Source organism: Gadus morhua, chromosome 3 (genome assembly GCF_902167405.1).
Source record: "Gadus morhua chromosome 3, gadMor3.0, whole genome shotgun sequence".
Lineage (NCBI taxonomy): Eukaryota > Metazoa > Chordata > Actinopteri > Gadiformes > Gadidae > Gadus > Gadus morhua.
The window spans coordinates 15144970-15214828 of record NC_044050.1 but is presented as its reverse complement, the minus strand read 5'-3'; the positions used below and the strand labels follow the sequence as shown (position 1 = coordinate 15214828).

Genomic DNA, 69859 nt, shown 5'->3' with positions numbered 1-69859 from the left:
GAGCTATCATTTTACCTCCGGTGCTCTCTGGAGCTACAGCCTTGTAATGGGCCTTGAAGCCTTGGTCTGTCTTCAAGTCGTTGCTGTCGAAGTAGACCATCAGCCGGTTCTCCAGGGTCACCAGGGTCCTAGGCTTGGTGTAGCCGCAATACTTACCTTTCCACAGCAAAAAACTGTATTATGTTATAGCTGAACACATTGAGATGAAGATATCTCTAACACACAGTGTTGACCTATGGGTAGCTGTTCACTCATGAATCCATAGATTTCTAATAGACTTTTAAGGAATCCGAAGTGGAAGGAAGCTTTGGTTTGAAATATAGTTTTGCATTCATTCTCCTGAATAAATAAAGGTCCTGGGTTCCCCTCATCTTGCCCAGAGGGAAATTTAACTAACTACTCCTCACCGATAATTCCAGGGGGAAGGGGAAACTAACTTCTCCTTACCCATGATTCCTAGTGAGTCCCTCAGAGTGACAAAGTCGGACACGCACATATCTGAATCCTCCAATGCAAACTCCTCAAACCACAGCTGGATCACCTGCACAGACCAATACAAATATATACAATACAATACAATACACACACACACACACACACACACACACACACACACACACACACACACACACACACACACACACACACACACACACACACACACACACACACACACACACACACACACACCAGAGGTTTTATCAGAGTCCAGAAGCTGTGTATACTGGCTGAAATGACGTAGATACATGTTTGTGCATGCATGTCTGTGTCTTTGTTTTTTCTGTGCAGGTTGGATTTTAGGGTTTTAGAAGGGTATGAGAAGTGGTTGAGAGAGAGAGAAGTAGAGAGACGGTGAGAAAGAGAGAAGCAGTGAAAGAAGAGACAGAGAGTCAAAGAGAGACATTGATTTTGACACCCTCTTTATTCTGGACTGAGACGGATTGAGAATGACAGATGGAGAGAGAGCGTGAGAGAGAGCGTGAGAGAGAGAGAGAGAGAGAGAGAGAGAGAGAGAGAGAGAGAGAGAGAGAGAGAGAGAGAGAGAGAGAGAGAGAGAGAGAGAGAGAGAGAGAGAGAGAGAGAGAGAGAGAGAGAGAGAGAGAGAGAGAGAGAGAGAGAGAGAGAGAGAGAGAGAGAGAGAGAGAGAGATTTAAAAAGATCTAAGGAGAGAGAGAAAATCTGCCGCTGTCTTGTGTGTCCGTTGTATCAGCAGTCCTTTTAAATGGCCACCAGAAGCTGTCAACTATAGTGCTAGCATCATAGTAACTACAGTGCATCACTAGTCTACCTTATCCGCAGCCACAGTGATTTGCCAGGAACAGCCCCTGCCGTTGTCATAGTGATTGGGGAAGCGCCAACTGGTGAAGGTTCCGGAATCCCCAGACAGCTCCTGGGGGCCTCCACATCCTGAGTCCAGACCTGGATCCCGGCAGAGGACAGGACACCATTATGACAAGCCTTGTGAATGCAAATATCAATAACCTTTTTAGCTGACGTGTGTTATGTGTGCCCACTTGTCAACACAGTTGAAAAGCCCTGATGTAGACCTATACATAGGCTTGATATCTTTGTAGGAATGGTAAGAATGATGTCCATACGTGCAATATAATTTAGACTAATTTGATCTAAATATATATTTAAGATTTGATTACTGTTACTTTATGCGGTCAAATGCCGTTTTTGCCGATCATTTAGACGATTACTATTATTAAAAAACTATTATTCACAAACTCAAAAATCTGTTTAAGTATTTCATTTCACAACAGACAAATTTCAGACACAGCATTGCAAATGTGAACCATGACCAGGCTTGGTTAAAGTCATAAATTAGATAAATAAGATGAGTGTGAAAGACAGGGCCATATTTGCTACTTGGTCAGATAATATAACTTTACTGATAAACACAATATAAGTGTGCAGGACTGATAAAGTCAAGTTGACAATTTGTGCAGACACCCAGAACGAGTATTTTCCTTCTTTCTGACACACTGATTTGTCAATGTGGTCATTTGTCATTGAGTTTGAAGCACGTTGCTTGTGATGCTTGCAAACATTCAATGTTAGCAGTTATTTAAACCCATAATAACTGGTGAGGAACAACCAAAAGTGCTGGATCATTGCTGAATACATTCATTCCGCAATGAATCAAAATAGAACCAGCCGGAGATATATCCACCAAAAGATCTGTATTTTATTGCTAAAACATTAAAGACAAACATAAATAATGAAAACATCAAACAAAGATGAAAAACTGTTCTAATGTCTCATCTAAAGCGTTTCCATGTCTGCTCACCCTCTGCACCAATTGGAGCGCCTTGGTTCTTCTCAGTGAAGTATATGGCCACCAGGCCCACGCATGCTCCCGTCAGGAGCACAAACAGCAGGATCAGGCTCTTCTCCAGGGTTGTCAGACGATTCTTGGCCATGTTTATCTCCCCTCCCAAGTGGGGACGAGCACCAAGCGAAAAGATGGATCGAGAACCATGTGGTTCATTCTCTTATACCGAACACTGTGCCAGCGTACGCCCCCTTCTGAACTTTGACCAAGGCGGCTTACCTTGAACTTCCACTTGGAATGATGATGCAGTAAAAGACATCAGGGTCCAGGGGATGTGTTTGAGTATGGTGCGACCTGCTATGAGGTTACCGCATTTATTATTCAGTCATGATTAAAGAAAAAAAAAATATATATATATTTACATATTTATATATATTGCATATAAAACACGCAAACACAAACACACACAAGCACAAACACACACACACACACACACACACACACACACACACACACACACACACACACACACACACACACACACACACACACACACACACACACACACACACATACACACACACAGAGCTGCATCGATTTTGTAAAGTATAAATTAGAAAGAAATAATCCAAAACTAAGACACTCTCATAACATTATCTGCCATAGCAATGCAAATTAATGTATTTAACTTATTTTGGTAGTAGAGTTTATGAGTTACTTATTCAGCTCTAGCTTGAGGGATGGCTAGCTAGCTAACAAACTAACAACCAAGCACATTAGTTAACACACAAAGAGTAGGCTAGTCATGCTGAGAGTTGCATCACCCAAATTAAACTCAACGTTATCTATAAATGTTGATCAAACTTTTACATTAGATAATGTATATTTTAAAAATGAATCTTAAGGGGAATGTAAAACATTTAAGCCTTTACATGCTTTTCTATGAATCAATGGAAGTATATTAGAAAAAGCAAGAATATACAGAAATTGTATACAACTAGTAGGCCTATTGCGGAAGCAAATGGAGTCTCTAGGTGAAGCACTGGTGTGCCAAAATATGCGCATAATATCAATAATAAAGCCTAACCTACATAAGAGAAGCACACCTAGAATTACTCACATAATTAGTCTGAGAACTTGATCTTGACTGATTGTGTTGTTCCTTATTCGATTAATGTAATTAATAATTACTTTTGTGCTAATGTCAGAACAGTGACCTTTGGTCTCATTAACTGAACCACTCTCTCTTTAGATGGACACCTGGAGGGAAAAAAGTGTGTTTTATTGTTATCAGCAGTTTCCATTATCTTTGTCCTGATAACTGATAACAATATTAATTGCTAGCCAAACTAGCAATTGATATGGCAAGCTTGCCATACTTACTAGTAGCTTACCAACATATATTACAAAATGTCAATAATAAAAAAATTATATTATGCATAACACAAGTAAAATGTCCTCCTACCACATTTACAAAGTTGCGCAAATGCTAGTTGTTGTTTTTTTCCAAACCATGACCCCAGTAATCAATAACGATGCCTTATTTTCTCCTTCGATGCAGTACTTCTACATCCATTATTCTTATATTACCTATTTCATGAAGTACAGCGGGAAACCTTCCTCTTGGTGGAGGTCAAGGGTAATGAGAATCCCAGGGGGGCTCTCCCTTTGGCTGAAGGGGCATATGGCAGAGCGACAGTGAAACATCAGGGGAGATTATGAGGAGCCGCTCCGACACTCAGATATCTCCTCCTAACAGCATCTCATCAGCATATCTGACACCTTCAATACCTTATTTCTCTCTCAAGATAAGCCCTTCCGTGTCCTCTGTACCCTCCATTTTCTAAAAGAAGAAGAAATACTACTACTACTTTAACTTACAGAGATCTCTGTAAAACACACACACACAGATACAGACACAGACAGACAGACACATACACACACACACACACACACACACACACACACACACATATATATATACATATATATATATATATATATATATATATATATATATATATATATATATATATATATATATATATATATATATATATATATATATATATATTCATAAACACATTATCTTTCATATTTTATACCTTAAAATACTACTCAGTCAAGCAGCAGTGAAAATCTGAAAAAAGTGCCTCCAAAGAAATCTGTTGTTTATTATTGGAGCTTTAATTGGCTTTCAATGGACACCATAATTGTAATAAATATTCCTATCATGTTTGTTTCTTGTGCAGGTGTATACATGTGTGCATGCATGTATCTACGTGCACATTTGTATGAATGCATGTGTGTCTATCTGCGTGTGTGTGTGTCTGCATGGAGTTCATATATCTGGTCCATGTGTGACTCTATTAGCGCTGTGCTTGTTTAGTACTTCAGAGATGGATGGGCCACCTGGCAGCAACAACCCAGCAGCTCTTAATGAACATCGGCAAGGTGACCTCGGCCTGTTCCTGTGAGTGGGCACCACTTTGTGAACAAGTGTGCATCTGTATGGGACGCTGCATCTGTATACATGTGTACCGGCCCGCGTGTGTGTCTGTGAGTGTCTGTTTGTGCATGTCTGAGTATACATCTGTTTTTAAGTATTTGTGTGTAGGCTTTTGTGTGTGTGAGTGTGTTTGTGTGCATGTGTGTGAGCATGTGTGTGTACAGATGTGTTTGTATTTTGCCTATTTATTTGCGAATGTATTACTGTGTGCCATAGGTTACAGCCGTACAGCTGAGATGATGAATGAAGATGAAAATCACAGAGCACTGCTTCCATATAGACGCACCATGCTCACACAATAACACAGGAGACAACATGAGTCTGGTGGGTTTTTTATAGCGAAGCATAGTGTAGTGTAGCATAGCAACGTTTAATGGATGGTGGGTGTAGGGGGAATTCTATATAAAATATTATGGGGGAAAGGTGATAGATGGCTCAGATACATCAGAGACACACACACACACGCACGCACGCACGCACGCACGCACGCACGCACGCACGCACGCACGCACGCACGCACGCACGCACGCACGCACACACACACACACACACACACACACACACACACACACACACACAGGCTTAAACAAACATATATGTAGGCCATGGATCCCACAGGGGGTTATATGGCTGAGGAAGAGCCATACTTGCCTACTGCCTTGCTAACGCAATCTTAAAATAAATAAGGATGATCTGAGAACTGGAAACAACAAAATAACCGGTTTTGCTGAGACAGATGTTTCACTTCATTGACATCCTCCTCCGTAGCCAATACCCTCTCTGTGACCACTATTCATGCTACCTAACACAAGACAAAACAACAGAAAAACGTGTATGAAAAAATAATGAATATAACTTCATAGAGAACATGAGATGTGAAATGTTTATGTTTGATACATAAGAAATTTATCCCAGCAGTGAGTGAATTAAATTAGCAAAGAGATCAAATCATGATTCTGTGTCAACATGGAGTTTAATTGCCATAATTATTAAATTGCATTGCACTCACTCTTTCACCAACGTGACCTCTAAATATATATTTGAGCATTACTCCCGAATGATCCAGGAGGAGTTATGTGCTATTTTAAAGATGGGTTTTTGCTAATTGTGATGGCTTGGTTCCAAGCTTGATCCCAGAGGTTCTTCATGTGAATAGTTTTGGAGCTCATTTAGCAAACTCTGTTCTAAAAATAGAATATAGCTAAAAAATGAGTTACATTTTAGCTTAAATGTTCTTTTCAGAAAGCAAAAAAGTTATGCTAGAAAATATAAAAGGAGAACCAAAGCCCAACAGAACTTGTAGCCTTCTTGCGTTAGATGATTCCATGAGGTCACTGAGGTCCCTAAGGTCATTCATGCAGGTCAGTCAGGTCATCTCCCTCAGGTCATGCATAATACCTGATATTTGATAGGCTGATATGGTTACCTGATTAAGTGTTGATGCGACAGACCTGTCCATCGCTTATTGTAATACGAATACAGGGTAGTCGGCAGCCCTGCCCCAGACTGAAGAAAAAACATTTTATAATGGTTAGTAGGTTCAACGTTTTCTAAGACATCTGAAAGTGGAAAGTCTGTTTCACTTAATAATAGCCTAAGTTCATTCTAGAGTGTGCCCTGAAACATTAATGCAGGACTAAGATGAACTGTCTGACAGTTGATGAATATGTTCCTTGTGTTAAACACTTCTAGCCGCTTGGTGATTTATGACCTTCTTTAAATCAATATTGCTCATTTGCTCCTGCTCCCATTTTACAGTTAAGTAGTGCACTGCTATCGCATGCTCCCACATCCTCATATTTTTTTCAAATATTGATTAAACTACTTCATTCCATAAGAAAAACGCGCATTATCTCTGTAGCTACCAATTAGCAGACAAAAACACCATCTCAAAGTCTAACTCAATGTTATACAATTCTATATTGTTTAATACAGTAGACCAACCGTTTTTCTCTTTTATTAGGTTTGCAGTGGTGAATTCCCTTACGCACGGCCTGTTGTCTTTTGAGCATTGAAGGCTTTCAGAACAGCAGTTATTTGTTGTAAATATCTTCTTCTGCTGATAAATAAGTTAAGGTACACCTTCTCGAAATTGGAAAATGTTTCTATATATTATATTTTAGTAATACATTATCTATATTACCTACATTATACATAATGTATATGTTCTGTACGTATGGATTTTTTAAATACGCTTGACCTACCTGATATAAATAAGAGTTTGAGAGTGATTATGATGAATTTGAATTAGAGTATTCAAGAAGCAAATGCGTTACCTATTTATGTATTTATTCTCCTCCTTCTTTATGCACCAGTCATTTTTTTGTATTAATATCATCATGAATGATGGCTAAATAATACTAAGTATTCTGGGATACGGCCAAGGAAGCTCAGTCCATATCAATTTCCCGTGAAGGTCACGGTGTGTACATGCATCTGCATTGTAATGGCCGACCAAAAAATGGTCTAAATGTCAAAGAATACTTAAATGTTGAGGGTTGGGGAATGGGCATGTATAGCTGTGTGTAGACCAGTGACACTTGATATGGTGTTATCTTGACCACTCTGTGTAGAAGCTGAAAATAGTCAGAACTGATGTTAGCACTACTATATGTGGTCCTAATGTTAGCTTTATTATTGTGTGGTCTATTAAACTAGAGAGGCATAGACAGACAGAGAAATGCATTTACATCAACAGGCATGAACCCATTCTGTGGTGAGTTGTTGGGCAGATGTCAATTGGACGAGTGGTGCGGCAGCAGTTGGAATCACACTATGTTAATGTTTACACCGGAAAGTGGGCTAAAGGGACATAAAATTAGATATTAAACATAAAATCGCGTTGACTATGAAGTCCGGATGAATAAGTAGAAGTTAAAGGCTGTGTTGCAGGTTAACCGGAAGTTTCGATTAATGGGTAACCCTACATAAAGCACACAAAATATGTATATCATTCATAAAATGTCTCCAAAATAGTGTGAAGGTGGAAGACAGTTGCAGCACCAACCGACGGAGGAAGAGGAGTTGTATTAAGAGAGAAAAATATAAGAAGCATTTGGGGGGAAAGCGGGAAGAAGTAAAAGGAATTGTTCAGTCTTCTTTTTGTATAAACCTTAAGTGAATGTCAAAAACCAAATGCTACTAACATAGATATCACATGGCCAATAAGTGGCGGACTCAGACTGTTTGAAGGGCTGGGGCGAAAAAATAAAAAGGGCACATTCTGGACTACATGGGGCCCCACCAGCGGACACAGTGGCTTTTCTAACTTGATGGGGTTTTGTTCCCCCAACGGAGCCTTGAAGGCAGCGCTGCCTGGAAGGTCCTATCCCCTAACCTTAGCAAGCGCTGCCTTGAAGGTCCCATTCGGGGCACTTGTTACATCTCCATGTAGCACTTAAAAGAATATTTGGGCTCATAATTTAAACGGGGGGTCTGGAGTTCTCCCCCAGGAAAAAAATTGCTTCAAAGACACTGTTTCCCTTTATTCTAGCGACTTTATAAACACCAAAATGAGTTGTTCACATCATTGTGCACTTTCACATTTTAGCCAAAGAAAGGAGGATGCCTTACTGCTTTCATCTTTACAAACATTTAAGTAAAAATTAGACTGGAGAAAATTCAATGTGCCGCTACCATACAGTCTTTGACCGCTGACAGCCAGCTACGGAAACATTTAAGGAAGTTTTCCTTCATGTTGAGGTGATAGCTGACCATTATCATCTCTCTTGCATGAAATGACCTACACTTGAATGATCTTGAACGCTCAAAAAATGTATATACATTTTAAACGGATTATGCAAACTGAAAATATTAAGTTTTTCTAATTTGGCATCTAATTGCGCTTTTCCACTATGGGTACTGACATACTCTTAATCCGCTTTTTGCTTCGTTATTCAGTGGAGATTTAAGTACCACTCGATGTAGCTGTTTGTCATGGCGGCGCCACATGAAAGCAACGCCTCGCATTCCCCGTTCGACAGCTACCAAATAGAGGAACTTCTGCACCTCAATAGCTAACCAAAACATGTTTTTATTCGGTTTGCTATATTCTTGCTCCAGAGGGCACATCATCATCATCAGGGGCAACATAGGGCACTCATTAATTTTTGTTCACGTGTAAAGGGCAGCCAATAAGGCCTAAAAAAAAAAAAAGTTTGGTTCCTGTTGGTTGTCAGTTGAGGTCATGGGTAGGTAGGGAATTTATTTTATCTTTTTATTTTATTTTTTCCAGCGGCAATGAATGATAGGTAAGTTGTTTTCATTTAAAAACGAGACAATTCGCTCATCCTTGTACAGAATGAAGAGGGGCTGTACCAAAACGTAATTATAGTTTGCATCAAAAAAAAAGTTTTTTTAAAGCTCATAAAATAATTTGGGTCGCACATAAATTGACAGGGTCGGTCGGGAACCGGATCCAAACAATTTTTTTTTAGGCCACCACCATAGATGGCAGTTTAGCACACTTTTTCAACCATGGGGGCACCAGACGGGCAGAAGAGCACTAGAAGGGCACTATAAGGACCAGACGAGCAGAAGGGCACTATCAGGGCACTATCAGGGCACTAGAAGGGCACTGGAAGGGCACTGGAAGGGCACTGGAAGGGCACTAGAAGGACCAGACGGGCAGAAGGGCACTATCAGGGCACTAGAAGGGCACTAGAAGGACCAGACGGACAGAAGGGCACTATCAGGGTACTAGAAGGGCACTAGAAGGGCACTGGAAGGGCACTAGAAGGACCAGACGGGCAGAAGGGCACTATCAGGGTACTAGAAGGGCACCAGATGGGCAGAAGGGCACTATCAGGGTACTAGAAGGGCACCAGATGGGGAGAAGGGCACCAGATGGGCAGAAGGGCACTTGAAGGACCAGACGGGCAGAAGGGCACTATCAGGGTACTAGAAGGGCACCAGATGGGCGGAAGGGCACTTGAAGGACAGGACGGGCAGAAGGGGACTATCAGGGCACTAGAAGGACCAGACGGGCAGAAGGGGACTATCAGGGCACTAGAAGGGCACCAGACAGGCAGAAGGGCACTATCAGGGTACTAAAGGGGGCACTAAAAGGGCACCAGACGGGCAGAAGGGGACTATAAGGGCACTCATTAAGGCACGTCATTGAATTTTCTTGTTCTAGAGGGCACATCATCATAATTTATTGTATGAAGGAGCATCCTAGAGGGCACCTAATCATGTTTTGCACGTGAGAAGGGCAGCCAATAAGGCCTTTCCTCTTGTTTTCGACACTCTTGAAGGGCACTTTAGCGCGCTTTTTCAACCATTGAGCCACGAGAGGGGGCGGTCGCCCCCCCTGCGTCCGCCACTGACATTGTCCAACAGCTGTGAAGGGGTAGCCTACTCCACCTTCAGTCAAGACAATTGCTAGGCCTACGCTCCCATTAAACCGTACAATAACAACCTGCGGTTAAAAAAATATTAAACAAGATAACATCCTACCTCACATTACCTACATGGAACGTTCCGGCGATCAAGGTGAGCCGGTGACTAATTACAGAGTGTAAGATTTAATTGACACCTTAACATCGAGACCGGTAGATGTTTTTACTTACAGGGATCATCGGAGAGGTCTCTGCACAGGCTGCAGAATCCCCGTTGAGACTCTCGTTACACAGACTTATTATTAAATAGAGGGCCGTGAAAAAAATGGTGATCCTCCGAGGCAGTTGGCTGAGAAGCACTAGCACTCATGTGACGCCCAGGTCATAGAGTAAGATTCAAATGATGATTCATTCAGCTGCATGCTGAAGTGATCGAGGTGATATTTGCTTACCAACATAACCTTAGTGTCAATTAAATACACAGCTCTATTTTTTTTTATCCAAATAAAATAAATACAATTACAGATAATAAATAGATAATTTAATTCACACAATAGGCCTACTTGAAATAAAGTTATGAATTTGAACTAGGATTAAATATTGGGAATTCAATACCTGATAATCAAGGATGCTCGTGTATAGATAATTCTGGACATTTCATTACATAGGGTTATCTACTCTCAGGTGCTCATTTGAACACAATTCCTGGATTCAGGAAAACACACATTCAAGAAGGCATACACAAACACACACACACGCAAGCACACACACGCACACACACACACGCACGCACGCACGCACGCACGCACGCACGCACGCACGCACGCACGCACGCACACACACACACACACACACACACACACACACACACACACACACACACACACGCGCGCACACACACAAACATGCATGAGGGCACAAAGAAGCTCTTGTTTGGCCACTTGACAGCTGTGCTAAACCAGGGTTTTAATTATCAGTCTGTTTACTGAAAACATCTTTCCTTCATCCAGAAACCCTTTGTGACAAATGCCCTAATTAAAAGCACCCTGTAAATATATTTGACTCCAGCTGACTGGGGAACTGTTAACTGTTGTTGTAAAATGTAGCAGTATTGTGACACTTTAAATGCATCAACTCTGATGTCTCCCAGAGTAAAAAGCATGTAGCTGAGACCATGTTGTTGTGTTTGTTGTTGTCTTTAATACCAAACCAGGGGAAAAGCAGCATGACGGTGAGGCTTGTAATAAAGCAGTTTCTTTTTGTATGACATAAATAAATCTGAAAATAAAACATTGACATTTGAAATGCAGTGTGTCTATGGACACCTATATAGGACGCGATGATAAACACATTGCATAAAATTCAATAAGACTTGATATTGATGTAAGTGACAACAACATGTGTGTAACCTGTGACAGTTGTCATGTAATATTTCAGTATGGACTTAAGTTAACAGTGTGGCAGTTAACAGTGACAATCGCAGCTAAAATACATGCATTACAATAATTATTGCCTTTGACATTTCAAATACTATGTAAACTCTTTTCTCTTGTTCCTTAAATATCTTCTACTTCTTTATTTCATATTCATAGTAATATCATATTCTTACATTTAATCATCTTCAAATGAGCAGTGAATTCTTCCTAAAAAAAGATTGTAATTGTTATATATTTTGTCACCAAGATAAGATGAGCATTCAAATCATTTGTTGGGACAGGAAACAAATGTGTACCTTACAACTCCTCTCAACAGCTAACATGGCCACCATCGTGAATCCATGAAAGCTACGCTAGCTGGACAAGCTCATATTTTTCAGAAGTAAAAAACGTTGTTTTTTTAAATACATGGTGGAGAAAAAAAAACTGCTTGGTGCTCCATTAACAATAAATATTATCACAAATAGTCTTAGTATACTATAACATTCCAGTATGCGTTCAAAGGAAGCTATCCCTTTAGTATTTTAACTCGACATGAATCACTACCCCTGTCTCTAACCCCTCACTCTACTCCATCACTGAGGCTGGCGAGGGTCTCGAACAGCAGTTTGGCCGCCTGACGTTTCGCAGCATGGACCTGAAGATGTTTTGCCGCCTCCTCGGCTTCTTTCTCTCGCGGCGGGGCGACTCAACGGTGGCAGTGATTGATTTCTGAGATGTTTTGGTGACCAGCTTGCGCTCCTGCTCCTTGATCTTGCACTGCAGGTGGCTCTGAATGGCGAAGCCCAGGGACTCGGGGTCAACCCCTGCCCCGTACACCTCCCAGGTCATGCCTTGCTCATCCCACACTACCTCATGCACGCCCTTCTCTTTCTGCTTAGCCTCGTCGTCATCCTCCTCCTCTTCCTCCTCCATCTCCTTCTTCTTCCTCTCCGGCTCCAGACCCTTTTTGATGACACTGATTTCCTTCCCCGAAACTTTCCCGGCAGGCTTGGGCTGGTCTTTTGGGCATTTGGTGCCGGCTTTAGATACCTTTGATTTGGAGTTGGTGTTCATCGGTATCGATGCAGCCTGAATATTAACGGCTTGTTTGGCCTTATTCGCACTCGCAAGCCCTTGACATGGTGGTAATTGAGAAGAGGAAGCCTTTGTGGTGGCTATCTCTGCAGTTGACATCACTGGAACACCCGGTGGATCAGATGGTGTCTTCTTGGACTGTATCATGCTCTGTGAGCTGATTGTAGGGTGGATCAAAGGGGCCATATTCCCCTCCCTTGGAGCACTGTGTTCAATGTTGATTTGATAAACGGGTTTCAGGGGTGGGGCGGCGGTCTGCACATGGCTTGCTGCTTGGTTATCCTGCTTTGGGTTGGCCCCTGCTTGGTCATTCTCTGTGTGGACGACCGTATTACCATTTTGGTCGCCGCACATCCCCGCCTTTACGACGGGTCCCTCTGTGTTGGTGTCAACAGTGCACACTATTGAATCGATGTAGATCTGCGAGGGGCCCGTTGGGTGGCGAACAACTCCCGGACCCGGTCCCACGCCACCCTCTGCCTTGTAAAGCACAGCCAGGCTCTGGGCCTCCTCCTGGTCTAGAGGAACTCCGGCGCCAGGCCTGTGGACCCCAGAGAGAGGCAAAAGGCTCGGGCTGGTGGATACTGCTCTGCTACACATGTTGGCCACGGCCTGCACCTCCACATCCTGCCGCTGCTTGGTCGGGGTGGAGGCCCCGGAGGTCATGGTGGAGGCCTCGCTGAAGCGCTTGGGGTGAAGCGTGGACAGTCCAGGGACTACTGTTGCGCCAGTCGTACAGGCCTTCTCGGCTCCTCGCCTGAACACCGGCTTTTCCTCCAGCGCCGGAGGCACCGCAGAGAAGCCCCGCTGGGACGCTGCCGCCTGGGGTTTATCTGAGGTGAGCCGAGTGTTGTACGCTGGCGGCGGGCCTCTTTCTGCATGTGTTATGTTTGAATTCAGATCTGTTACCCCTGCACTTTGCCTTCGAGAAGCAGGTGGGAGTTTGGCGGTGCGTGGCACTGCCGTGGTCTCTACCATGGGTACAGGTGGAACCAATACTTGTGTTTTTTGCTCTGCTGTTTGGACAGGTGCTGGGGATACCTTCTCTGTTTTTGACACCTGTGTCAGACATTGTTTTTGACTGTAGCTTTTGTCTGCTAAGCTAGTGGAAAGACCATTTATATTATCTGGCGCTTTAGACCCCAACACCGTGGAAGCAGTTCCAGGACATGTTGTAGTTGATAAAACTCCTCTCTGGCTCTCGGGCCGGGGAGTCGACCCTTCAGATCCAGCGTGTCCGGATTCAAAGCCCTTCCCCGACCTTTGATTATTGCAAGGGACGTAACTACTGGCGTTCCCTGAAGGTGATTCCTTAGCTGTGGATGGTCCCCCGCCCTGCAGCAGTGGTTCAGAACAACTCTCTACCGGCACGATGGGCCCCCTTGCTCGGCAGTCATTTTTAAGCATGTCGACCTTTGATGCGGCAACATCAGACGTCAAGTCAGCCTTAGATACGCCCTGCTTCTCCTTCTCCTCCGGGGTTCGCATTCTCAGTGAAGCATTATGATCGTCCCTCTGGCCATCTGCTGGCGTATTTACACCTCTTCCTGTCGGAGGGGCTCTTGCAGTCGTCTGGTGGTGGCTTTTATCTCCTGTTGCCGCAAGCAGAATTATTTCCTTATTTCCGTTGGTGGATGTGGGGACGTTCAAACCCACAATTCCGGCTTGGGCTCCTTCTTTGGAAGACGGTTGGCTGTTGGCGGTGTTTATAAGAGGAGCAGTGTGAAGTATATCCTCTGTGGGGTCCGGAGATTGGATGGGAGTGGGGTTGTTGTTGGAGGCAGGGCAGACCTTGGACTGGTTCAGGTTGTGATCCTTGGGCAGTTTGGCATCGGGCTCCTTGTTTCCCAGCGGGTCCAACCCGGTCAGCTGACCCACCATCTGAACCGACAAAGTCCCCTTTGGGTTTGTTCCCATAGCTGGTTTCTGTGAGTAAGAGTCTCGTAATCCAAATCTGTGATCCAAAGCGATATCCAGTGACAGGCCGCTCAAGCAATTCCCTAAAGCAGGGAAATTAAATATTAAAATTGGTTTTAGCAGGTGTGTTACTAAATCTGGATGTAGTTATTTATTTATCATTCCATTTTGAACAGAGGCAAACAATGCACTTAAAAATATAGTTCTTCTGTACTACACACACACACACACACACACACACACACACACACACACACACACACACACACACACACACACACACACACACACACACACACACACACACACACACACACACACACACATATCCACACACACAAACCTATCTATCAATATATCCAGATAGAAAGATATAGATAGAGTGTGGGAGAGAAAGAGAGGACAAGATGGTAGAATCACTTATCACTATAATGCCTTGATTGAAATAGGCATGTGTGAAATTTGAATATTCCTTCCCCTCTTTGATCACGGGATAATGAGACAGACACTGAATACTGCTAGGCGACCATTCTCATGAATTTCTCCGCCAAGCTTTCAAAGCCACAAATAAACACATTGTGAAGCATCTTGTGAAGATGGAACAAGTAATGTGCTAAAATGCCACAGGAGTGGAATATCTAAAGCGGGTGGCTTTGGAATCTGGAGCTGGAAAATACAAAGATGGATTCTCAATGTCATGGGGGTTTCAGAAACTGGAGCCAAGAGTTTAAAGTGGACCCTCAGTGAAACATGGTTTATGATAATTGATTTTAAGTTAAATCAAAGCTCTTTTGTATCTCATCAATTCCTTTGACAGATTTCATGGAAATAAGTTGACTTTCTAACTGTCGTTTCTAAACATAATATACACATTTGATCTATGATTAATATCTCTAGATGTCTGTTCATCATTCTTTGTACCGAGAAAAATGTAAAGCCCAAACATCCAAACTGAAAACATAGCAAAGCACTTTGTAAAGTTGGACCTCTTAATTGTTTAACAGGTTAATTGGTCAATGGTGGATTTTTTCACTCGTCCTACTAGTACTACATTTCTCCTACTATTGCTACTATAGTATCAGCCTACTTCTACTACTACTACTATACGACCGCTATCCGCCTACTACTACTACTATTACTAATAATACAACTCCAAATTATAATAATAGCAATGGTTCAGTGCTACCGTTGAATCTATAATAAATAATATAGAGTTAGAAGTAGTATTCAGTTCTTACAAAGAAATTTGAATAAAGGAACCAGGATATGATCATTTAACTGCACATTCATCTAATAGGGCACAAAATAGATTCCCAATGGATTTGATACATTCTCAGTGTTGGTCAGAAAATTTATTGATTGAAAACGTAAGGGGTTCGTTACATTTTTATTAATTTTAAAATGATTTATTCGGTTTTGGCACACACAGACAGACACACAGACACAGACACACACACACACACACACACACACACACACACACACACACACACACACACACACACACACACACACACACACACACACACACACACACACACACACACACACACACACACACACACACACGAAGACACACACACATGTAGAATACAGATATAGGATGGTGAAACTGCCCTTAAACAATTAGTCTACCTAATTATCTCCACTGTGTAATCCGGTAACATAACGGAACCAACGTGAACAGTCATTACAATTAGCAACCTGGAAGAGCAGAAAATGCATACAACGATGGTAGATATTTTATGTTATAGCTGCAGTGCATAGTCGTCCCAGCCTCAATTACCAGTGGTGCTGATTTGACCTTGCGGATATATAATATTCCAATCCAAAATCCAATTAAATAAAGAAAAGACACGTCGACTGCTAGAGAAATTCAATACGCTTACCGTAGGAAGCGGTTTCTCCTGTTAAATCATGTGTGGTGGTTTAATGTGGTGTAGGCTACAGCGTCTGCGTCCTGGCACCAACGACAAGTAGACCCCGGGAATGAATATGAAAATCAACCGTCTATCGGTGACATCAAGCCACGCCTTCTATTAAACCCGATCGGAATGTAGGTCCCGTAAAGAAAATATTGATCATGAACACAGAAAGCTGGAAACTCGGGGAGCACCCGAATACGAGCCACGAGTTAGTGAGTCAGAGACGACAGATGTGTTTTCTTAAGTGAGGTCCGTGAACGACATTCCCTGCTGCGCGTACACAGATCATGTCATGCATTGGCGCCGTAATTGAGCTGTCCTCTTCATGGTTTTCGCGCGGTGTCATAGGGATGGACTCCAGTGTTCCGGAATGAATTATGCAGGTGAAGCCTCTGGAATGGATAGATGGGGAAACAATGAGACTGAAATATATATCAAAAGGTCTGCTGCATCACGGTCCGTTCCCAAACACATAAAGTCAGACTCATAAACATTTATTGTAGACCTACATAAACATAATACCGTCTGTTTTTCAGCTCTTAGGGATTATTATTTGTCGTAGGCTATATTAACTTGACCCTACCTTACACACACACACACACACACACACACACACACACACACACACACACACACACACACACACACACACACACACACACACACACACACACATATCCACACACACATTGATCACTCATCAACTTGGCTGCTGTACAACATTTGGACTTCAGCAACAGGAAGTTAGGTTTCGGCTGGAACAGGAAGTCAACTTCCCTACCCAACCAGAATAATCAGAATCTAAAACATCTTCAGGAGGGTGACTCTGCAGCTGTACGTGTGTGTTCCTCTTCTTTGCTGCAGTATTTTTCATTTATCTTCTGTGTGTGTATATGTGTGTGTGTGTGTGTGTGTGTGTGTGTGTGTGTGTGTGTGTGTGTGTGTTTGTGTGTGTCTGCGCGTCTATGTTCCTCTTCGTTGTAGCTGTGTGTTCCTCTTTTGTGAAAATATCATCAACTGACTTCTTTATCACAACACTAAGACATTTACAATGTATCTTACTTTGTAGTGATGCACTTACTCCTTCTATGGACTTGACTACCACAAAAACATTTTGGAGACTCCTACAGCTTCTCTTTCTGCACCAATCTCATCTGGAAGACGCTTCAGATGTACACTAAATTATATATGTTAAATAAGTCTCCAACTCCACGAACAACTTCCCGTCTGACAAGAAGGAAGGACCAACTCCCTAAACCCAGAGATAGACGAACACTTGAGCAGGGACACAGAAGAGGGGATCCTTCCTTCCAGGGATGATTAGGATTTTGATTATTATGATTAGTAGTATACAGTAATCGCAACAAACAACAGAAACAAAGGTGATGCAAGAGATGCAAGAGATGATAAGAGTGAGAAAAACGAAGAGGTATGCAATGTGTGGTTGGCTGGTCTGGGCTAGTGGCCCTGTTGGCTCTGCTGTGGTACACTTATTATTATTGAACACCCCTGCACAGAGGAGGGGGGAGGGCAAAGACTCAAAGTCCTTAAAGCCATCGATTAATACTGTGTGCTACTATGTTGGCTGACCTGCACATTTTCCTGCTTGGTACTAGATAAGGCCCGCTTCACATCATTTGCTTATTGATAGAGATTTTCTTACCGCATAATCTTCCAAATGTTATTTACAGTTCCCAAACAGTTAATCACACAGTATTGATTTACCATAAAAAACTATAACTAAATTTGTACCTCCGATTATCCTTAATATATTGGATTAGGATTAGAGGATTCATTATGTGGCAACACAAAGATGAATTGTTAACAATTTGAATGATAGCACTGACTTCTATAGATTTCTTCTACATTGTTCCGAAAAAGAAAAATTCCATAGGCTTATATTTACTTACTTACATAGGCCTACATATCAATGTTCAATAACTTTAATTTGCCCTCATCGAAATATCAGACCTGCTCTGGCTATATTTAATAGAATGGTAGTGATGCAGGCGTTTTATAATGTAGTCCCTGGGATTATTTTCATTGAGTAATTTAGCAGACTTGTCCCACGTCCAGCAGCAAACATGCGGGTCTTCCCCTTTGCCTTCATTATAATTGGATAATGGTGCCATCTTGTGGTGGCATTGTGAAATAAGTACGCAGTGACTGAAAGCTTAATTCAATATTATTCTTTGTATCAAGTGCCAAAGGAAAATCAACGGATCTAATAAATGACAATGATACTATTTCCGTTCAAATAATTTTGGATCGACAATGCATAGAGGTTTGGTTTTCATGTGACGCTGAATGTACACATGGTAGAGTATTGCTTTATTGCTACAACTAACGTTACTCCCCATTCAAGACTGCCTGGGTGAGCGGCGCGGCTAGCACATCCACAGGAATATAGCCTTCTAACTTTTGTTAAATTTAAATGTACGAAAAACAAACCAATTGAGAAGAACTTCTTAGTAATATCTGGTTACACGGGAAATTATCATCGAGTAAGTTGGCTTTTGCGAGTGAAACCCAAGTAGCTACTTTTATTGTGCTAGCTAGCTAAGCTAACACAACAGCAACCTGTTGTTTATACATGGACAACTGTCGGGGATAACGTTAACATGCCTACTTGGCTGTGTGTATATTGTACTATACGATACACAGTACAACCAAGTAGAGATACAGAATGTGTTATGTTTTAGTCATCATATATTCAGCCCCGGGGCCCTGATTATGAGTCTGAGGAAAGCACAGCCACTATGCCTGTGGCTGAACAACAGCTATTAGCTCTCTGGTTAGCATTCTGTTTTTGCCCGGGGATTTAAGTTCTAGGATTCAAGCCTAAACTGTTTGTATTTTTGTTGTATTAGTAAGCAGCCACAACACAAACAGGGCCTTATCGTACCTGCTAACAATCGTGTTTGCGTCCAAATGTGGAAAATTAATTAACGTTAGTGTTTGTCCTACTTCTCATTGTCAGTGATGTGTCTAGACTCTAGACTCTGGGTTCAGGAGGATGAGTCACAGCTGGGATAGAGTATAGACTACTGTAGGCCATTGGGTTAACCTTTGTGTGGTAGCCTACATACATCTTAAATGTATTTATTTTATTTTTATTGCTGTAATTAACTGTAATGCTTCCACATTATCGTTTTGAAAATGAAATCGATATTGTTTGTTAATTATTTATTTTTATTTTTTACAAATCGTTACAGTATATTGCATACATTGTCTGGATAATACGGGGATGATTCCACAATGTAAAGGCACGTGGAGTTGATGCTACGACTGTGTCCTGTGGGATTTATTACAAACATAATACTACAATGTTTTGAAAATGGTTCTGCAATCTCTAGTTCAAGTAATCGCCATGATAGCATTTCTATGTTTGCCTGTAATCTCTGCATTCAACTCTGAACTCTTGTTTCTCCGCAGAGAATGCTGGGCTATATCTGGCAGTATGTCTACTCATCCTTCCTCAGATACTGGTTGAAGTGGGTTGTGAGGCAGGTGTCTGGGAAGTGTGAGCTGCAGAGAATATGTGCTGGTTTCCAGCCAGGATCAACCAGGACCTCCAAAACAGGTGAACCATGTCACAGTTTTATATTATAAGACGTAACAATAAGTTAGCCAGGCCAGGTGAATCCCTGAGTAGAAGTGTGTTATAAATGTACATAAGATAGTGGAGGAGACAAGGTAGGCCTACCAAGCTCTATCCCCTAAACATCCACATCCCACCAATACACATGCTAAAGAAAATTCCTGCAGAATTCTTCCAAACTAGAAGTAGCTCTAAACTCTAAAGTCGTTTTAAGTAAAAATTTGAATAGAGGACCATTAATCACGTGAATGTGCTCCTTGACTTCTGCTGTCCACAATCTGTAAGATGCTGTAACTCTTGTTTTTGAATTTATTTCCAGAATATTCTCTTCAGTTTTCAAAGAATAAGGTAAGAATTTCCATAAGATTTCTTCCAGCTCGGTAGTGGTCCTACAGAAAGTGTGTGTGTGTGTGTGTGTGTGTGTGTGTGTGTGTGTGTGTGTGTGTGTGTGTGTGTGTGTGTGTGTGTGTGTGTGTGTGTGTGTGTGTGTGTGTGTGTGTGTGTGTGTGTGTGTGTTTAAGCTATGATAGGCTTACAATGGACATCAAAATTTATGTTTATCATTTTATCCTATCATTTCCGATTGTCATTTAAGAGTAATAAATAATGGACCAATCATTAGCTTATCCTAAAAGCTTACTTTGCTTATTGTAATCAGTCTGGTTAGTTCCAAGAGTTTTATAAGCGTTGTGGAATATTCTATAAGCATGTTAAAAGTTCTTCGGCTGTTAAAAGTTAAATATTAGTATTATATCAGTGTTTGCCCTACCATTGTTCAGGCCTGGCGGGCCGCCAGGCCAACGAGCGCCCCCGCCAGGCCAACAACCGGCCAAAAAAGAAAAAAAAAAAAATGATTTTTTTTTTATTATTATTATTATTAGCCATAATATCATAACCATCCAAGCTCACCACCAGCTATCTCAATATGTATTGGTGCTTTATGCTCCTGTACATGAAATTAGTTTATATTAAATCAACTTTGTTTTTAGAAAAACACTGTTTATTCTCCGGCAGAAGAACTATACCACGAACCGATCGCGTAAATGCGATGTCTGATTGGTTCAGCCCGCCGTTACCATGGACATTTTTACCGCCCCCGCGAAACACTAGCCTCGTTCTTTATATGTCCATAACTTAACCAACTTCTGATGGCTAAGCAAGTGTTTTATATGGAAATAACCAACAAATACTCTAGCATCCCGTGAAAAATGTATAACAAATCACACTATCAGCTCTTACCACCGGGCCTAAAAAAAATTCTAGGGGAAACACTGTATATTGATACCGGTAATCATCCTTCTTAATAGTTGTATAATCACATGCTATCCTTACTTTGACTTCACTTCTCCCACCTTTTATATATGCTTGTTTAAACTTTTTTGTTTTCTTGCTTTGTTGTGTGTGTGTGTGTGTGTGTGTGTGTGTGTGTGTGTAGGTTTTGAGAGGATCTTTGCAGACCAGCAGAGATAGTCTGGAGCAGTGTGTGGATCACATTGTTCAGGCCAAGAATGTCAAACCTCAGAAGGATCCCTTGTAAAGACCCTCTTTTACTTCTTCAGATAATATTTCACCTGACACAATCAATGCATCCAATCTCGATGTGGACCTCGACCTATTGATATTTATTTGAGTTCCATGAAGGGAGGTCGCAATATGCGATAATATCTCTCTTGTCTCTATCTTGTAGCTCTAAAGCAGTTTGAATATTTGAATAATTGTATATACTTGCATGATTCTTACTGGTCTACAATAAATACATTGTACACCTTGAATATCATGTCACATCGATAGGCTAAATACATAGGTGCTTTTATGCTTTTAAAAAATACTTCAATAAAAAAAAAAAAAAATCGGTATAACTTTTCATTAGGCTACTGTACCCTTCGTTATTAAGGTCATTCTCATAGGAGCATCATTTCGCCCTGCACTTTCTATACAGTGCTGCAGGAATGATTTAAATTTTCTATGAGTGCATCTCATCAATATGAAGATTTTCTACTGTAACATCCCTAGTTGCCTGCTTCATCCTCCATCCTCTGCTCCTATAGGTTCCGGAAGAGTCTTCACACCTGTCTCCTCCAGATCACCGGCTACGCCGGCTTGTACACCTGTGTGGAGGATCTTAGGAAGGAGACCTTCAGCTCAGACAACATGGAGCACGAGGACATGCTGTTGAAGGTATGTGTAACAACATCCCCCCATGCGTTCCTTCTTAAAGGGTAATTCCGGTGTAAAATGGATTTGGGATATATTTTGTATGATAACGAGTTGAAACGTTAGTTTTGGAGCACAACAATATATAGACGCTTTCTTCAGTTGGCTGTTTTTAGCCGATTCTATCAAAACACTATTAACATGGAACGATGGGGGCACTGGTTATGGTAAAAACAAAATCGCTATTTTAAACCACTTAAAAGGCTAAAAAGAATCGATTGGTAGATTGACTAACACGGAGATTGTGACATCCGTCAGCAACACACAAGCTCTGTGTTCGCCAATCTACTTATCGAGTCTTAAAAACAAAATGGCGTCGACGGGTGATCTACTGATGGTATTGTGTGTATAAAATGTCCTTTTTAATAAACAATCTGTACACTTACAAAGTTCTCAATGCCTCGATTTATATGTCAACACCCTTGTTATACTACCAAAGAAGTGTCTGGCTACTTTTAGCCTTTTAAGTGGTTTAAAATAGCGATTTAGCTTTTTACCATAACCAGTGACCCCATCGTTCCAAGTTTACAGCGTTTTGATAGATTCGGCTAAAAACAGCCAACTGAAGAAAGCGTCTATATGCGTTTTTTGTGCTCCAAAACGAACGTTTCAACTCGTTATCATACAAAACATATCCTAAATCCATTTTACACCGGAATTACCCTTTAATAGCCTAGAACAACATTTGAATATCTCTAGCAATTAAAAAAAAAAAGAATAAAATAGTGACATTGATGGTAATAATGACTAACCTTTCCCTTCCTGAATACAGCTATGGAAGCTGTTGATGCCAACAGTGAAACTAGAGTCCAGGGTAACTAAGCAGTGGGGTGACATTGGTTTCCAAGGCGACGACCCCAAGACGGACTTCCGAGGAATGGGAATGCTGGGCCTCACCAACCTTGTGTGAGTAAAGGCACCTGATTGGTGGAGATCTGCTACATTTCTTCTTAGCTGAGTGCTTACTTAGCAGAGAGGAAATGTGCCAAAATTAACCTTTTTAATTTGGGCAATAGTGGCTTGAGAAATGAGATGGCTGAAATAAATTCATATTGAGTCATTTAGCCAATCATTTTATACAAAGGGAAGTGAGGTTGAGAATAGTCAATGCAATGTCAAATTGGGACCAACTACAAAATGTACCATTTTTATGCATGACGTTTTTCATGTATAGCATTTAAATAAAATATATGAACCGTTGATACATTATCATGCATCTTAATTGAAGATGGGAAACCAACTTGAAATTGGCATGAACAGGTTATACTCTTTTCTTTCATTTTGAAAGATGCAGACTTTATTTAAGTGGTTCTCAACCACAAACTGATCATGAACTGATTGCACAGAAAATCCATCCAATCAATACTCAGTACATTGTTGCTAGCTCAACGCATGGGTGGATGGATCAAGGACTAATCAGCAGTAGAAAGTGAATGGAGCATCTTGTTATTCCTTGGTTGCAGGTTTTTCAGTGAACACTACACAGAGGAAGCCCGGCAGGTGCTCTCCCATGCCAATCATCCCCAACTGGGGTAAGAATATATACGTATATATATATATATATATATCAGGGATGGGCAACTTTCATGATAAAGAGGGCCACATTTTTCATCATAACCATCGGAGGGCCACATCACTGCACACTTCAACTAAAAGTGAGCTGAGAGAAGCTACACAATTTTGAATTTGGTAGATACGATTTCCTGTATTCTGGTGCATTTTGGGGATGGCCACTACCTAAAAAATCATCCAGAATCATAACCTATGTACGGTATGTTAATTGAACCAACATACATTCATTTCATGTTTTCCATGCTCAAACAGCCACATGAATGGTCAGTATTTTTATCAGTGCAAAGGGCTCACATACATCATCATTCAATGAAGACAAAAAACTGAAAAACAGTGGCCCAACATTAAGTGCAACAACTCAATGAACTCAAACCCAACAAGCAGTTGTAGTAGTTGTAGTGGCGACTTAAGTGGATATCTTTAATGACTGATATCGCTTCTAAGCAAACTAGACGCATGGGTTTGCCTTCGAATTCTATGAATTCTTCTCATCTTTCTTGACCGAGTTTTCTGTAACTCGATCAATTATTATTATTCTTTTTTTTTATTTTATTTTTTTATTATGTGCGGGCCGCACTGAGTGAGGATGCGGGCCGCCAGTTGCCCATCCCTGATATATTTAATTCACATGTATAAAGATGTGTGAAATAACAATGGTTTGTTTAAAACGTTTGTTTGTTTCAAGCTTTAGAAGCTTTAACCTTGATCAAACCATTGATTCGTTGCTCTGATCAGTGGAGCTACAGTGGACCTCTTTCCCTGATGGTGGTCTTTGTTGTGTTTTGAAGGTACTCCTACGCCATCGTGGGCATTAACCTGACTGAGATGGCCTACAGTCTCCTAAAGAGCGGGGATCTGAAACCCCACTTTTACAACACAGTCACTGGGAACCCTGAACTGCTCCACTTCCACCATCTGTACTGTGAGTAGACATTCCTGGGTTTGGGTTTAGATCTTTCCGTCCTCTTCTGTCAATATTTGCTCTAGTAACCGTGAAAAATGTTAAAATGTTTGTGCTGTGCATAGTTGAGTATATTGTAGAGTCTAATAATACATATGTTGGACCCCCTCGACGATGAGATGGTCCATCTCAAGGTGTTGTCCTATTGAAAACATTTGAATATTTAATGCATAAAAAGTAGAAAGGTATGGGAGAATTGTTCAAATTAGTGGGATGTGGAATAATATCAGACAATTTGTAGAATTGGTTTGACTATTAGTGCAATTATACCAGAAATAGTTGGCCAATTGATACAAATAAACAGTCACCCTCTAACCAGCACCTAATTTCCTTGCTACAGGTTATCTGGCCTACGAGTTTGACAAGTTCTGGGTGGCGTCCAAACCTCAGAGCATCATGGAGTTCAACCACTACAGGGAGAAGTTCCACAGCCAGGTGAAGATCTCGCTCCAGGAGCCAGGGGTGGCCCTCACGCTGACGGTGTCCTCCGAACACTAACCTTCCTGTCACCGGCCCAGGAGTGATGTAGCACCACGCGATTCCACACCACCATGAAGGTGCTGCTCGCATTATGCTGCCTGAACCCACCAAAAACACCTACGAGTTTACCTGGAGTTTGAAAGGGGACCTCTTCTTCCAGTTGCAATGGACCATTAGTTGGACCACCTAATATTATTGAGAAACATGAAGTGTTTGGATTTGAGTTGTGGAATATTACAAATATCCTCTGTGATTTAGTTTTTAGATGGTTGTTATGGTGAAGCCTGAATTGTCCTGCCACAATTGATTGAAGAAGATAAAATAATGATTTGATTAATTATAAATAATGACATACATACACCTGTAATATGGTTGTAGTTACAGATATTGCTTTACTATAAAAAAGGAAAGGAATTGGTGATTTGGCTAGAGCACAGTTGAACCCCTTTACCCAATAAACGATCATTCCAACTAGTTGACTCTTCTGACTAAAGGGTCAACTATTCTGCATTGATTAGGTCTTAGGGCTTCAGCAGCTTTGTATTGTGTTCCAGTGGTAATATTTTGTGCACCTTTCCAGTGGTCCGTGAACCAAATGATGTCGACATTGACGATAGCTATAAAGTGTAAAGTTGCTAGCTAGCTAAAATTTATAATTATGTATTATTTAACTTGAATTTCAAGCTTTTCTCTCACGTATTTATATAAATTATCCCCGACCGGTTGTCATGACTGTCCTGCTCAGGAATTTGATATTTTTGTGCAGTGTTCACAGATTGTGTGTGACGGGCAAGGCAACATCATTTATACCTAGGATGCCTCATTGTGTGGTTCCATCTTCTTTAACCGTGTGCATGTTTTAATGCGTTTCAATTGTTATTGATATACTCTAGACTAGAGACGACTAGAACACAACGGGGAGGTGGTTTTGCTACCTGTTTAAGGAGGGCCCCTGGTATAATGTTGATTATGCCATTGCAAGAAATTTAAAAACAAAGTCATCCCCCCAGTGAGTGACCAATATCTACAGTGAGTCCACTGCTCTGTACGTCAGGGTGGACCTGTTCACGTCTGCAGTCACAATAGGGTCGATTTTGAAGTGGATTAGAATGGCGAATTAACATCTGGGGCGGGGAGGGGGGGGGCACTCCAATGTATTCCTGTAACTCCAGACTGTCACTGTTTTCAACGTGATGTGTCCGGAGGTGTACTATTTGTAACGACTGACTGACTTGGCTTGCTGAGAGCTAATAAACACACATTTTGATGCCTTTATTTGAGGTTTGTGTCCAAACTGAATGGAGACAATAGCCCCCCCCCCCCCACTGAAGAAAAGCACAATTTCAATATATTATATCAAATATCTTTTAAATGTGCATAAAAACAGTGCTTTACATGTTGTGGACATTTCTTTGGGGGCTGGATACAATTTCAATTTTGGTGGTGCAAAAGCTGCTCTAAATTAGATCTATCACAGGTATTCAAACTGTTCCATTTGTGAGATGTTTGTGTAAATGCCAGTGCAAGTATTTACTCACATAATGACCAGAACAATGTAATAAATACAAATGGGTAAAACCAAATTCTATTAAAACGTAAGTTCACTTTCAAGATGTTAGCGGACGGTACATTATTACTTCTTTCAACAAAAAACCAAAGGCAAAAGACGAGAGATGTCGGAACCAAACTGAGATCGAGGCTGGGGGGTTCTGAGTGTTTAGTTCATGCTCAGCTGGGTGTATCCATCTTCTTCTTAGTTGCCATCATGGCTCTCTTGATCTGCTCGAATGACACAAACATCACCACGTTCCATGATCCCAGCCGAAGGAACGAAGGCACAAATCTACAGGAGAGAATGAACACAAATTTTAATTTTCGCAGGTTTTTTGCACTTAAGGGTACATTCATAAAGCATGAATTAAGCATTAGGCCTATTTTACGGCATTAGGGGTAAGGGTCAGTGGAAAGCCTATGTAATAATGTGTTAATGAATACCTTATAGACAACATTAGACAACCATTAACTAAGTCGTGTTCACATAAACACGATTATGTAATGATAAAAATACCATTAGTTACTTCATTAACTTTAATGCATTGAAATTAAATGGATAGATCTTAACCCTAACAAATCTGAGCTAATAGACTAACTTTTACTCAGGGTTACTCATCTAACCCTGAAATCAAAAATCATTTCAAACTATACACCTGAATGACAATCACTTATCCTACATTTCACTTGTTTTTCCAACCTATAAACAGATTCAGGGTTTCTCTAGGTCTGCTTCTTTGTTAGGTAACAAAGGGAGGGAGATAGTGGTTACCCTTTGTAGAAGGCAGTCGGCCCTTCCTTGGTCATCATGGTCCAGGCGCAGTTGATGGCGCTCTTGTACTGACCGGGAGGGGAGTTCATGTAGCGGGTCTTCACCACGTCCACCGGGGACGCGATCACCGTAGTGACAAAGCCGGCACCGAAGGCAGACACAAAGTGGCAGGGAAGGTTGTCTATGGATCAACAAAACGTAACATCAACCAATGAAGAAACCGTCAAATATATACAAATGGGGTTAATCAATAATACATTGTATTCAAGATAATACAATTGCATGACATGAGACTCTTTTGGGTAAATAAGGTACATATGGTATGACCTAAAATCAACCTTTCAACCCTGGGTCTGATATATGGGAGGTACATATAATGAACCAAATCAAAGTTTCAGGGTGATACCATTTATAGTCTGTGACCTAGTTCAATGTAGCATACCCAATGAAGAACCGGAACTTTTTCCATCGAGGTATAAAAGCAGCAACATATTTAAGCCTATTAAGTTTTATATATCCATATCGGATATATAATCAATGCAATGTCCCTTGAGCTTACACCTTTGTTCTTTGCTGACTAGTGCTGAAACCGCTACTGCATATATTTGGCAATCATCCAAACAAGTCAGTGAGATAACAGCAGTACGAACAATTTCCCTTTCAAGGAAAAACACACAATGTCCCCTGCCAGTATGTGTGCTGTTATCGGCCAGGATACAAAAGTCGGGAGGGAGGAGAGTGCGTGCGTGTGTGCGTGTGTGTGTGTGTGTGTGTGTGCATGAGGGGGGCGGGTGCGGGGTGTGTGTTGGTTTGTGCCCAATCAGCTGTCTCCCCTACTTCACATGTTTTCGCCTACCTGACAGCAGGTTGTGTTTGAGGATGGCTTCTTTGATGAGGTCGTAGGTCACCAGCTCTGTGCAGTTGACCAGCGCGTTTCTGGTGATGTTAGGAAGTGTTCCTGAGGAAGACGTAATGCCAACATAAATTACACTATAGCCATACTGTTTTTAGTGATACATATGTTCATAGAACATGTGGATTTTATTCTCCCATACAACAGGTACTGTAAAGGTGGTGGCTGATACTACATGAGTGTTTGGGTATAAACCATGCATGTGCTTTTAAACACTGCTGTTCGCTATCTCCAAAACCAGGGTTCTGGTTTAATCTGTTTGCCAGACTTCAAATCTTTTTTTACTGAACGCACTGAAGACAAAAACAACAGCTTTAACAACCAAATCGGTTTTAAACTGTGCACCATCTCACTATCAACAAATTTATCATACACTTGCATCCAAGTGTGTGGTCTGCTTAGCTGAGGAGGTAGAGCAGTTGTCTTGTAACCGAAAGGTTGCTAGTACGATCCCCAGCTCCTCCTAGTAGAGTGTTGATGTGTCCCTGAGCAAGACACTTAACTGTTCCTGACGAGCTGGCTGTTGCCTTGCATGGTTGACTCTCTGCCGTCATTGTGTATATTAACTGATGTAAGTCGGTTTGGATAAAAGCGTCTGCTAAATGTAAATCAAAGCGGCATTTCCTTTTTAGATAAAAGTCCTTAACGAGCTGGCAGTGGTCTTAAAACCCACCTTTCCAGAGCCCTCGGAGGCCCTCGTTCATGAAGATGTGTTTGTAGGCCTGCATGGTGCCGTTGTAGCGCCGGGCCACCCCTTTCAGGTTCATCTGGGCCTGGAAGCGCACCTTCACCACGTCCGTGGGCTGGGCCAGGGACACCGCCATGGCACCGGTGGTGCAGCCCGCCAGGATGCGGATCATAATGCTTGCATCTGATAGGGCAGGTTAACGTCATAAGAGTTGGGTAGTCTGACCATAAATTGAAGAAGGGTTGTAATGTGAAAGGATTCTCATTGATGACCACTGATGACCATTGATGATCACTTACGTTCTTTGTCGCCGTTGTAGAAGTTCTTGACGTTATCGTACAGTCCGATCCTGATGGAGGCGAAGCAGACCTGCCTCTGCAGCCCGGCGATCAGCCCGTTGTACAGAGACTTGGGGCCTTCTGTCTTCACCATGGTCGCCATGGTGCCGAACACCCCTCTGTAGCGGATGTTCTTAGCTGCCTCCACTTTCTGCTCACCCTGAATCTGGGGTCAAGGTCAATACATTCATTACAGTTGTTTAGGTACAGCATTGATTGATTGATTGATTGATTCAATTCGGATGTGTGATGAAACAAGGGTCAAACCGTATCCGGTTAAATATCCAAAGGGAGTCTGAGTCACTGCTTTTAAGTGGCTCTAAGATAGAGTTTAAGTGATGAGATAAGAGATACGGACTATGTGATAATTGAGTGAGAGAGAGCGAGAGAGAGAGAGAGAGAGAGAGAGAGAGAGAGAGAGAGAGAGAGAGAGAGAGAGAGAGAGAGAGAGAGAGAGAGAGAGAGAGAGAGAGAGAGAGAGAGAGAGAGAGAGAGAGAGAGAGAGAGAGAGAGAGAGAGAGAGAGAGAGAGAGAGAGAGAGAGAGAGAGAGAGAGAGAGAGAGGCTGTACTGGTATTTTGGGCATGATTTATGTGTGCCCATCTATTGTTCTAACAGACAGTGACCCTACACAATAGCATTGTACAATAACCACAACCTACATTTGGCAACATACAAGAGAAGAGACAAGAGACAATGTCAAACAAACATAACATTGACATTAACAAGCCTAATAGACAGGAGTTAAGCTACTCAGTCATGCTTGTGTTACTTGGCTAGGGAATCCTTGAATGATCAAGTGCAGAGGGGGGGGGGGTCCCTGGTATAGTACCTGGAGTCTGACTTTGGCTGTGTCCAGGGGGAAGGTGATGAGGTCACCGACGCAGGCTGCTGCCCCCGCACTAATCATCTTCACGGCCAGGGGAGGGGGAACGTCTGAGGGCTTAAATCCTACCATGGTGCCTAGGACTGGGGGAGAGGAACAACCAGGCATACACACATATGTACATACATATGCACACACATACACGCACACGCATGCAGACACACACCCGGCCACGCACCCACACACACAAATTTAAACAAATGATTACGTTCATTTATGTATGTCACAAAGGTTTTTTGTCTTAATATAATACATGTTACATTTAAAGGTAGGCAATAGTCTAGAAATCTAGAAGGCTAGAAACCATCAAAAAGTTTAGAGTCATTCATTCAGTAAAAAAGTGTACTTACAGTGTCGAGGGGATATTAGGGGATATTCAATTCCTTGTTATTCCAGGTTGTTGGTTTCAGTTCATAATCCATACATGGCAGTGGTAGGCAGTGTACATCTTTTGCTCTGTATTTATAAGATCTCCTGGTGGCCTTTTTACGACACAGTGTAGGGGGTGGGGTGTGTGTGTGTGGGGGGGGGGGGGGGGGGGGGGGAGGAGGGCGGTCCTGTGGAAGGGAGCATGGGTCAGAACCAAAGTCCATGTCCGTCAGAAAGTCAATGTTCAATTTAGTTCCAGCCGCCTGAGCTGCAGCACCTTTTGAGAAAAACAGCCCTTGTCAACATCTCTGTCATGGTCATACAGAAGCAGTTGCTTCATTTTAATGATCTAATTCCAAACTTGGCGTAGTTAATAACGACAGTTTCTCAAATGAATTGTAAGAAACGTGTTGCTCATATCCTATGTTCAGGGTTAAGTCGTTTTGTGCAGTGTGTGGGGTTGATAATAATTATTTGGTCAAAACATTCTCTAGTTCTTCAAAACCAATCTGGAGCCTTACGTCAGTATTAATGTGTGAAGATAGTCAGATAAGGGTCAAACGATACAGAGAAATGGATATGAATGTGACCCAGGGTAAGGTTACTAGTACCAGGAATTCAGCTATCAATCTCTCACAGCCTTCGAGTCTACGCTAACAACTGGTCAGCGCTGGCATCGGTTGGCTTCTCTCTCTTCTCTCCATCGACTATAAGGTGGTATCTGTGAGGTTGTCCGCCAGTGTCGGGCTGCTCGACCAGAGGCCTGGTCAACGGTTGGAGTCTGAGGTCTGAGCTGTTCTGGGAACAGGAACTCCGGGACGTTAGTCCTAATATCTGTGAGTTCTTCTGTAACAGCCACAGAAGATAGTAACGGTTCCACTCTTTGACTCATGTTTGGGTTAACTCCAGCAGCCAAAGACGCAGGACAGCGGGACAGCGGGGTGACGTGGGCCGCAGACTGAAGGTCATGAGTGGAGATAAGCAGCTTGCATCACAGGGTTGTTCATGCCTCCCTGTGATTGGAACAAGGTTTCCCAATGGCTCTCCCCCAGTAGACAAGCCTCTACATATGTATAAGATCAGAGACCATTCAAACCTAATGCACTCAAAACCAAGGAGGCAACAATGGTAGTTAACAGGGATAAAAACTGCAATGACCTATTTATATATATGATCAATGAGCTATCTCTTTCTCTCTCGATTCTTTACTATTATGTCTACATATGGTGATGTCCTTTTAGCCAGAGAATCCCATGTCAGGAAGGATGCTTGTTCATGATGCAGTGTGGACGAGAGACACTTGAGAGCTATGTAGAGCATGGTGAGAGAGCGAGGGCGAGAGGCATTGGACGGGACTCGACAGGAGGTAGAACCTCAGTCGACGTCTGCTTAGTTTGGAACAACATGTGTCATACTCAGGTGAATCATTGCTGGCTTTCCTTCCTCGCTATCTTGGATGAAACCCGTCCCTCGAGATAGCCCTCCGTGATTGGTCTTCCCAGAGACGCAGCGGCGAGGGGCGGGGCCAAGCGAGTGAGGGGAGTGGAGATAAACGCTTTAACCCTTGTTATCCTGCTTTGGGGTTATGAAATACTTATTGCCAATACGTTTACATTGTATTCTTACTGGTTTGGGGTTTGGGAAAGATATGTGTTTTTCCTAATCAACGTAATTAAAGTACATGAAAATTCATCTTCTTGTGATTCTTTAGAGAAAAATTTGCTAAGGAAGTACAGTAGGCGGTTGGAACCAATTTAGTATATTGTCATATTATAATTTTAATTAGTAGTAGTACACATAGTACATAATACCTCAGAATCATAAAAAGAATATGTGCATTTGGATACTTAAAATACAACATGACTTAATAAAAAAAGGTTACAATAAAAAAACAGAAATGTCAAATGCAAAAGGAGAAAAAAAGTTAAAAGTCCTTCAAAAATAAAAAAAACTGCATAGCAAACACAATAGAGTGAAAAGTGGAAATCCTTTAAGACAAACTCAAGTACAGTTTGTGTGTATCGACCGGACAAGAGCTTGATAACTATGGTTGCAGATAAAGGTTATTAGTAGTTCATACACACCAGTCCGTCCATTCTGTGGTATTTACATAACATTTGGGTCATCATAAAACTTGCCGGAAGATGAACTTGTTTAAGATATATCTTATTCCTCTTTTTCCTGATTTCAAAGAAAGTGCGGGTGCTAATAATCTTTAGTATAAGAGTATAACATTATCGTTTTTTGTAACAATATTGCCTTAGGTATTCTTGATGTCATCAATCAGGTGATAAAAACTGTAAGAATATTTAAATTGCAACATGGACATTGGCAATATAGTACAAGAAATCCTAAGACAACTCTTTTAGACATCACTTTCCAGTTATGTGCAAAGAAAAGTGGATTTGTATAGAATGTAAATTAAAAACTATATCTCAAAATGTATTGAGGAATTTTCAGGCCAATATAATAGCCATTGTATGCAGCACTTCCTGAAACTAATGGTAGAGTATGCTGTCCTGAAAGAGATCATCATGTTCAGCAGTCCAGGAAAATTTCAAGAGCAGCTCTTCATCTATACAGTTAACCAGTGAGTAAACTAGCAAAATTAAAGTTTTTTAGCAGCAAATAGAACTGTGATATCAATAAAACAACAGTATACCAGACTTTATATTAAGTGACGTATTAAGTATGTATATCTATATTGCAGTGTGGAACTAGACTGAATCAAACCCGTTAACATCTATATGGCCGAGTAGGTGGACTGGAGATAACAATATTCATGTTTTTGCTATTATCTTATAAAGTACAGATACTACAGTTGGATATTAATTTCCTCTCCAGTTAAACCCAGTCTTTGCCGACGCACCGAATGTTTAAAGTCTTCTATATCTGATACCACACAGCGTTAACAGTAACATAATCATTCTCGTATCGTAAATCTGTGCTTCCGATTCCATCAAACCAGGGTCACATTGTCTTTGCACTGCACAAGACCGAACCGTAATATCCCCAAAGAGAGCGAGAGGGACAGAGCGGGGGGGAAGGTGTCAGGTCGGTCACCCTTGTCTTTTTTTATCTCTTGTTCCGCATCAGGCCGAGAGGGAGATCTCATAGTCACTGAACGACAGTGAGGTGCGCCCCACTTTCCGCATGTTCTTGGCGTTAGTGATCCTCGCCAGCATGTCCACGGGCTTCTCAAAGTACTGGACCAGCGCGTGCTCCGTGAGCACCGAGGCCAGGAACTGCTCGAAGGTGATGGCCCAGTCCTTGTCAATGCTGGTGCTGTGGGGAAGGCTTCCTCTGTCGCCACGCTCCCCGCCGTCGTCGCAACGCCGATCCGCGTTGCCGCCTCCTCCTCCTCCTCCTCCGTCCCCTCCGGAGTCGTCGTCGTCGTCGTCATCGTCCTGGTGGTTGCCGTGGCTACGCACCAGCACAGTGTCGTCGGCGATGTCCTCGCACTGCAGCTTGTTGTCGTCCAGCTCGTGGGAGCCGGCACTGAGCACCGAGTAGGAGGAGACGGACGTGTCGTCCTTCGTCTCGTCGTCCGACGTCAACATGGCCGCCGCCGACGACAGCGTGCCCGCCTCTTTGGGCGACGACTGGTCCTCCTCCAGCCTCACGTCCTGCAGCGGCGCCGTCTGTTCTTCTTCTTCTTCACCGTCCCTGTTCTCCATGCTCGTCTTGCTCTCGTCCGAATCGGCGTCGGCGGTGAACAAAGTCTCGTTCAGGCGTGTCTGTTGGAAAGCCCCAGGCTCCGCGGGCTCCTGGGAGCGCGCGGAACAATCCGCTGTGGGGCGGTCTGGCGGTGGACAGCCCTCCCGGTCCCGGTCCCGGTCCTCGTGGTCCTGGCTCCGGGGTCCGGGGCAGCAGAACATCTTGCCCACCTCGCCCATCTCCAGCAGCAGGCTGGTGACGGTGGCCGTGGCGTGGTACAGCTCCTGCTCCGCCAGGTCCTCGCTAAACATGCTGTACAGCGTCTTGCACAGCTCAATGAACTGGCCCTGGAGGACAGGGGAATACACACAGTCAGCATGGCTCTGCAGACTGGAGATCAGGGTGACCATTGGCCAACATTCTTATTCAAACTTTTTCTTTTTTTCAAGTTGAATTTGTTCGAAGACTCAAACGCCAGTACTGTAACAAGGAGCAATATGCATAGAGAAATGTTCGTTCTCTCTAGTTTTTGGCATGTTAATGAGAAGGTATCAACTGCACTTTGTATAAGCTGGGTCATGGGGCCAAAGATGCCGTGACTCGCCGAGGTGGGTCACAGGCAGTATGCAATAGGAAAACCCTACAGTATTATATATAGGTCAATAGCAACACCATACCGACTGGTATTGACAGGTATGGATGAAAGGTGCTCACCTGGTTCAGTTTGGGTAGGTTCTTTGTGGATTCTGGATTGGATTTGGAATCCTGGTTCCATATCTTCAGATAATGGCGATAATCTGACGTCTGCAGTTTCTTCACTGTAGTTGAGAGCAACACACGATATTACATTCTACCGATAATGACAATTGCAATGAGATAATGTATATTGTATGAGTATTTCATACTCATACAGTACTTTTCAGAAATACAATTTTTGTATTCAGAATACAAAGTATTTCCTCATTTTAAAAATGATCTATGTTTGAAAATTCATTTTTTTTTGTTCAAGGTCATTTTTTGTCACTTGACTATGTTACCCTTTTCAGTCTTGAACGTAACTCTGACAAAGCCATCATCCTTGCCCTTGCGGTCGTTACCTGGGAGGAACGTGGTAGACATTCAAGATGAATATTCCCCAAGAAATAGCATGGACATTTTCAAACACCGGAGTCACCGGTTTGTTTCAGGCCATCTTGGTGGCCTCCAAGTTTCTATAATATATTGTGAAAAACTTCACTAAAGTGGTGTCAGTTTAGTCCTAATGGTTGAATTGTTCTTTATCTCACAAAACAAACTGTCAGCAATAAGGCCACTGAGAATCAAGAGTAAAGTAAATGTAAACCTGGTTATCCTGCACAGAAGCTGTAATCCTGCCACTTACCCATTGATGTCTCTGGGGTGATGTCTTCAAAGAAGTATTGGGTGGCTTCAAAAGCAGAGTCTGGTTCGTCAGTGCTGACATCTGCGGGAAACCAATAGCATTGTGTGAGCGTCTCCGTACGGCTCCCTATGATATTCAACCCCATAGGCAACGTCTCATCTACATAATGTGAGTTACATTGGAAAACTATTTTTGTTAAAGGGGACATATTATACCATCAGGTGTGAGTGTGATTAGCCATTACAAGCCGTTTTGAAACTTTCAATTCAAAGAAGTCAGTAAGGTGCAGGTAGGGGTTAGAGCACCTTGCTAAAGGATGTCTACGGCGTAAAGCGTCTTAGAGTACCATATTAATCGATATATAAATTTCCTTTATTATTATTATTATTATTATTACGGTTAGGTTTTGTGGACATTGGGGATGTACAGTAATTACTCACCAGGTAAAACGTGCATCTTATACAGAATCTTCAGTTTATCTGTCAGGTCCCCATAGCACAGAACACCTACCAACACAAAACACCAACCGCTTGATTTGGTGAACTCACCCAGGGCTCTAAAAACCGATGCGTTATGGTGGCTTAACCTAGCATAGGTGCCTCAAACCAGCATAACTAGTATCCAACCTGGATCATCACTGCAGAAATAATTAGACTTGTTCTATTTTCTAATCTATGTCCTAAAACACAAAACATACACCTTAACATGCACACACACACACACACACTTACTCAGGCCGCTGATGAACTCGCGGAAGTTAATGAGTGCGTCTCCGTTGTGGTCGAGCAGGCGGAAGAATCGTGCGGCCAGGGGGTCAGAGTGGGCCTCGTTGGCCCATGGGAAGAGCAGCACGAAGAGGCCCCTGAACTGCTCCACGTTGATGCGGTACTGCTCCAGGTAGGGCAGGCTGGGGTCGTGGCGCTCCGACAGGTTGGTGCCCCCTCCCCAGTAGCAGCTGGTCAGGTGCTCCGTCTAACGAGGCAGAGGGAAGGGGGCCAATTAAAAACCAGATACAGAAAAATGGCAGTTGATGTTAATATCCTATGAAGAGTGAAGGAAGACCTAGCCTGCCTGTCTTAAATGCAACTTGAAGGGAATGGCAGTTGAAATACATCACATTGATACTGAGTATATAAATATCTAAAAAAGGTACAATATACAATACCCTTCTATACAGTAAGTGTACCAAAACCGAATCGTTTTATATTCGTTAAGGATAAAGGGGTAAATGGCTTCATACTTCTGTTGTTAGCTCCGCTCCTGTTATCTCAGTTTGTGTTAGCGCATGTTTAGAACAGGCTTAGCGGCTAATGCCGCAGCTCTCGCCTTGCGAGTCCAAAGCAAACAAAATCTGCTTTGACTTGTAAACCATTCTAGGGTGTTACCATGACAACGTGTCAGTTGTTGGAAATGGCAGTGAAGCAAAGTATGCCCTATGAAAATGATGTGCCAGTCACTCACCTTGAACAACACAAAAAGCTCCTCCAGTTCATCAATACCGAAGGGAGTCTCCGTCACAATAGTACGAACCTAAAACACGGCCAAAAAGTATTGCATTGACAAAAAAAAAGAAAAAGGAATACAGCTAATTGTTGTTGCAGTTTATGTGGCATTGCTCGGCAACATTTGCTTAAATCTTCCTTCCAAAGATCTTTTCTAATCTATATTAATAAGCATTGATATAATGCTGCTTCGTACCACGTTACGCTTGGTTGTGTCCTCAATAGTCTGGATGACTCTCAGTCTCTGTTTGAAACGCATCTGCTCAATCACATCTGCACGGATAGAGCCAAACTTCTACAAAGACAATAAACAGAGGAAAAGGTATTTAATGTGGTAGTTCATTGTTGTTCATTTGTTTTGAGCCAAAATTGTGGTCAATATGAATAACAAATACATGTATTTGGACCCCAAATCAGACATTAATGAACACAAATAAATGGAAACCAAGTAACAATCATTATCATTGTTGAAGGGACAACATTAATGTGGAAGGAACAATAAATCTATGCAAAAATTACAATACAAACATGATGGCAAGAACAGATTGAAGGCCATTTCCTCTTAATTACTATACATTTATCGTGCTTGTGAACAAAAAGTGTGTTCAAAATGGCTGCCAGACACTGGATTATCTGTTTATGGGGGTTAACCAAGATCAAACAAAAGGTACAGACCTCGTAGGAGCTGCGGACCAGCTTGAAGATGTCCACCTCCGGGTGTGGTTCACCATTGTCTGTGAGGAGGGAGTGGAGGTGGGGGATGGGTGGGAGGGTGCTGTCCTTGTTGGTCACACTGTCCAAGTACCTGAAGATGGATATGAAAGAGTCTTGTTACCCCACTCACTTTGGTAGAACTATTAAGTGTTGCCAGGATCAGTTGACAATGCAAAAACATCTTTACTAAGGAAGTCTTCCAAACAGAAACATAAAGTGTTGCCCAGATTATTAAAAACATCTTCACTACGGAGGACTTTAAAACAAGAACTATGATTCCAATTTCGTGGAAATAAAACATTTGAATGATAACAACCATTTTTTAAACCACATCCTTAGATGTGAACAGAAAAAAACATTGATCCTTTGTTGGGTCTAAGCCATTTTAAACCTTTAGATGGCGGCAAACTCACAGATATAGCTTGGCTAGGGGAACCTCTTTAAATTCTGCATTTAAACAACACAGACGTCTCTATTGGAGCTCTAACATGGGGTCTTCATAACAAGAGGGCGTCCTCCTCACCTGCCCAGCACGGTCATGGCCTCGCCGTCGTCCTTGCACCCCAGCAGCTGGTGGATGTTGGCGTGCAGCACCGACAGCGCAAGCTGGAAGATGACCTTGATGCCCTCATAGAAGAAGCAGTCCACCACCACCACGGCGCTCTCGAAGGGCATGACGGACAGGAAGAGCGTGAGGAACCAGGACAGGGAGATGGTGGAGATGACGCCCAGGTCCTGCATGCAGTCGTACAGCTGGGGCACGTACTCCCGGGCCAGCTCCTCAAACACCCCCTGGTCCACCAGCGCTCCTATGAACGAGGAACAGAAGGCCGTGGAACATGAGGAGATGAGACAAACGCAAAGATATTGATCATAGGTATTAGTTATCGGGTTAGCCGCCGCATTAGCAAGGAGCATTCAGCCAGGCGTGCTAGCTAGGTTTGATTCTCTGCCTGAACCCGGGGCCTGTGAGTTCATACAAACATTGCATTCAAGCATTTCAAAGAAAATGTATTTTTTCAAATGTAGCAAATGGGACGGACCGATGCTGGACTGGCACCAGTTTTTTTTTTTAGCTCTAGCTTGCTGTTACGTGTAAGCAAGGTGTGATAGCCAAGTAAGGCATGGGGTATATAGCCGGGCATGTGAGCTGTGCTGCATTTGCCAACACATCCACTGTAGTGCATTACCAAGACACGTTAGCAAGGCACATTAGCAAAGCTTCCACTTCTCAGTACTACAAAATACTCAAAACTCACCTGTTCAGAGTTCACCTCGACTCTGCATAGCTACCTTCCGGCCAACATTGTATGTTGTACGTCCTGGCACTTAATGTACGCACTTAGTGTACGCACTTAATCTACATTGCACTTATTTATAGTACTTAATTGTGTAGCATCTGCAGAGGCTGCTGTCATTGCTGTACACGGGGAATGGGTTGGCCTAGCGAATGTTAGTACTTGCACTTGGTTCTATGAACATCTTTACTGTACTGACAGCGATATATTGTTTAACTTCTTATGACAAATGTACTTATTGTAAGTCGCTTTGGATAAAAGCGTCTGCTAAATGCCCTAATGTAAATCTAAATGTACATGATGATTAGATAGCGCAGACGCAGAGTGTGAATTACTCACCCACGACCCTGGTGTTGTAGTAGTCAGGCAGCATCCTCTCACACAGAGCCACTAGCAGCCAGAAGGCCTCCTCTTCTTTGGCATAGAGCAGCAGCACCGATGTCACGATGTTCATAGCCTGCGATGGGGGCGGTTGTTGTGGGGAGAAGATTAGATCAAAGGCCAGCAGGACCAACACTATTAACACGTATATTGTAGGAAATAAGGGAGATTTCGGACTTGCAAAGTTCCTACTTCCTGACTGACAGCACTTGGGAGAGGTATCATAGTTTGTTCATCATAACACTTCATATCGAATGGGGTTGTTGCTAGTTTATAGTATACACACTGTTTTATACATCAAAAAGTCAGTAATCATCCCATATCAAAAATGTCACCCTTTGCATTGACATTGTTTATGTACACTGAAGTCTTGTGAAAAGACGCTTTCCATCTTCTATAACCCTCCAAGTTAGTGTACTGCTCAACCAAACCTGCCCTCTAAAGATAAAACATTCAACTTTCTATATGACCACAGCCATGCACTCTGAAGACTAGAATCCTTCAGATTCTAAATGACATGTACTTGCCTTTCCGATATGAGCATCTATCAGTCTATTTTTACCTGCCAGTGTCCTATGTTGGTCTAGACTTTACCTGACAGTATCCTATGTTGGTCTAGACTTTACCTGACAGTATCCTTAGTTGGTCTAGACCTTATGCTGCGTTTTATTTTCAATCCGTCTCGGAGGTCCGCGGACGTTGCCTAGCGACACGCACGAACACGCCCCTTTTCCTCGGACGGCGAACTCGCCATCTCGGTTGAACTCAGTGGTGGCCGAGCAAAATACCGAGACAGAATTCAAGATGGCTGCGCCCAGTGTGGCTTGAAGTATGAACTGTTTTCATTGTGCTTGGACCGCTTTGGTTGTTTAAATGGCAATTTCAATCACTCGTATTACTCGTATTACTGTATTACTTACTATAGCCTACTTATTTTGGAGCGCCTGGTACTCTGCCAATGCTACCGCGACAACAGCTTTCGGGGTGGCGTTGAATGTTTTCCTCCAACGACTGAGCGAAACATAATAAAACGCTTGAAGTGTGGGCGGGGCGTCAGATCCGAGTTCCTAGTCGGTTCGCAGAGAATACTAAAACTCACCATTACCTTGCTGTATCCTATGTTGGTCTGGACATAACCTGGCAGCATCCTATATTGATCTTTACCTGACAGTATCCTATGTTGGTCTGGACTTAACCTGCCAGTATCCTATATTGGTCTTTACCTGACAGTATCCTATGTTGATCAAGCCTTTACCTGACAGTATCCTATGTTGGTCTGGACTTTACATGGCAGTATCCTATGTTGGTCTTTACCTGACAGTATCCTATGTTGGTCTGGACTTTACCTGACAGTATCCTATGTTGGTCTGGACTTTACCTGGCAGTATCCTATGTTGATTTAGACTTTACATGGCAGTATCCTATGTTGGTCTTTACTTGACAGTATCCTATGTTGGTCTGGACTTTACCTGACAGTATCCTATGTTGGTCTAGACTTTACCTGGCAGTATCCTATGTTGGTCTAGACTTTACCTGACAGTATCCTACGTTGGTCTAGACTTTACCTGGCAGTATCCTATGTTGGTCTAGACTTTACCTGACAGTATCCTACGTTTGTCTAGACTTTACCTGGCAGTATCCTATGTTGATTTAGACTTTACATGGCAGTATCCTATGTTGGTCTTTACCTGACAGCTTCCTATGTTGGTCTAGACTTTACCTGGCAGTATCCTATGTTGGGGTTTCTGAAGGCATAGGCGGTGAGGACTCTGCGCAGGGCAGCGATGCCCATCTCGTTCTGGAAGGCTGGGTGTTCGGGCAGCGATCGATGCAGGTCCCTCTCGATCTCCTCCGTGGCCAGGTTGTACTGGCCCATTGACTTCTCCACCAGGTCCTCGTAGTACCCTGGGTGGGTCACCATCTCGTTGATCGCCCCTTTTAAGAAAACAATGGCGTTGAGAATATGTGTTTGGTTTGAGAATCTCGGCCAGAGTGGCATTTGTAAATCTCTGTTATCATATTGTTGATTCATTTGAGTTCAATATTCATTTGAGTTCAATATGAAGTATTTATTTACAATGCTATATGGTCATATTTCTTATTAGTTTGTGAGGTTAGCATGTAGTTACTCTGAATTAAATCAGGGTTCAGTATCATTGAATACAAGTAGGGGAGATTTAAATTGATGTGACTTTGTGGTGCATATGTTGTCCCCTAGGTTGCAAAAACGTCAACTCCCACACATATCACAAAAACTACATCTTAAATTGATCTATTTAACAGCCAAACTAAAATGGGACACATCACTTTAAATAGGTGTGAATGTCCCAGACAGATACTGGTGTAACTGGTTTCAATTGTTTATTTTAAGATATGTTGCCATATAGCAGACACCCGATGACTCTTATTATTGTAGAACATCAGTAATTATAGTCCATGCTGCGAGTGAGCAAGGGAAACTCTGTAGCTCAACAACAGCAGCAGAGTTGCACATAAGTAGGTCAGTAGAGGGGGGAGCTGCTTATACCACTGCTCTCCTCATGTGGAATAAACCCGCCTTCAGCTTTTATTAACCCTTGGTCATTCAAGGTTCTCCTTTGCACATATTTTATAGGGTAATTTCCCCTTTCCTTGAAAAGGTAAATAAAGCAAAAAGAAATGGACAATAGGGGATAGGATAGGCATCTATATACCTTTACCCTCATTGAGAATTCCTGGATGGATTTGTTTAGTTTAAAATACAATAGACCTGTCCCACCACCATTTGTAATCGACAGAAGCTGAAGACAAATATTTATGCTACTTCCCATGAACTTTGACCGTGTCACTCCATTGTACCTACTCACTTGCTCAGCACAGACCCCAAGAAAGAGGCCCTTGATGGACATGTCTGGATAGCCATACAGGTTGTGTCCATTATTGCAGCTCATACAACCCGATAAAAGATCACTGTCGGTCGCTTCTGAAGACAGCATATAGATGATCATGTGACTGTCCATCTATATCTACTACCTGTATATACTGTTGCTTCTGAAGACAGTATAGAGGTAGTCACATGATTGTTGTACAAGTAATCCCATATCATGTGGAAGACATTTTCACTTCAATATTTTTCTGTGTGTGACGCACGCACAGACGCACACACAGTGTGACGCACAGAGAGAGAGTAGGTGTTTATCTCTCGAAGCACGGCAGGTTGTTGGCTCACCGGAGAAGAGCAGCCAGAGCTCCCCTCTCATGTTCTCCGGGATGCCCTGCAGCACCAGGTCCTTGGTCTTCTCCGTGCGGTACATGCACACGCCCTGGCCGTACTCCGTCAGGTGGTTCTTCCACGCCTGCTCCTTCAGGAACTCCTTAGCCTAACAAAAAGGAAGATGAGAGAAACGATAACACATTTAAAATTTGAGTTTCAGACGCGGTTGTTGATTTGATCGTCATCAGCTTCAGCTGTAAGTCACCTTGGATGAAAGTATCTGACAGATGGCTGAATAAGGAAATGTAAAGGCTTAATCAATATCACATTGCAGTTACATTTTCAGACTTTTCTAACACACAGGATGAAAATCTTGATAAAACTAAACTTGTTTGCTGATTCTGAGGAGTACACTCTAGGTGTAGACCGAGAGTACACTCTTGGTGTAGACCGAGAGTGTACTTCTTCAATTCCTATAGTTGCTGCATTCTGTTCCGCTGGTGCTTTATGAAACCTGATGGGTTCCGTTCTCAGTCTCTCCTGTAAGCAGTGGCATAGCCAGGAATTCAGTACCCTATTAAAATAAATCAGTGTCAGTCCCAGATTCAGCATGCTCAGCGTAATTACTTTCCCACCATTTATTCAAAATATAGAAAAATATATTTATATCCCACTTCATTGAAACATTGGGGACATATTACCCACAGCTGGCCCTGTCGCTGTACCTTTCCCCCTTCACTACGCTCTCCTGTGTCTGCATCCGGCTGTCAGCAAATTGCAAGAAGATTGATCGCATTTATTTAGCGCTTTTCAAGATACCTAAAGTACATATTGAGTAGGTGTGTGCGCGTATGTGTGTGTGGGGAGAGGGGTGGAGGGGGGTATGACACATGCACAGCTGCCAGTCTGCGACAGAGTGCTCCCCACACACTGGCTGTCAGAGTGGAGAGGTGGGGAGTGATAAAAAAATATTTAGGCGTTTGTGTTTTCCGTTTATATGGAGTGTGGTGCATTGAACAGCTAGCAAATATAATCGGCTGCAACGTGTCAACGCAATCCTTTCATATAGATGGGACTCATTATTGACACATGTACTGGAATGCAGTACAACCAGCTTCAGAACTTGAGCCTCTGGCTGTTTCTGTGCAAGCCAACTCTGGAGCCCAACCAGAGCCTGCACACTAGCACCAAGAAAGTGTTAACACTTTATATTTATGTACCCAATCATTAGAATATAAGAATCTGATTTTCATTTCATTCGTTGGTAAGCTTGCGTGCGTTTTCATTCGTAGGCAAATGTGTATAGATGGTGAACTTCCTGTTTGTAGGGAAACGACCGTTGTAGGACTTTGAGTTGTGAAGTCTATGAAGCTGATGTGTGAAATAAAGTAAATATAGAGTAAAATGGAAATAAAGCGCTGTGTCAAGGGCTGCCATCGAATGAATCCCACAGACTCATTGTCGTCGTGTGTCTGCAGGAAGCCTGTGTCCCAAGGCATGCGTGATTTTGGAGGAAAGCAAGTGTTCGTAGGAAGGCACGTGTCATAGGGAGAGAGGTCGACGCGGGGGGGCGGGGGGGGAGAGGTCGACCTACCAGCTTGGGGTTGAACTCCTCGGGGGAGCGCCGGCGGTACATGGTCATGAGGGCCTGCGTGGCGGTGGGCACGCTGCTGTCGTTGAGGTTGAACTGCCGCTCGCCGTCTGAGCCCAGGCTGCTGCGCGGGGGGCTGCAGGACAGCAGAGACCCCAGCTGGGAGCTCACCTGGAGGAAGAGGGGGGTGGACGCTTGAGCCGACCCCTTGGAGGTTATCTTGTTCGCTTACCTTGCAATACAAACACTTTGTGATCCTTCCATTCGTGGTTTTTCAAGACTACGGGGAACAGAATTGAAAAATACATTCCCATAACCATGTCTGAGTGAGAGAAGCAAGTATATTTCTGAAATAGGTTTCTATGTGTGCACTTTTTCCCCTTCTCAGTCCAACATACTATTGACCCAATGAAAAGCGCACGGCCCGACGCGGTGGTTCAAGATTCTCGTTTTTCTAACAACAACTGAACTGCACCCCAGCAGTACCTATGGATCAAATCCAAAGAGCGGTCATGCGGTGACGGCGTCACGAAGCGTTACCTCGTCGTCGGAGCTGGTCAGGCTTCCGGTGGGCTCCCGTTCCAGGTAGATCTTGGACGTGGTCTGCTGCAGGAAGTCCGAGATCCTCTGGACCAGGAAGTCCCGGTCCTTGAGGTTGGCGAACAGGAAGGTCATGCGGTTCTTGGTGCTGATGGACAGCGGGCTGGGCAGAACGTTGGAGCTGTCCGCCTTCTCCACAATGGTCACCTGCAGACGCACAGCCACACCCCCATCTTAAGCCCTATTTTACTACTACCGTAGGGGTTAAAACACCCAGTTCACCAGCCATTTCAAAATACTATTTTAACTGCCTTCTTTCATGTGAATGCCCAGACAAACTTAGGCTGGCCACAAATGTCCATGTCTACTTCAGATAGTTTGTCAAATAGGTTGAAAAGGTTTGAAGGTTTAAAAAGGCATTGCATTACATCAGTCTTATTACTAATCCACCACACTAACATTCCAACAGTTTTTTCGACAGTTTATGTGGAGGGTAAATGGATCATCAACCACAGGAGAGAAACATAACAAACATCCCACCTCACGAAGGGGAATGATGAGGCTGCACACAGTCTCCTCCTTGCCGTTGAAGCAGATGTAGTTGGTGGAGACGAACATCTGGCCCAGGATGTGTCTCTTGTTGAAGGGCGTCCAGAGAGTGCAGTCCGTGTGTCCGTCCAGCTTCTCATCCTTCGGCAGGCGAAACAATGCACGGTAGCGCTCGCTCTTGGCTCTGGCATCCAAGTCCCTTATGGGGTCACACAGGGCTGCTTGTAATTCATTATTTTTAGCTTCAGATCTGCCTAGCCTTGTGGAAAGTCATGCTCAATGAGTGCAAAGCCAGAGTGCAAGCAGGTGGCCCGGTAGCTAGGCAGACAGACAATTTAATTTGGGCCAATTAGGAGATTGTTCGGGCGTATTACAGGCCTGCGAAAGCCACAGATACTGGATTACTTTAATTTTTGTGTCAGAGCACTTGATTTTATTGATGGCTGTCCAGAAGGGAATTTCAACCATTGTGACAAAAGCCACTTCTCAAATAAATTGGTCTAGCTTTAAAGAACAATTTGCAGGTTGGTATTTCTGGTTAATTCATGTTTGTAACGTATGCAGCAAATAGTTGCTATTGTAACTAGCGTAACTTGTCTCCTGTGGTAAGAACAACACAAACATCAACAGCCGATACTTTCCCCCGCTCACGATGAGCACACTGGGTGGGGGGTACCAGCCAGCGCGTTGCTCCTCAAACCTCTTCAAAGACCCTCACCTCTTGAGGGCGGACACCTTCTGGGGGGACTTCCTCTTGAGCTTGGGCAGCGAGCGGTCCTGCTCAAAGCCCTTGTTGTCCAGCAACTGCCGCATGGCGATGTTGGCCAGCTGCTCGGCGAGCTGGAAGGTCTCGTTGATGTTGAGGAAGACGGAGAAGAGATGGTGGCGCGCCCGTGTGCTCACCCTGATGACCTCGGGCAGCAGCAAGGTGGCGCTCTTATCCAGCTGGGTGATGTCCGCCCACCGCACCACCAGCTTAGCTGAGGGGAGGGAGGGAGAGATAGGGGCGGGAGAGAGAGATAGTGGAGGGAGAGAGAGAGAGAGTGGGGTGGGAGAGAGAGAGAGAGATAATGGAGGGAGAGAGAGATAGTGGTGGGAGAGAGAGATAGTGGCGGGAGAGAGAGATAGTGGCGGGAGAGAGAGATAGGGGCGGGAGAGAGAGTGGGGTGGGAGAGAGAGAGAGAGAGATAGTGGCGGGAGAGAGAGAGATAGTGGTGGGAGAGAGAGATAGGGGTGGGAGAGAGAGAGAGTGGGGTGGGAGAGAGAGAGAGATAGTGGCGGGAGAGTGAGATAGGGGCGGGAGAGAGAGAGAGATAGGGGCGTGAGAGAGAGTGGGTTGGGAGAGAGAGAGAGAGATAGTGGCGGGAGAGAGAGAGATAGTGGCAGGAGAGAGAGAGAAAGGAGAGAAAAGAGAAGAGAACGAGAGAACGAGAGCAAGCACGAGAGTGAGAGAGAGACAGAAAGAGACGGAGACAGAAAGGGAGAGAGAGCATGAAAAAACAGGGAACAATGAGCAATTTAAAGTCGGGTGCGTACAAACACTTGAGGCCATGTGCTTTCTAAATAAAATGTATTTTTACGTCAACGTTTCTTTACCAATAAAATAAACCATTTATTTACTCAGAAATTGTATTGAGATACATTTATAGATTAGAAAAAACACATGACACATCTGATACTCCAAAAGGTCAAAAACCCTTATGCAGTCTTATGCAGATCGGACCTGCATCGAGCCAATGTTCCATCTGTCTGAAAACGTAAACATCCCCTACCCTCTTTGCCCAGCAGGTAGGAGTAGAAGCACACGTGGTTGATGCTCAGGTAGAGCCAGCCCTGGCGCGGCACCTTGCCCTTCCAGTAGCTGCAGGAGTAGTAGTTGACCAGCTTCTCCTCCTCAGGCATGCCGAACAGCTTGCGGAACTTAGCGATGGCCTCCTTGAACTTGTCTGTGTCGTCATCTTCTTTAAACTCCTGGTTCTTGTTGTACTCCGCTATGATACCCTGCAAGGGGAAAGACAAGAAGACGAGGACGACGAGGAGGATGAGGATGAGGACATCAGAGGATTGTGTGTGTGTGTGGGTGACATGAGTGTGTTTGTGTGCTTGTGTAGGTGTATACGTGCGTGTGTGTGTCGGTGTACATGTGTCGGGAGGGGGCATCTAATGACCATTGTGTGTGTGTGTGTGTGCGTGTGTGTCCCGGGTTCGTGAGATAGGTTCAATCAAGGTAGTATTATTAGTGTGTCAAAACAAAAAAAAGAATTTGACCATCTTTAGTCAATGTACTGTACATATAATTCATAACATAACTTTTTGATTTTAAAGAAAAGACTGATGTGTGCCGCTGCATCGGTAGGCTGGGGGGCTGTCAGAATAATGCATAATGTTTTTTGCTTGCCTGTCTGTGTGTCTATTTACCGACCCTCTTGTGCGCCTGTCATTCAGGGTGCGCATGGGATTATGCTGCTTGTGTGTTCCCGGTCTAGGCACACTGGCCAATCACGACTAATTGAGTTAATGCACGTTTAGATTGAAAACTAATGCAAAAGTAACTCCTATCAGAAAGAATGCCAACACAGCCGTGGAAAAGAAAATGTGAAAATGTAAAAAGGAAGGGCTGAAATTTTATCCAACTGTAACTGACTGTCGTATACAACCCCCCCAAAAGTGACGATGCTGACAGCTGTTGTTAAGAATATACCTGCACTTTTCCTTTGACGAAGGTGGTGATGTCGTTCTCGTTCTCGAAGATGGAGAGCGTCTGCAGCAGATTGTGTTCCAGCCACTCCCAGTGTTCCGTGATCTCCTTACGGGAAGTCCCTGGGGGTGGGGGGAGAGGGAGGAGAGGAAGGGTGTGAAAAAGACAGCAGCACGTATGAGGCATAGAAAGTGTGCTGTGCACTGTGTGTATGTATGTATGTATGTATGTATGTATGTATGTATGTATGTATGTATGTATGTATGTATGTATGTATGTATGTATGTATGCATGTATGTATGTATGTATGTATGTATGTATGTATGTATGTATGTATGTATGTATGTATGTATGTATGTATGTATTGTATGCATGTATGTATGTATGTATGTATGTATGTATGTATGTATGTATGTATGTATGTATGTATGTATGTATGTATGTATGTATGTGTGTATTGTGTATGTGTGTGTATGCAGTCTTTTCAATAACAACCCCATCACGAACTCCGGAGTAGTGGAAGGAGATAATGCATTACATACGCATATGATATACAGCTATCAGGCTCAGATTCATACTACGTGTTGTCACGGTAACGCACAGAAAATGGCAGAAAGACAAGGCTGAGTGTTATTGGGACGGTTCTCGTAAATGTTTCGTATGAGGATGAGGAATCCATTAAGGGAACTGAATAAAGGCTACGAGAATGAGCAAATCTGGAGAATATAAGCGGTTGTTGTAGTTGTTGTTGGATGAATCTTAAAAGTAGGAAGCAACACAGCCTGTGAAGGGCACAAGACTGTGTGATGACTGGACCGAAACCAGACACAAATACATTTATTTATCTAGTGTGACCTCTTTGCATCCACAGAAGGGAGCGTTAAAACCTTGCAGAGATTTGCATCATCATTTTGGTGGCATGATTAATCACAAACATACATTTGGTCTGAATGTTACCCATATATTACAGATTGTCTTTCGATATATACTAGTAGTATTTATAGTAAGTAATAGTAGCATACTTATACAAACTATATATTGTACTACCTATTACATTATAGTATGTATCCATACAAAATCTGCCATTTAATTGTTTAACTACTACTACTTCTCCATGTATCTACTTCTGAATGTATCTACTTCTTCTCAATATGTGTAGCACATAGCATGTGTACTCCCTTCCCAGTTTGACCATAATGGCTCTCTTTTATATATATATATATATACTGTATGACTATAACAAACAAATAGACATATGCTCCCATCAGCATTCCCCTCCTGTATGAACTGCCTCCTGCCAACTGCCAACTGTCATGCGTGAAGAGCTAGTGAGCTGCACTCCAGTCTTGGCTTCTGGCTCTGGCTATTTTTTAAAGTGTATCACAGTCTTCCATTATGGAGAGAGACAGCTCCAAAATGTACGTATAGGGCTCCTATAAACTCGCTAGAACTTGCCATCTCTGCTAATAACATCATCAGTGGTGAATGTGCAAAAACGTTTTGCTCGAAACCCATAGAGTAGCTATTCTTTGAAGTAGTATATTATCTTGGCTATCTTTATGTAAAAAAAACGAATATATATTACAGTATAATATTTCTAAAGCTTGAGATACACTTGCGAAATGTGTGTTTCAGCAACAAAAGACTGCAAGAATGCATTCAAGTTTGAACAAAACGGCAACTGGAAAAGGTTTTAAAAAGCTGTCTGTCTGCCATCCTTAGCCTTCAACAAAACAATCAAAAAGTGCTTGATTAACAAGACAAAGGGTTATAAACACTTTGAGCTGGTAAGCAACCTAATTCAGTCGTAGCAGTAATAAAAGGCTCTTTTCTGTAGGATTAGATTTAAAATGTAAACGGACCTTGAAGCAAATGCTTTCAGACACAACCCTTCAAGACAAATGTTTTGTAATGAATACAACTAGAGCCAAACAGAAGGAGCATTATGCACAGCGTAATGTTGAAGGGCCAGAAAAAGATTTGTACAATACGTGCCATTTCGTGGAAAAAAAAGTTGATGGTGTACATAAATAAACGCAACCCCATTAACTAATGACATTTCAGACCATTCCATCAAAATATACCACTGGTACTAGATTTGTTTGTATTGATTTGTGTATCAGTTTCCTTCATCTCCTCTAATGGGAAAATTGAGGCAAGAACGCACCATGATGTCATATTTTGCCTGGGGGGGGGGGGGGGGGCATGCTGCACATACGGACCTCATACCCAAAATGGGGGATATGTCTGTTGCTGATCAGAGCTTTGATAGTGTAACTCGTAGAAGGCGGAAAGAAGACATTTTGATAAAGGCCATGTGTAGTTCTGGGGGGTATGTACCATGAGCGATAATCCAGTAGACCAGAGAGTCTGGGGTCTGGTAGAGGATCCGGTACGGAGCCACTCTAGCGCTGGAGTCCAACACCACGTCCATAGTTCCCACCAGCAGACCTGTGGAAACAGAAACCGTAATATCAAATTCTGAATTACAATGATGATTCATTATGATAGAGTGAGTGAGTGTTTTTAGGGTCATGAACATGAAATGGCAAAACAATACACACTCTAACTCTTACAGTAACATTCATTAGAACTGCAAGCCGTTATTCGATGACAATCTCAAAACAATAAGTGACCATATTTTGATACTATATCGATAAGAGACCATTTTCGACCCTTTTAAGCCATTCTTCAGTTTAAAAAAATACAGTAAAACATATCACAAGGACAAAATGTATACAAATATAGATCTCAAATATTCCTTTTTGGGATGGCACATTTTTAAACCTTGAACATTAGTTTTACATGTTAATAAAGGAATAACACTTGAGATTTGGCACAGGCTCTGAAAAATCACTTTCATAATGTTAGAAGTCTTTCTGTCAGCACGGTCTGCCTAAAGAGTGGGAGCTAGGGAGCATTTTAACTGACAATCAAGACAATTATATAATAAGTGAGAAGACAGGGCTAATAACAAGGTTACAGTGTTTTCTTATCAAGGAAAATACACACTTTAATGAGTGCAAAAACAATGCAATGCTGGGCCAAAAATGTATAACCAAAACATAAACTATATCGGTACATAACTTACCATAAAGATAGACAGACTGACACACAGAGATAAATGCAAAACGTGGATCTTTTGGAAAGCATTGTTTTAAAACTTCCACTTCAATAAACCTCCACTACCCATCATCGGCATGACTGGTATGGCACCGTAAAGTTCAACATGTGTAAGGAGATGATGAGTAGCCAGCAAACAGCTGGTCGATGAAATGTCATTTTAAGAACGACTCAATACAACTCTGAACTTTAGACCGACTGCGTTGGTGGCAGTATTAATCAGGGCAGCAATAGAAGGAACAATGTGTTGTTATTTACCATACAAAACAGTAATATGGCCCCTGTTTACATTTGAACCGTAGAGCACAAGCCCTGTCTTGGTAGCCTGTTTTTCCTGTGCATCGCTGTGGTCTCGTTGTGTCACAACAACTGGCGTGTTGTGTGTTGCATGGAAAAGTTCCCTATTTCAGTAAGACAATCACGTGGCTGATACTATCGTGCTTGGTTTGTCACTGACCACAGCCCGGTGATCCACTTCACATGGGACAATATTGGCATTCATATTCCATGCTCAAAGAAAATCATTATTACCCACACCAACAGCAACTATAAAAGTGGCCTGTATTATGCAGCAGTCCCAAATGAAGTATCCCACTTTGTGATATATTTAGGTTAGACCAATCTTGGATAATTCATTTCACATTATATTTTCTACGTCATTTAATGATAAGTACCTCTTGAAGTATTATTTAGAAAAACGAATGAGGAGAAGCGTCACCAATTTATTTTCTCACAATTACACAATCAAATTGAAATACAGATATTCCCACTGTATATAGTAGAAACTATTACAAAGAGCTGGAAGAATACATTAAAACTACTTTAAAAAAAATCGACCTACAGCAAAGAGTTATCAACAAATATTATGAATAAATTATGCAAAACCGTAGATGGTTATGGTTTGAATGTGGGGGGGTTTGTTTGGGGCCCCAGACCTGAAAAAAGCAGAACCGTTAAACATAATAAAAAAAATAGAAGCATATCAAGTTCACTTTGAAAGTTCCAAGTCTCTTGTGACATTTAATCGTTTCACTTCCTCTGAAGAATACTTTCTCTCAACACTCAATAAAAGAGGCTTATAGTACTAAAACTGCACTCAAAATCATGACACAAAACGGCAGGTTGAGGCCGTCCTGCAGAACTAAACCACTGTGTCTTAAGTGAATCTGCCAGGCCTCAATTAACCCCGCTAACAACCATCCATCTTTTTAAGCTGCACTTACTACCGCGTTGTGATGAGCTGACTATAGTATATTGCAGTGAGAAAGTGAGAACATTTAATGTTTCCCCATCACTTCACTCAGTACACAGAGAGATGGTTCCCATTTTCAGTATCCAAAACACAGGGATCTTGCAGAGCATAAGTAGACCCTGCAGAACCTTGTTGGAAAACTACTGGCTACGTGGACCTGGGCCTGGACCATCCTAGACATGGACTGTCCTGGACATGGGGTGCTTCCTAGTGGGACCTGGCACAAAATTCCGCCACCAAATCAGCAGTCTGTTTAAATACATCATCCCTCTCAGACGAAGACGTCTATGCTTCGAGGCCTTCGAAATGCAGAAGAATACAAGCTAAATATAACCATTTCCCCAGGGATAAACCAAGTACGCCTCTGAATCTGAATCCAAGTTTACCAATTATCTTTCTTCACCTCTCACGGTCAAATTGTTGCAAAGGTTTCTTGACACAAAGTAAAACTGCCCCAAGGTTGTGGACTCAATGACACATTCAGACTTGGGCCGTGAAGTTGACCCTCCTGTGGACACTCTTACCTACGTGCCACTGCTCTACTGATCCACCTTGTGTCAGTTGTCTTGACGTAGATATCAAATAGTGTGTATGGGGAAGAGAAGCTGATGATTCAGCAATAACCAACAACACAACAACTGTCTGCTTGGCCTCGAGGCTGTATCCTGTCCTGCTGGGACTTGCCATGTTGTAATTCCTCACGGAACATCAACAGAAAAGACGCCGTTTGATCACATTTTGTTTAACCTTTGTCAAGCATCACACACACACACACACACACACACACACACACACACACACACACACACACACACACACACACACACACACACACACACACACACACACACACACACACACACACACACACACACACGGTTCTGCTGTATGTTCATTCAACCCCTTTTTAAATAGGCCAAGTTGGGCTTGTTTAATAGTAAATGGTCTCTGCACTCTTACTAAGATCCGCAGCATCTGCAAAATGAGTGAAAACAAATTCAGGATATTGAATTTCAGTCCCATGTAGGGTGGAGTTCGCAGTTACTGTCTCTGCGTAAAAAAATAGTACACAAGATATTGCACCTTCAGCGAGGTTTGACACGATGCACCTCGATCGATGAGGGCCCATAAAGCCAAAGTGGGTGTTTAAAACAGGTCAGCAGAAAAATCGTTCATTCAACCGAGGGTTTGCAAACGATGAGTTGCATCACCGGGTGACAGCGTCGGTCAATTAAATAGAGAGAAGATGATGCAGAGAGGAAGCAGAGACCCACCTGCCAAACCTCCACCTCCATCCCCGTGCCCCTTCCGTTTCTGAAGGATGAAGTAGGGGTTCGCCCGTTCGGTGATCCATAAAGCACTCGCCAACAACACATCTTCCGGATTGATCCACATAATCACAACAGTGTCATAAAGGAGGACATTGAACAGACGCGGTTCTGAATCTGGAGTGCGACTATATTTGTGTTATATAGGTTACGTCCGATGAGAATAGCCGGATAGGGGCAGTTAGGTGTAGACACAAAAATAAACGTCAGAAATTGTCTTGATACTGTTGTGGATTAATGTTCGTCTTTGCCAACCTACAGACGCATCGACTCCAATGGGATACACGCATAAACGTCCGACGTTGTTCCCGAGCCGCCAATGGTATCGGTGCTAGGCACGGACGCTGTCAAACACTGCCGATGGCGAATTCGCATGTAAACAGGACGACTGCAGCACGAAGACACACGCTGCCGCGAAAAGCATTAAATAATCAAACAGATCCGTCTTTTGTCGTCCCTGCAGGTGCGATTCGATTGCGAGGCGCGATTAGTCCGCGTATATATAGCTTGTCAATCTGTCAAGGATAATACATGACTACATGTTTTCCAGATGTCATCCAGTCTCTTTGTTGAAGTTTCTGTATTTGCATCCCATAAAAGCACCAAATGTTAAAAAACATGCGTTCCGCAACAACACCGTTCACCGCACGCCGCAACACAGTCACGCAGTGTAAACTCCGCGAGTCATCCTGACGTCACCATGGGGGAGTTGAGCAGCCTATCGCTTGATTTAGGATATATATATATATTTGTTGTGATGATCCCAAAGACTATTTAAAGGCTGTAACCGTTTGTATTCAGTGTGTTTTTGTATGTGTTTTCTGTGTTCATGTCAAACTGATCAATTATATACCGGTTCTTTTATACGATTTAATGTAGCATTTTTTACGTTGAAGTAGGCTGGCTACCTATTGTTTATACAACAATGGTCTAAATAACTTGATCGTTTATGAAAGCATAAATACGGAACAATGAATGCAAAACACAATGAAGACAAAAGCTTAAATGGTAAATGATCATAAACACAAACGTGTGTGTGTGTGTGTGTGTGTGTGTGTGTGTGTGTGTGTGTGTGTGTGTGTGTGTGTGTGTGTGTGTGTGCGTGTGCGTGTGCGCGTGTGTGAGAAAGGAAGAACTACCAGCAAGACATTTGGATTCATTGCTTTATGAAAACGGTCACATCCAATTCTACTTGGAATTATCAAGTTGTTTTTTTTTCAAAATAGTGTAATTATTTCTAACTGAGTAAAAGTATAAGTATAGTAAATGTTCAAATGTACCTGCGCTTTGCCATCCCTTGATATTCTTTCCAGATGCATATTTAAACCTTGTAACTTAACAAACAACATATGTAAACAGTGGCCTCTTGGGTCGAAATCCTGCATCCCTAGTCTATTTCAGGATGATCGTTCAAATAACGATAGCAAAGCGACATCTAGCTGTATACATTTGAATTTGACATTCCTATTTGATGGTTTGCACACATGTCGCTATGCATATTATTTTAGAATTTATTCGCATAGCTACTGATTCAACATGATCAATGCTATCCATACATTATCAGCATCTAACAGATCTATGATCTGTACAACTAGAACAAAGCAGTCACCGTCGGTTTGGAGACCATGTATGAGCCTGAACATGAAATCATATGTTTTCTCAGGAATTTAGAGGGAATATTTAACAGAACTGCTGTTCTGTTAAATGATTTCCACCGCTTGCAGACGGACCCCTCTGTCCTCACTGTTCTACTTTATCAATACACTATTATTTGGCATCTTTTAAAATACCTAGTGATAAACTTTATCGGAAATAATTTTATATCATCTTAATATCACCATTCTTTCACTTTCACGAAGTTACCGATCTATCTATCCCTCCAGTAGGGGTAGCCCTGAGCACGCCCTCCTCACTGCCGCGCTCTGATTGCGCCACAGAAGAAGAAAAGCACAGGCTAATAAACACAGGTGAAGTTGTGTCCTTTATATCAAATATGTTTTACATACGATGTGTAATGCTATACAAGGGATGTTAGTTCCCTTATATATAGCATGTCAATTGGATGTAAGCGCTTACATCCAACTAACATGCTAGCTAAAGTGAGCCATGTTAATTAAAGTCCAGTATTATCGCTGGGAGCTAACATTATAAGCAATCAATATCGCCTCTTGTTGATTTAAATAGAGGTTACGTATTCTTAACTTGTTCTTTCATTATTCTGTTTTTTTAAGGTTACAAACTATGCTGGTTTGTCGGTGGATCGATGCTAGAGGACATTAAAGACACAAGATTGCTGTTTCTAATATGCTGATTCGAATGTGCTATTGAAGGACGTATATTGTCCTTCTACCCTGTTAAACTATCAGTTCATTCTTATTATTAGTAATTATATCAGTGAAAGCATGGTTGATAACCGGTACGCCACAGCCCTGGTCATCGGCTCCGTGTTGAGCCTTTTGGCCACGGTGTACCTCTCTGTGGCCGTGGGAACGCAACACTGGTATCAGTACCGCATCCGACCTGCCCCCTCGAACAATGCAGCCAATACCTCAGAACTGGTCAAGGACTTCATCAATGGGGACTTCAACGAGAAGAACTACAGTGAAACTATGTTTCGACTGAATGGAACTCTAGGTCTGTGGTGGAGGTGCATCATGGTGCCCAGTGAGACACACTGGTATAAAGAACCAAGTATGTGGTCTTTCAGTTTTGTCCCATTTTTTTTAGTTTTGTAACATGTATGTAACCTCAGAAGAATGTGTTATTCATTCGAACATGGCAACCCTGGTTGAGTTTATGCCGCTTGTTTTCTTCCAGATCCTAAAATGGCGAGTCAGTGTGTGAGTTTCACTCTTCCCCAGCAGTTTGCTTCAAAGTACAGAGAACCTGGGAACGAGACCAGTGGGGAGGATCTGTTCAGGACCTGTGAGCTTTTTTCTGTTTCCACCTCCCTTTACCTAACTGAACTCAAGCTGTTGTGGTATACCTATCCAGCTGGCGTCAAATGTTTACATTTATTAAATATATTTGTCTTCTATATATTTTCTTAGTTGCATTATTTCACATTTTGTAACTCTTGTATTGTTATTGTCCTTCCAAGTGTTTTCCAACCAGAATTTTATTTTAAATTACATTTGTGTGATGGTCCACTCTGCTGGGGTGTTTGTACGGTCTATTTGTGTGACAGTCCACTTGGCTACGGGATGTAACCCGGTGCTGTCTATGTGTGTGCAGACATGTGGAGGGGCCAGTTCCTGCTGCCCCTGGTGTCTGTTGCACTGGTGTTCCTGAGCGGCCTGGTGGGTGTGTGTGCCTGCCTCTGCCGCAGCATCACCCCAACTCTGGGTGTAGGAGTTCTCCATCTTCTGGCAGGTGAGGGGGACATTTGTGTCGTTAAAGCTGCTGTCAAAGAGGATTTTAGGGTTAAGAGGAGAGCGAAAGAGTTTTTTAAATAATCAACCCCAATAATCAACCCCTTCTACCCTACACCATTTAAAAGTGTTGCATTGACACACCTGTGGTGGCGCAATGACAACGCTGTTTGCATACCTTTGACAGGCAAAAATGAGAGTAGAGTGCCCCGATTGGGCAGAAATCAAAATTCTCTCCTTTTTTTGTGTCCCTTTTGCTTTTGAATAATGTTATTGTAATGTCTCTCTCTCTGTCCCCCCTCCTACTTCTCCTCCTTCCTCTTTCACCCACTCTCTCCCTCACTCCCACCCCTCTCCTTTTCTTGCCCCACTCTCTCCCGCTTCCCACTCTCTTCCCCCCCTTCCTGCTCTCCCCCCTCTCCCCTCCCTCCCTCCCTCCCTCCCCCGCCTCTCCTCTCCCCCTCCAGGTCTGTGTTCGCTGGGCACGGTGTGCTGTTTCCTCGTGGGCGTGGACCTCCTGCCCCACAACGCGTCACCGTCTGAGGCTGCGGAGGGCGCGCTGGGCTGGTCTCTGTACCTGGCACTCATCTCCGCCCCACTGCAGATGATGGCGGCCGCTCTCTTCTTGTGGGCCGCGCGCAGCCACCGCAAAAGCTACACCCGCATGACGGCGTACCGCGTGGCCTAGGGACGAGCTCCGCCAGCTCTACCGCCGGTAGGCAGGGAAACCACACGTTAACCCAAGTCTGTGGGTTAACGTGGGTTTTCCCGATAATCTTCAGGGTAAAAAGAAAATGGTAATCACTTTGGATGAAGGCGCAAAAAAATGCTTTCAATCCACTCCCGTGTAATCAATGAGCGTTGGTTGGAGAGCGCGACATTGTGACCCCAGCCCTAAAAAAAAAAAAAGCATGTGTGTGCTCTTCGCAGGCCCATGTCATTGATTGACATGGGACTAGATTCAAAGCGTTTTTTTGTGGAGCAGATTTATTTTGTCTGCTATTTCACACATCTTTTTTTTTTTAACTGTTCAGCCTTCAACCAAACTCCTAATTCAGCATTCTGATCGTTGCACCCTAGAAGTCTATAGCCAATGATCTTACTTCTTGGTGGCCACAGAGATAGTTAGATAATCATCACACACGCGGATGAGTTACTGAAACACAGATGCTTCCAGTGTCAAAGCACAAGTGTTGCTTGTTTTTTGTTTCGCTAACATCATAACCCATTCCTTTCCCGAAGCACATACTAAAAAATACTTCACTTTGATCGTGCAATTTTATTTTTATAGCTGTCTGCCATTTGTAAAAAGGAGTTTTATTTCTGTTGCCTTTGTTGGCGTTGCTGTTGCTAGCATTCACCACATTGACCTTTGTTTCGTAGAAGAACATTTGTATCAACTATTTAACCTCTCTTAAGTGACATGCTGCTGCTTATTTGCATGATTTTAGTTTTGATTAGTTGATAATCCCTGATTTCAGCTGCTGTCACCATGCATGCCATTACTTTGCCTTTAATCTTGTAACCTCATTTGTGTCCTTTTTGGAGTGTCTTCACTGAAATATTATAAATATATAATTTCTTGCCCCCATTGTCCATATTTACAGATGTTTATGTTGATGTTAAATGGATACATTTGTGAGCTAAAGTGACTTATTAAAATCTGGTACTTGTCTTAGAAACCATAGGCTTCAATGCAGCTTCAACCTCAGTCCTCTGTATTTTGTACGTTTTTAACAGATAATAATTGAGTGTTGATAGCGCATTAAATAAAAGGAAAAAATATTAATCTTTCTTATCTTTCATCATTCTTTAGAGACTATTCATGAAAAGTGACACTTTTTGCCCCTTTTTACTCTATGGTTAAGCTTTTAAAATGGGTTAACAAATTTGCTCAAGAAACTAGTTGTAAATGTAACGCACGATTAAAGATAAACAATTCATAGGATGTCAGGACTCATTTAGGCACACTAAAATAACTTAAACTATTTACAATAGCAGCTTAGGTTCCACCAAGTAAGGGCTGCAGAACTTTTGTAAGAGTTTGGGCTCAGAAAGTTCCGCCAAAAGCAAAGCTGGCAGTTAGTATTTTGTGTGTTATGAACCTATCCTGATAGCTGAGCTGTGAGGCAGGATGCTCCTGTCTTGCTGTTTCAACTCTACCAGGTGGAAACCATGGCACACGTTCTATCCTGCCAGTCAGTAATAATACATGCCCACACCTACTAGTCTGATTTGACCATACTATTTATTCCTTTGTACAGGGTACTTTAATGTCACTTTCTTTGTAGTTATTCTATTCACTTTCACTGTTTTATTACTTTCCTTTATAAGCTTTGCGTGAAAGGGTCTGTGTTGGTCCTTTTCTTACACAGTATTTTGTGGAGGATACAACAAAGGTGTAATAAATGAAGGTAGGAGTTCCAATCCCATGGAATCAAATGGGGACGTTATTGTATCACACGATTATTGCATTTTGCAATAATTTCGGTTGTGCATAAGGTCCCTTTAGTGAACCCTATATCTGGCCAAATCCTACTTGCTTGCAGCTGTGTAAACCAACCCCTATTGTTGACTTGCTTGACTCAATCTAATGTAGCAGAAAGACCAATGGTGCTCTGTTGTTTCTCTTCAGAAATAGTTCATTTATAACAAATTTAAAAAATAAAGAAGTTAAAGAATACAATTCATTGTGTGAAAACTTTTGACAATGAGCAATATTGTTTCTTAAAACATCTCTTTAAAAGGTGCAGTGTCTAGGATTGAGTGGCATCTAGCATTAAGGTTGCTAATCTATCCATCTATATATCTGTATATCTATACAGATATATAGTGGAGATACTAAGCAGTAGAGGTCCGTAGATACCTGTATATGCTGTATTTAGATAAACAGTAGAAAAGAACAGACGGTTCTCTCTTGATCCGCTGTTGGCTTCTGTAGAAACAAGGCGGTGCAACATGTTGGGCTCCGTGGAAGAGGAGCCACTCCTTGGGGTTCTAGTAGTTTAGAGATTACTGAACACATTGGCCCTCGCTTCAGCGAGTTTCTCTCCTAAATAAACCTTATTTTAATTCTCATTATAATTAAGACATATTGTTATAAAAATCTATGATTATTCAAATCTATTATATATGTATATATATATATGATTATATAGATGAATAGTGTCCTCCTCAATCAGTTGTGGTTTTAAAGTTCTCTGTTATTGTGGCTTCTTCACACTGACGGCCGGTAAGAGCAGGGTCTCCCTCTGCGCCAGCTTGAAGGCTGTGTTCTGCTCATAGTAGGCTCCTTCGTTCACGAAGAAAGGGTACAGCGCTTCTCCCTCGTAGCAGATGGTCTCGCCAGAGAGGGACACGAACGCCGGGTCTCCGGGCTTCAGCAGGCAGAAGTCGTTGTCCTGTGGAGAAAGGAGCATTGAGAGAGAGGTCAAGACGCGGTTATTATCCATCATGTATAAGATGAGCAATAATTCAGAAGAGATAAAGTAAAGATAGAGTAAAGTCCAAAAAATATATTTATGTCGAAAATATATTGATATACACAATATGCGTAGGCACAATGTAAATGTGAAAAATGAATTACAAACGTCTAGGTAGTTATGATTCAAAGTACAGGCTACAACATTGAAACTAGTGTTGTCCATTATGCATATGTGTCATTGTGACTAAATATATTAGTTTATATGTCAATGCTGCATGTTAGTGTTTATATATATATATATATATATATATATATATATATATATATATATATATATATATATATATATATATATATCCAAGGGGGTATATATAGTATATACAAAGTACCTGTAGTTGGGGATGGATGGCAGCAGTCAGCTCTTGGGTCTTGGGATCTCTGGGATAGTCTTTCGTATCCACGTCAATGTATGCTTCAACCTCGCCCCCTTCAAACACAGTCCCTAAAGATGTCCAACATAGCACATCAACACATAAAAAGTGTGTCTTTTTAAGGTAATCCCCTTACTTGTTTATCAACACATTGAGTGACACGGGTGTACCCATTCCCAGCCAAAAAGGTACTGGGTTTGACCTTTGAGAGACCTTTGGCAATGAAAATTGAAAGCGCATCAGTTTGTGTCGGGTGTGTGCGATCCTTGGCGTACCAGAGTTGAAACTCTCAACCCACTCCAGGGCACGGTTCACCCCCTCTCTCATCAGGTTGTAGATGTCGGCCCGTAGGACCCCTTGAGGCTGGGGTCCCACCTCTAACGCTGTAGAGAAGTGTTAAAGAGTGTAGGATGGTGGTGTTAAAGAGTGTCTCTCTGTGTTCACATTACTTAGTGCGGGGACGGGCCAGAGCCTATCCAACCGATACAAGGTTTTATTTCCAACCATCCTCCATTTGTTTATGTCCCTACCAGGACGAACCAACCATTCCGTCTGGGACATAGCCAGGGCCATATTCCTTATCAAGGGAGAGACTGCTTATGTTTTTTTGTTATTCACGTTTTCTTTCCCATAACACTCGCCTGAAACCTTTGGTTTGGTGAGAAGAGGGATCGACAGCCAGGGAGCACGTCTGGAGACGTATACGTATACTAAGACTATTCTACCTGATTCTGTACCTTGCTGTATTACATCCTTTAATAAACTATCTATCGACCCTCTTATCCAATCTGCTAAGTTGCCTTGATTTTACACTTCAAGAATTACTTATTACAACGAAAAAATACCCAACGCAGAGCCTCAATACGAACAGTTTAGAAATAAGCAGAAATCTAAGAAAAGCCACCATGAGGTCAACCGTCATGCATCACTACCCCTCCAGGGTCCCCGGGACAACGACAAAGGCTAGTTGGTTAAAGAGTGAAAAACAAACACTTACTGAAGCCATGTTTGCCCACGGATTCCAAGGAGTACACCTCTGAGAAGGGGCTCTTTAATAGAATTAACCTCACGGGGGCTGATGTTATTTTCTCCTTGAACGCAACACAAGAATAGAATAGATTGCATTACATTGTTACTTCATAGGGTGTTTTACAACCTCCTAATGACTTGAGTTGGCTCAATGATTTATTTATAATTTATTTTCATATTAAAAATAAAATATTATATATTTAATATATATTGGATATTCCAACTGGACCTATTATACTCTTGAGAAACATCCACATTTTTGTATTATTTTAAGTTCGTGAATAGCTGCAGCAGAAAGGAGACATATTGCATGTTTAAAAGGCTCCCATTTTACCACCAGGTGTGAGTGTGATAAGCCGGCCCTGTGACATAGTGACATCACAAGTGGGAGTGTCCATCCAGATGTAGGCTAGATCAGTCTACCAGGCTACCCTGTTGACTGTTTCAACTGGTAGGCAAATCTATCCATCTTACATCTAGGTGGAACCTCCCCCCTGTGATGTCATTTTGTCACAGGGCAGGGCAGACTTATCCCTCTCACGCCTGGCGGTAAAATAGGGCCCCTTTAAGTTTCTGAGAAGGAGAGCATATGGCGCTGCACTTACCTGCAAGTACTTGAAGAGGTGCAGGCCTAGCCAATCGGAGACGTGAGTTATGATGCAGAGGCCCATGTTGGCGGTGGTGTTGTGCAGATCACAGATCAGATCTACGGCCTTCTCGCTGCCCTTCGGCCCAAGCTGGCCGTTCACCTCCTGGGCCCGCGTCACCTCGTACGGGGTGGTCGCCGTTGTCGGGGCACTGCAGACATCAGAATTAAAAAGAAGCTTGAGAAGCATCTCAAGCACAGGGGCAGGTAGTCGAGTAGCTGTGAGGGGGGTTGGGACTCCCAGCTGAAAGGTTCTCGGTTCGAAACCCATTTTTCGATACTATTGTTAATATTATATAAATGTACGTTGCAGTGAATATTCGTGGTTTGGGAGGACAACAAACAAGCGTTTACATAACGCTGTTTACAAGATAGCTCTGCACAACTCGTCCCATTCTATTATTATTAGGACGGAGGGAATGTTATTGCGTGATGAAAGACATTATTTACCTGAGCAGGGCGTCGGTGAAGCAGCGGTTCATGTCCTTCTCTGTGTATCTCCTGCACGCGTCCACGGCCCGCGGGTTCACCAGCAGGGTGCTCAGCGAGAACGACCTGACCCTCTCCGGCTGGGACACCTGCAGCTCCTTCAAGAGGTACACCCCACTCATCTCATTTCCATGGGTGCCACCGCAGACGGCCACCCTGGACAGGGGTTTGAACCCCAAGTGATCCATCTGTGGGGGAAAGACCAAAGGAATGGCATACGAGAACCAGAGGGAAGAGAGAGTCTTTTCTCATCCTAAGTGGAAATGAAAGCGTACACATCAAAAACACAATAGTATTAATAATAATTAAATAAGAGACATTGTAACAAAATAAAATCTATACATATTGTGAGAGACATTTAAAATGAAGCACAGTCTGGAGGAAAACAAGGTGACCAGAGAATGTAACCACGTTTTAATAATATGTGTATTTTCCTGTGTAAGTAAATCAAATACAAGCTTTTAAAGAAATGATTATGTCATGGTCTGTCGGTTTCCTTGTCTTGTTTCCCTCCTGTGTGATTACTGCTCCCTCCCCTCATGTGTTTCAGCTGTTACTCGTTGCGTGCCCTGTGTGTGTTTGGTATTTAAGCCCTTGTCTTTCCGTTGTTCCTTGTCGGATCATTTTAGTTTGTGTTGAGTTCTGTCCTGTTTTACCTGTGTTCCCTGTGTCACCCGTGTTCCTTGCCTTTTGAGTTAATAAATTATCCTTTTACCTGAACCGTCTGCGATTGGGTCCTACCTGCCTGCCACCCGCTAACCGTGACAGAATGATCCGACCATCATTGGACCCAGCGGAAGCTCTTTTGTTGGAGGCTGTGTTGGGGCGTACGGGCAGCGCTGTCGCTTCAAGGCCCGGGTTGGACGGTGCCTTACGGACTATCAGAGTGGGGGTGGTGAGTTTGGAGTGCTATCCGGTTCACATTTCTCTCCAGCCCCTGAGCTGACTCCGGTCCCCGAGCCCTGTCCGGTTCCTGAACCCTACTCCTTTCCGAGGGTGCCCCTATTCCAGAACTTCCAGACCTTCCAGAAGGGGCCCACCCTCTACCTCGTCTTCGCCGCTGCAGGCCTCTGCTTGTCCACCATGTCCCCCGTTTCCCCTGAAGCAGTCCGGGTCCAAGCCCTGGAATTCCCAGAGTTCCCCGTGTCCCCTGAAGCAGTCCGGGTCCGAGCCCCGGAGTTCCCCGGGTTCCCCGTAGCACCTGAAGCAGTCCGGGTCCCAGCCCCGGAGTTCCCTGAGTCTCCCATTTCCCCTGAAGCAGTCCAGGTCCCAGCCCTGGAATTCCCAGGTTTCCCTGTGTCCCCTGAAGTAGTCCGGGTCCCAGCCCCGGAGTTCCCTGAGTCTCCCATTTCCCCTGAAGCAGTTCAGGGGTCTCATTGATAACCGTTGCGTACGCACAAAACGGGGCTGAAATTGGCGTACGTGACTTTCCACGCAAAGGTTGTGATCTATAGAAAAACCAACTTGACGGGAGACTGTGCGCAGCCCTAAGCAAACTCTGACCCATGCGTACACGCATGGTTTGGAGGAAAAGGAGAATTGGCGACACAGATGGTGTGGTGGTGAACTGAAGTCAGACAGAAGAATTGTAGAGTGAGGAGACTGGTTATGTTTTATCATCGCCCTTCATAAATTAAATTTCAACCCGTATCATGCGTGAAATCTATGTAATCAGAACAATTTAAGTCCAACTGCGTTAATTCTCAGTTATAACTCCAGAAACATCTCCTTAGAATAGAAATTCACTATAATTAATCCCGTCACGCCATAGGCTACTGTCCACTGACGGCGCGACTGCATGAAATAAAGCTGTCCAACATGTCTCAATAACATAATATTTGTATGTGTCACTAAACGCATCAAATGTCAATTAAATCCAAGTGTGGAAAACCAAGCCACACTCCTCACCACAATCGTTGTCCGTTACTCTTGATGCTTTTCATGACAAATCAGGCATTAAAAAGGGGTTATGTTCGAGAACATTTTACGTGGGTGATTACAAACTGATTATTCAAGGTGTTCTCGGTCAGTCTTATTACCGTAACCCTATAAATACAGAGGTGAGCGCCGTGGTAATGCTGCCCCATATGGCACTTCTGGCGGACCATGCAAATGGCAGGATTCTGAGGGAGAGGGTCTTTAGGGACCATAACGATTTATTAGTACATAAAAATATGTACCTTTATGTCAGACCACTTCTTTTTTAATGCTGGGACTGTGCGCTCCGTGCTACTGACAGAGTTCACTGCTGCAGCAACATGTTGCCACTCACTCTGCTTTTTGTTGTTGGCGATCCCAATCCTGTGACCGCCGAACAAAACTACTTTCGGGCCTCCACCTCACCCACTGTCTCCACCTCAACCTCCCTGAAATTTCGCTTTTTTGCTTTTCTCAGTCCTTCTGCCATTGTTTCCGACAAGACATATTACTTGCATCAGAGTGTTTTATATGCAGATCGCATTCATGAGGTCATTTGCATTGACCATTTATGGTTAAAAAGGGGCGTGTACAGGGCGGAACGGGAAGCTGATTCAGCTGCGCACACTTGTAGGCACTCTGATTTATAAAGCAAAGATTGCGCACGTAGCCTACGGTGTGCGTACGCAGGGTTTTATAAGTCTGAATATTTTTTGGCGCATGCAAAACTTGGCTTTTGGGCGTACGTACACTTTTAGTAACGATCCCACACAAAGTTTTATAAATGAGACCCCAGGTCCCAGCCCTAGAATTCCGAGGTTTCCCTGTGTCCCCTAAAGCAGACCGGGTCCCAGCCCCGGAGTCCAGTCCCGAGTTCCCAATTAACGCTTCCGGGTCCCGAGCCCGCTCAAGCCCAGCATTCTCGAGCCCACCGCCGCTTTCCTCAGTCCATTTTTTTTTTGTTCGCTCCTCCTGGCTTCCCTCCACCCACCCTATTTGGATTTTACTTTCTTTTTGCATGTCGTCGGTCGCCTGGTAGTCGATCCTTGAGGGGGGAGGGGGGGTACTGTCATGGTCTGTCGGTTTCCTTGTCTTGTTTTGGTGTGTTACCTGTTTTACTTTGGTATCGGTCTTGTTTCTCCCCATGTCAGGTTTCCCTCCTGTGTGATTACAGCTCCCTCCACTAATGTGTTTCAGCTGTTACTCGTTGCGTGCCCTGTGTGTGTTTGGTATTTAAGCCCTTGTCTTTCCTTTGTTCCTTGTCGGATCATTTTAGTTTGTGGTGAGTTGTGTCCTGTGTGTTACCTTTGTTCCCGGTGTTCCCGCGTCACCCGTGTTCCTTGCCTTTTGAGTTAATTATCCTTTTACCTGAACTGTCTGCGATTGGGTCCTGCCTGCCACCCGCTAACCGTGACAGATTAGCCAAGTTATTTTAGTCAAATAGAAACTGGTAGCACCTGTAGCACCACATGGCTGATAAGCCTGGACAGGCTTAAACAATGTTGGTTTAACCTTTTTTTTTTGCCAATGATTACCTATGAGACTGAAGAGTGATCAGTTGTTTGCTCCGCCCATTACAAGTTATACACTACAATTCGCTCAAAGGTTAAAGCAGATTGCCAAACTGTGTGGGAGTGGGATCAAGCAGGCTATAGCAGGCCACCCTAATTCAATTACGGTAATTAAAGCTGTACATTCTCTTTTCAGAGAGGCGGACACTCCAATTACATTTTCTTGTGGTTAGGTTGTTCGGGATTGTTTGCTCCGGGTTTTGAACCCCCAATGTCTGCAGTCCAACTGCATGCATTGTTGATGCCCTTAGTCCAATAGGCCCTATCCACAACCTTCTCCTTGATGAACTCACTGTAAGTCAGCTCAATGTCTAAATAGTCAAATAGTAAATAGACGGTGTCACCCAGAATCTCTACAGATCTTGCGACAAACCCGCCACAGCAGTACACAACTGCAATGTGACATGACATCCCTGGTCTACCGCAACAAACCCTCCCACCCGGTCTGTGTGCGTTTTCACATGCGTGCACGTGTGTGTATGCTTCTTTCCATTCTTCTAAAGAGTGTAGTTGTAGTATAGTATATAGCAGTATAATTCTCCCGCAGTGACTAGATAGGGGTGGCAGTACACCCTGCCACCTGTTTGGCATTGATGGGCTACCCTGACGAAAAAGACAAGGGTAGATGTCATGCATGAAGCCAGTTTATTGGCGCATTGCTAGGATTTTGCATTCAGAGCAGGTTTTACTAAATACGCCCCACACACAACACACTCGCCACACACCACAGACCACACAAACGCCCTCCGTCTTGTGGCGCGTGTGTGCGGTGAAGGCCGGAATAAATACACAACAGGTGTATACAGCGCTATCCAGCCCAGGGGCCAGTCAGACTAACTCAGGCCTACCGAAACAAACCATCACCCACACACACACTATATAACTATAGAACAAAAATAACTAGAGTTGTGGTAACACACTTTGCATAAAATCAGCTATATGAACAGACCATGTATCGTATGGAACTATAACTTAATTCGATATCACGATATAACTAAAGTTAACTATATGGTCACACAGTCCATAGCATTATTCAACCATATCATGAAATAACCAAAGTGAACTATGTCTTAGGCATTATAAATAGCAGCATAATCCAAGGTGATAAGAAAGCGCTCAAGGGGCTGGCAGTCTTACCTCTCCTGGAGTGAGACGCTCTGGGAGTGCTCTGAGTCGGAGCGCGTGTGCCCTATTCTTTCTCACCTAACCTTTGAACTCTCTCGCTGACTTCCCCCCCCCCCCCTCCCTCCTTGCTGTTCCTGTTCGTAAACACAGCCCCGTTCCTGCATGGTTTTTTTCCCTCTCTCTGCTATGTGTGTTCCCCCCTCTCCGTCCTCCTCCACTCCCCAACATGTTTTTCTTGCTCTCTCTTCTGCTCCCAGATCAAATTTCAACCACATACTGACGATTCTATATCATGCCCCCCTCCCCACACACCAACCCTGCTGCTGTTTCCAGTCAAACTGAATGGGAATGTCTTCCTTATTATCATAAGCTGAAGGGAGAGAAGAGAATGTGTTTGAGAGCCACGTTTGAAAACATAGCTCAGGGTCTTCATATATTTTTACTGTGCTACACGATCACCGTCTCAACCCCCCCCCCCCATCTCCTCCATCTCCCCACCCCTTGTCAACCCCTGCCTCCCGCTGCTTTACATCCACCTCCCACCTCTGCCCCCTCCGAGGTCCTCAGAGATCCAGGTCCCACATCTCCTCTGGCTCCCCCTGGTGGCCATATCTTCCAGGACATTAGGTGTCAAACAACTTTCAGACAACTCGTTAAGATAGCATGTGTGCTGATTTAAAGGTAATGTGAGCATTAGCTTTCATACTTGCTAAAGGCTATACTTAAGATGGAGTCCAACGTGAGACGGGACACACAATACAGCCACATGGCAGGCACACACCTGTTTACACATTCTTTGCATGTATTGCTAAATTATACGTTTCATACAAAACATTTTTAAATAGGAGTACAGTATTTTGATTCCTCACCATACTGGCCAGCTGCTATACTCGGCTCCAACCCATCCGTCGCCCACATGGGATGACACCACAGAACAGTTTCATACGAACTCCGCTCGTATCTTAGCACAGACCATCCTTGCTCTTGTAAATACCCCTCTCACCCCCATGCTGCTCACCACAACCTGTTGAGTTATATATCGCATAAAAACTGGCTGTACTATTTCCTAAACAACCCACTGCAATGCGATGCCTCTCTCACCTAAGACATATTTTCCACGTTGAACCCTGAGGACCTCATCTGTAAACCAACCAGCCACAAACAACATGGCTGGTTGGTTTTCTCTTCTGCAAAAGATGATTTAGCCTGGAGGTGGACCCAAATATAGATTTGAGTTGTCGTATACAGTTGTGGTTTGTCATTAAACTCACATTTCTATGGAGATGGTGGTATTAAAATGGCTTAAATTGATCTGAAAGAGAGAGGTTGGTCATCCATTTTAACAAACCATATAGCATTTATGTTGATTTGCTTTATGCAACATCTGCTTACGTAGACGTCCGTGCAAAACATTGAATCCAACAGCAGATCGGACCATCAGGCTCATACAGTGGGACTTTTTGACACAACTTCTCCCTTGAGGTTGTAGATCGAGGCGATGGGTATTTTGATTCTGCCAATTGAGATATCGATGGTGGCGCTGGTGGCTCACATCTGGTGTATGAGGTGATGCAGGTTGTGTGGGGAATGATTTTTTAAGGATGACATTTATTTTTGGGCGGTTCTGAAGGGATAATGATGTCACGCTGAGAGGGAGGTGACTTTATGACCTTCTGGTGGCCTTTTCCCGTATGTATGTGTGTGTGCTTGTGTATGTGTGTTTCCTTGTCAGTGTGTGTTTTTTAATGTGTGTGTGTGTGTGTGTGTGTGTGTGTGTGTCTCTGTGTGAATTGTCCCTTTGCTTCAAAGCTGAGAAAAATAAAA

The 69859-nt window shown here is 43.0% G+C and overlaps 7 protein-coding genes across 12 annotated transcripts in view; 2 read left to right on the top strand and 5 right to left on the bottom strand.

Moving 5' to 3' along the window:
* zgc:154142 (CUB and Tryp_SPc domain-containing protein) overlaps positions 1 to 2503 on the bottom strand; it is a 22542-nt gene extending 20039 nt beyond the window's left edge. The window contains exons 1-4 of the mRNA XM_030351142.1: positions 2294 to 2503; positions 1289 to 1419; positions 448 to 541; positions 16 to 156 (exon numbers count right to left, since the gene is read on the bottom strand). Coding sequence (XP_030207002.1) covers positions 16 to 156; positions 448 to 541; positions 1289 to 1419; positions 2294 to 2426 — 499 coding nt within the window. The 5' untranslated portion in view covers positions 2427 to 2503. The remainder of the gene's footprint in view (positions 1 to 15; positions 157 to 447; positions 542 to 1288; positions 1420 to 2293) is intronic.
* Positions 2504 to 11303: 8800 nt separating this feature from the next.
* Positions 11304 to 17116, bottom strand: gprin3b (GPRIN family member 3b). Of its 2 annotated transcripts, XM_030350922.1 has the most exons (3): positions 16991 to 17116; positions 16446 to 16873; positions 11304 to 14639 (listed from the first exon to the last, which is right to left on the bottom strand). In XM_030350922.1, the coding sequence occupies exon 3, from the start codon at positions 14554 to 14556 to the stop codon at positions 12130 to 12132; it is 2427 nt and encodes an 808-aa protein (XP_030206782.1). In that variant the 5' UTR covers positions 14557 to 14639; positions 16446 to 16873; positions 16991 to 17116; the 3' UTR covers positions 11304 to 12129. The 2 variants fall into 2 exon arrangements, with proteins under 2 accessions (XP_030206782.1, XP_030206781.1); XM_030350921.1 differs by having other exon boundaries at positions 16446 to 17098.
* Positions 17117 to 17537: 421 nt separating this feature from the next.
* Positions 17538 to 26920, top strand: elmod2 (ELMO/CED-12 domain containing 2). 2 transcript variants are annotated; one of them, XM_030350925.1, is made up of 9 exons: positions 17538 to 17910; positions 19917 to 20064; positions 20402 to 20430; positions 21518 to 21615; positions 22131 to 22260; positions 23069 to 23202; positions 23760 to 23828; positions 24657 to 24790; positions 25170 to 26920. In XM_030350925.1, the coding sequence occupies exons 2-9, from the start codon at positions 19920 to 19922 to the stop codon at positions 25325 to 25327; spliced, it is 897 nt and encodes a 298-aa protein (XP_030206785.1). In that variant the 5' UTR covers positions 17538 to 17910; positions 19917 to 19919; the 3' UTR covers positions 25328 to 26920. The 2 variants fall into 2 exon arrangements, with proteins under 2 accessions (XP_030206785.1, XP_030206784.1); XM_030350924.1 differs by lacking the exon at positions 17538 to 17910 and adding an exon at positions 18660 to 18985.
* On the bottom strand, positions 26420 to 30970 carry ucp1 (uncoupling protein 1). The gene is made up of 7 exons (XM_030350923.1): positions 30807 to 30970; positions 30403 to 30539; positions 29533 to 29737; positions 29219 to 29416; positions 28489 to 28590; positions 27633 to 27813; positions 26420 to 27152 (listed from the first exon to the last, which is right to left on the bottom strand). The coding sequence occupies exons 2-7, from the start codon at positions 30526 to 30528 to the stop codon at positions 27038 to 27040; spliced, it is 927 nt and encodes a 308-aa protein (XP_030206783.1). The 5' UTR covers positions 30529 to 30539; positions 30807 to 30970; the 3' UTR covers positions 26420 to 27037.
* Positions 30971 to 32583: 1613 nt separating this feature from the next.
* On the bottom strand, positions 32584 to 54715 carry tbc1d9 (TBC1 domain family, member 9 (with GRAM domain)). Of its 3 annotated transcripts, none has more exons than XM_030350917.1 (21): positions 53979 to 54715; positions 50670 to 50780; positions 48333 to 48451; positions 47404 to 47632; positions 46350 to 46611; positions 45623 to 45830; positions 45083 to 45289; positions 44546 to 44713; positions 42967 to 43117; positions 41479 to 41693; positions 39717 to 39834; positions 38603 to 38888; positions 38041 to 38170; positions 37562 to 37660; positions 37325 to 37393; positions 36595 to 36835; positions 36304 to 36369; positions 35864 to 35944; positions 35520 to 35579; positions 35197 to 35300; positions 32584 to 34829 (listed from the first exon to the last, which is right to left on the bottom strand). In XM_030350917.1, the coding sequence occupies exons 1-21, from the start codon at positions 54097 to 54099 to the stop codon at positions 33918 to 33920; spliced, it is 3957 nt and encodes a 1318-aa protein (XP_030206777.1). In that variant the 5' UTR covers positions 54100 to 54715; the 3' UTR covers positions 32584 to 33917. The 3 variants fall into 3 exon arrangements, with proteins under 3 accessions (XP_030206777.1, XP_030206779.1, XP_030206778.1); XM_030350919.1 differs by lacking the exon at positions 53979 to 54715 and adding an exon at positions 51421 to 52108; XM_030350918.1 differs by lacking the exon at positions 35520 to 35579.
* A 1184-nt stretch (positions 54716 to 55899) lies between these two features.
* On the top strand, positions 55900 to 59194 carry LOC115540379 (claudin domain-containing protein 1). Its single transcript, XM_030351599.1, has 5 exons — positions 55900 to 55999; positions 56264 to 56723; positions 56850 to 56957; positions 57267 to 57404; positions 57871 to 59194. Exons 2-5 carry the CDS (start codon positions 56435 to 56437, stop codon positions 58089 to 58091), a joined length of 756 nt encoding a protein of 251 aa, XP_030207459.1. The 5' UTR covers positions 55900 to 55999; positions 56264 to 56434; the 3' UTR covers positions 58092 to 59194.
* A 438-nt stretch (positions 59195 to 59632) lies between these two features.
* Positions 59633 to 68147, bottom strand: LOC115540377 (N-acyl-aromatic-L-amino acid amidohydrolase (carboxylate-forming) A). Of its 2 annotated transcripts, none has more exons than XM_030351597.1 (7): positions 68048 to 68147; positions 63384 to 63610; positions 62893 to 63085; positions 62256 to 62349; positions 61534 to 61641; positions 61217 to 61329; positions 59633 to 60804 (listed from the first exon to the last, which is right to left on the bottom strand). In XM_030351597.1, the coding sequence occupies exons 2-7, from the start codon at positions 63608 to 63610 to the stop codon at positions 60607 to 60609; spliced, it is 933 nt and encodes a 310-aa protein (XP_030207457.1). In that variant the 5' UTR covers positions 68048 to 68147; the 3' UTR covers positions 59633 to 60606. The 2 variants fall into 2 exon arrangements, with proteins under 2 accessions (XP_030207457.1, XP_030207458.1); XM_030351598.1 differs by lacking the exon at positions 68048 to 68147 and adding an exon at positions 66645 to 66874.
* Between the last annotated feature and the right edge of the window lie 1712 nt (positions 68148 to 69859).

Bases quoted from the DNA above. Each gene is read 5' to 3' on its own strand.
- gprin3b (XM_030350922.1), bottom strand. From the start codon at position 14,556: ATGGGAACAAACCCAAAGGGGACTTTGTCGGTTCAGATGGTGGGTCAG.
- elmod2 (XM_030350925.1), top strand. From the start codon at position 19,920: ATGCTGGGCTATATCTGGCAGTATGTCTACTCATCCTTCCTCAGATAC. The intron at 21,616-22,130 runs GTAAAGACCCTC...CTGCTCCTATAG, and splicing joins AAACCTCAGAAGGATCCCTT to GTTCCGGAAGAGTCTTCACA. The intron at 24,791-25,169 runs GTGAGTAGACAT...TCCTTGCTACAG, and splicing joins CCACTTCCACCATCTGTACT to GTTATCTGGCCTACGAGTTT.
- ucp1 (XM_030350923.1), bottom strand. From the start codon at position 30,528: ATGGTAGGATTTAAGCCCTCAGACGTTCCCCCTCCCCTGGCCGTGAAG. The intron at 29,738-30,402 runs GTACTATACCAG...CCTTGACCCCAG, and splicing joins CAGCCAAAGTCAGACTCCAG to ATTCAGGGTGAGCAGAAAGT. The intron at 28,591-29,218 runs GTGGGTTTTAAG...CGTCTTCCTCAG, and splicing joins CCTCCGAGGGCTCTGGAAAG to GAACACTTCCTAACATCACC.
- tbc1d9 (XM_030350917.1), bottom strand. From the start codon at position 54,099: ATGTGGATCAATCCGGAAGATGTGTTGTTGGCGAGTGCTTTATGGATC. The intron at 45,831-46,349 runs GTGAGGGTCTTT...TGACCCCATAAG, and splicing joins AAGGTGTCCGCCCTCAAGAG to GGACTTGGATGCCAGAGCCA. The intron at 35,301-35,519 runs GTAACATAGTCA...TCTCAACTACAG, and splicing joins TACGTTCAAGACTGAAAAGG to TGAAGAAACTGCAGACGTCA.
- LOC115540379 (XM_030351599.1), top strand. From the start codon at position 56,435: ATGGTTGATAACCGGTACGCCACAGCCCTGGTCATCGGCTCCGTGTTG. The intron at 56,724-56,849 runs GTATGTGGTCTT...GTTTTCTTCCAG, and splicing joins ACACTGGTATAAAGAACCAA to ATCCTAAAATGGCGAGTCAG. The intron at 57,405-57,870 runs GTGAGGGGGACA...CTCCCCCTCCAG, and splicing joins AGTTCTCCATCTTCTGGCAG to GTCTGTGTTCGCTGGGCACG.
- LOC115540377 (XM_030351597.1), bottom strand. From the start codon at position 63,610: ATGGATCACTTGGGGTTCAAACCCCTGTCCAGGGTGGCCGTCTGCGGT. The intron at 63,086-63,383 runs GTAAATAATGTC...TGATGTCTGCAG, and splicing joins TTCACCGACGCCCTGCTCAG to TGCCCCGACAACGGCGACCA. The intron at 61,330-61,533 runs GTACGCCAAGGA...GGACATCTTTAG, and splicing joins GGTTGAGAGTTTCAACTCTG to GGACTGTGTTTGAAGGGGGC.